Genomic DNA, 65314 nt, shown 5'->3' on the forward strand with positions numbered 1-65314 from the left:
AATGCCAAGGGTTGGGGGGGTGGAAAAGGCCAGGGCACTCAGCCAAAGCCTCTTTCTAGAGCTCATTGTATTGATTCCCACAACAGGCCTTATTCCTAGTATCATAATAAACTTCCAAATCCAAGTCTCCTACTAGCGTTAATCAACTGTACTCCCCATTGAATGCTGTATTTCTGTTCTTGAGGTTGAGTAGAGATTTTGATCATCAGTGCTTTTGATGTCCCCCATGATGACAAAATGGTGCCTCAAATGTGACTATTATAATCTGCCAACATTTGATAAAGGAACTCAAATGTTCATATTTATTTGGTTGTATAAAGAGCTGAAAATGATAGAACAGAAAGAAGAGAGATGCTATGCCAACTTCCTTAATAATTTACAGATATTATAAAAGTTGTATTGTCAATTTCAATAGCAGGCTGCAAAACTTAAGCCTCGGTAAATATTTTACACAAGAAAGTCACTCTAAATCAATGTCATCTGCTAAACTGGTGTCACCAAGGCTCTGTGCAGGCCAGGAATCTGCTGGGTTGACTCACACCTGCATGGACATAACTTGATTTTTCTTGTCTTAGTATCAGTTGAATGTGTGAACTGATGCTGCAGTCATAAAAACAATAGAAAGGTTTTAACAAGTCCAAAGGTAAGGCTAATCCTGGCAAATCCTTGGCAATGCTAAATCTTTGAATATTTAAGGTAATGTGAGGACACTGTCAGTGCACTGTCAGCCCCATTGACTAGACCCAAGTAACATTCTGACTAGACCTGCTTAGGATTTCTCTCTCCGTGCTGTATATTGACTTCTAAGGTTGCACTGGTACACATAAAATGCATTTTCTGCTGCACAGCACACCACAGCAGCAGGCCATAAGTCCCACTGGCATCAAAGAGCCTCCCCCTCAGCACATGTAAAAACAAATAGGAGATTTGTGGCACTAACAAGATCTTATTCCAGGACACGCTTTTGTGGACTAAAGCCCACTTTGTCAGAAGTTCAGAACTGAAACATCAACATTCTCTGTCAGTTATTTCCATCCCGTCTGAGCAACTGCAAAACATAATATTATTTCTGCATTTAATCAGACTTCCCTATGATTCACTTCTTTAAAAGGAGATAAACATTCTCCCTCTATGCTTCTGTAACAACCTGCAGAGAATTTAATTTAGTCTCATGTGTATCAGCCACCTGATGAGGGCTTTCGGTGGTTTCTTCAGCACTCTCCGGCTGTGATTCTGTTTCATTAAAAAACAACAACACAAGATTGACATCTCATCTTTATAAGGAAATTAACATCTTACGGCCGCATGCTTTTCCATTTTAATATCTTACTCTCCTGTGAAAACAGGTAATGGAGTGAATTGTTTCTGAAGTGCATTAAATTACTAGTAAGCCAACCATTCCCATACAGGAACCCTTACCCAGCAAGGGAGCTCCATGTGCCAAAGCAGGGTATAGATGCACATAATACTTCACCTGGATTGTGCATTACAATGTTCAGTCAGGCCTCAAGGAACTAGCAGGATGAATATTTTTATGCAGATGAGTTAGTCGGGCATGACTGGATCTTAGCCTCAATTTTTAGTGGCTACAGGTTTCAGTAAATGTGAAATACATAAAAATCAGAACTGGTAGTTCTAGGTATGAGGCAACTGGGGCAGCTGTTCTAAGCTCCATGCTAATGGGGGGGGGGGGTCCTGAAATTTTACAGCCTGGAGCTGGTAACCATACCAGGCCTTCTCTGACAGCTGGCCAGTGCCAAGCATGAGGGAGGAAGTCTGGCGGGATGTTGCACCCCGTGCCTGCCGACGGGTTGGCTTGCCTCACTCAGCCAGCTCTGCCTCAGAATGCTGAACAAGAGAGCTTGCTGCGCAGTCACCTGTACCTTCTCATCACTGCTGAGCACGAAGGAGGGAGTGGGAAGTGTTGTGGATCCTACTGTCACCTCTCCCCTTGCTCTTCTTTGGGTAACAGAGAGGGGACCAAAGAAGCTGGTGAGGGGAACAGGTGGGCTATGCTGGGTCAGGTGGCTGCCCCCCCCCACTCCCACTTTGGGCCACCATGGCTCAGGGTAAGTCATTCCCTTTATTTTTCGTCAGTAAGTGGGGTGGAAATAAAAGGGGAGCATGGGGGGGGCACCCTTATGGCCAGATCACCTCTAGGTAGATCCTAAAGATTGTCCCTGAGTAATGTCTTATTTGGCATGGTGTGACAACTGCGGATTCATAGAGGTTCACCTGGCGATATCTTTCTTACTTTTTAGGTGTATGCAGTTGCTTGCACCAGGCTGTTCACTGTGGGGCAAACAAAGAAAAAGGAAATGGGCAGAAAAGGTAATATCGGCCCTGGTCACACGGGCCGGATATTGTGGGGGGGAGGCGTGGCTAATTGCCCCAGAGGAAACTAACGTGCGGCCACCCGAGCACACATCCCAGTCGAGGTCCCGTAGTTTGGGGAAAATAACAATCAGATGGGTATCCTGGAGCGTGGCACAGAAGCCACGCTGCGTGATCGCACTAGCAATCGCTCTTTGTACGCATGCACTGTTGGGTGCTGTTGTGCAACCTGCGGAGACAAACAGCGGTGGGCGCCGGATGCCACGTAAGTCCACTGGGAACGCGATCAGACGCCCACCCTTGGCCCGCGGTTTCAGGAAACTAGTACCTCGTAGGTACTGCACACCTTCGGCGGGGAGCCACGGGTTCGCCACGGGAGCACTGCGCTTCCCAGATGTTGGGGTGAGATCGCGCCCGGAAAATCCGCGGGACTCCCATGCCTCTCCCGCGACAACTTTGCCGTGTGACCTGGGCCATCTAAGTATTTATTGGTCAAAGCATTGGAAATGAAGAAGGCAACAAGCAATACAGGCTTAAAAATGGAATACTTGACAATAATAAATACAACAGCGTGTACAGATATTCCCTTGGTATCTTCCCCCACATATCTCTGGAGAAGGTTTCTCACAAGCCTAACAGTGCCCAGCTACTTCCTACTACTCTGAGCAACTGTCTCAATTAGCTAGCAGTAGAGTTTCCAGGTCCCTCCTGGCCATGGGCAGGGGATGGGGGTGTAGGGTTGCCAGCTCCAGGTTGGGAAACTCTTAGAAATTTGGGGATAGAGCCTGGGGAGGACAGGGACCACACTGGGTTATAATGTCATAGATTACACCCTCCAAAGCATCCTTTTTCTCTAGCGGAACTGATCTTTGTTGTCTAGAGATGCGTTGTAATACTGGGAGATCTCCAGGTCCCTCCTGGAGACGGGCATCCATAGCTAGTAGCCTGGCATTGCTGTTCCCAACTGGTTCTGTTTTGCACTAAGGATCAACTCCAGGGTTGCTTCTGCCATAGTCTGAATTTCTGACCCTTGGGGGGATCCATTTACAGCCTGATGTCACATCTTGTTTGATTCCAAGCTGCTCTGTGGAACGGGCTTCATCAATCCCTGCAGAGGCTCTGAAGGAGCTCTTGCTGGTTCCTGTTGTATAGAGTATGATTATAAAAAGGGGTTTGCACTTTGCTTGTTTTCTGAGGAAGTGTTTCACAGACACTTTCTCAATAATACCCAACAACAGCTCTATAAGGTATGTCAGCGTTAGGGGACTTGAAAGACAAAGCTATCAAATAAGTTTATGGCTGAGACTTGAACCAGGGCTATCCTAGCTTTTAGATCAGTCTTTCTTGATCACTATATTACAATTGCTCTGGAGCATGATGTAACACAAGCAGCAGCAGTACATCTTAGCCCAGTTATTTATGCCAGAGAACCAAAGACACCCCCCCCCCAACCCTTCTTTTGCATTGGAAAATGTAGTCCTCACTATTCCTTAGAAAACGTGGCTCGATACTGTGGACCCTGGACTCAAATGCCTGCAAATTTTCAATTATGCAGCCAAGAGGCTGCCTTCAATTCAGCAGTTCCTGTAACTGTTCTTGCAAATGAGAAGTGCCCTGTATACCACTATGGTTTGTTTTTATTAAAACTGGCTTCCAGGGCCCAAAAGCTACTTAGGAAAACAACTGAGAAAGGGGAACAAGCTGGAGAGCTGTTTGTGAGGCCCTTCTATTGAAACAAGGCTCTCAGCCAGCTTCTTGTTTTCTCTTGTATTTTCTTTTCAAGTCTGGTTCCACCATTTACTTCTTTGGAAGATTTCCCCCTTTGAACACTGTGTTCTCTCCGTCTTTTTTCCTCTGGGGAATCCAACACATAGAAAGGATGACAGGAAAGCATCAGCACCTACATCAGCAGTTCAAGCTTCTTGGTACCTTGACTTGGGATTCTAAATTTCATTGATTTATCGAGAAACCCTAACATTTCCTGTTTAAAAGTACACAAAGTAATGTGTACCCACAAAACGGGGGTAAAAACACATGCTGAGGGCTGCAGCCTTGGTTGCAGGTCCACTTCTCTCCTTTTTCTTCCCTGGATGACCACCTGACACTGCTCCTCTGGTCACAACCTGTGGACCAGGGCCTTGTAAAAGAGAGGGGTGACATGATCACCTTCACATTCATACCCAGCTGATAGCCAGCCAGGAAGGAAAAATAGCTCCATTAAGCCCAGTGCTCACTGAGTCCCAAAGAACGATCACATTACAGATCAGGGATGGCAGCAACACAGCCTAAGGGGCACACCAGAGCTTCTGGCAGGGCCCACTGCTGCTGACTCTGGCGCACCCTTCCCTCAGCCACTTGCATGTGGCTCAGGGGGAGGGTGTACAGGTAGTGCACAATAGCACCGCTCCTGGCAGCCAGTGAGGAGGCATTCTTAGTCGCACATACCACCCAATGTTGTGGAGGGAAGGGGATGTGGGCCGTGCAGGTGGCTGTGAGTGTGGGTGATGGGAGGGCTCATGAATAGGCACAGGAAGAACACTCAAGCCCGTGGAGGCCGTGGCAGTGGATGGACTAGGGTTGCCAGATCCCTTTGTCATGCTGGCGGGGAGATCTGGGAGTGTTCCAGGGGAGGGGAGGGACATTGTGCGATGCGCTGACATCACCCACAAGTGACGTCAGTGTGTCAGTGATGTCAGGAGCAACGCTCTGCTTTCTGGGCAGAACTGTATGGTGAAAACAGCCTCAAATCATAGAGTTTTGCCCATAAAGCTGTGTGTTACCCCCAACGTCACCAACACGCTAACATCACTTCTGGGTGATGCCAGCGCATCGCGCATGGTGCTGGGATGGGGGGAATTTCCTCCCACCAGCCAGCTGGATGGTGGCACCAAAGCGGGGGATCCCCACCCCCACCTGGGGAATGGTATCCCTAGGGTAGACAGGCAGGCAGGACTGCTGAGAACCACTATGGGCCCCCAGACAAAGATTCCACCTTTCTCCCTATATGGTCCTGATCCAAACCAAATATTATAACAAAACAAATCACTTGGCCTGCCATTACCATAAATCTATAGTAATAAAAGAATGGGCCTTTCTGTCCATCTGTGGCAGGAATAACTCATCAGAGAGTAAAACTAGGACACTCAAAATTGCCCACCAGCTTCAGGATGACTGTGGGTGTTCCGTGGCCAAAAAGGAAATGCATGGGAATATCTTGGCCCAGGTTATCTCTAGACAACTCCCTCCTGAGTGCTATTTGCAATGGAAGCTAACTGTCTCTGCTTCTGGCAGACATAGGCCCCGGTCACACGGATGATAGGCGGATTTGTTGCGCTAAAGATACGGATGATAGGCGGATTTTCGGGGCGTGATCACACCGCAACATCTGAGAAGCGTAGTGCTCCCGTGGCTATCCCGTGGCTTCCCGCCGAAGATGCGGAGTAAAAAAATAGTACTTACGAGTTACTGGTTTCCGGACACCACGGGGCAAGGGTGGGCGTCTGATCGCGTTTCCGGTGAAATCCTGTGGCATTCGGCACCCACCGATGTTCTGTCGCAAACAAGGGGTTCCCCCCCCCCAAGTCTCCGCAGGATGCGCAAAAGCGCCCAATGGTGCATGCGCACAAACTTCGGTAAAAAAACACCCGTTTGCCATAGAAGCAGCGCCTAGCGATTGCTAGTGTGATCGCGCTGCGCCGCTTCTTTGCCACGCTGCAGGATAGCTGTGTGATTGGCACTTCACCCCCTAACCACAGGACCCAAAAGGGAGACTGCAACATAAGAACAGAAGAGAAGCCAATGTTGGATCAGGCCAATGGCCCATCTAGTTCATACAGTGGCCAAAAATACCAGGTGCCATCAGGAGGTCCAGAAGTGGGGCAAGGACACTAGAAGCCTTCCCACTGCCCCCTCCAGCACCAAGAATACAGAGCACCACTTCCCCCAGACTGAAAGTTCCTATCTATACCTTGTGGCTAATAGCCACTGATGGACTTCTGCTCCATATGCTTATCTAATTCCTTCTTGAAGCTGTCAATGCTTGTAGCCGCCACCACCTCTTGTGGCAGTGAATTCCATGTATTAATCACTCTTTGGGTGAAGAAGCACTTCCTTTTATCTGATCTAACCTGACTGCAATTTCATTGAGTGCCCACGAGTTATTGTATTGTGAGAAAGGGAGAAAAGTACTTCTTTCTCTACCTGCTCTATCCCATGCATCTCTCCTTATACATAATTCTGTTTTGGGGTGGCAAAATTCCATGCACTCCCTCGGCCATTGACCCGTCAGCCACCACTCAAGAGTACTCGCGTGCCATTGGCTGGGTGCTGGGTCTGCTCCTCTTCCCCGCCCACTCCCCCTTCAGCCTCTCTGCCCTGTCAGAATTACTTGCAAACATTTTTTTCTCTTGACGAAGGCGCTTCTCCTGCTTGCCTCCTGTGTGGGACTTAACTTTTCCCCCAGTGGTTGTTGGTACGTGTAATGAAATGGCAGTTAGTTGTGTTTGTAAGATGGCTGCTGTCTGGTTGTTTGTTTGTTTAAAATGTTCCCCCATAAGGTTTAATTGAGCTGTAGTTCCAGAGAGGGGCCTGCAGGGGTATCACTCACTGGGTTGAATGGGGCTTCCTCATCTGCTGGCCTACAGTTCCCAGCTGCCCTGACTTCCGGTTTGTGGCATGCCATTGTCCCCTGAGGAACCCCCGAACCTTCTGGCCCCAGTGGGAGGACTGGAGCGATCCGGTCTCCTAAAGAGCCGTCCCAGAGGGAGGCTCTTGTGGGGAGCTTGATTTGGGGGCTCCTTGGTACCCGAGTAGACCCCTCATCACTCCATAGCAGGGACCAGGAAGGGAGCGCTCATGGGCAGCCATTGAGCACGGAGGTGTGATCGACCTATCTTCGGAGCTATACTCCAACTAGAGAATCTCATCTATCAACTTTAATTCATCTGCCGTGAGTAGCTGAACTGCCCGCTTTGACTATGTATTAATTTGGAGGTGCTTACTGCCTAAAGAAGATCCACTTAAAATTTAAAGACCTGGGTGGAGAGATGGGTGGAAGATCCCCCCCCCCAACGTTTTCGCCTTGGAAGTGCAGCCCAGGAACTTTAAACTGTATAAAGAAAAGGAGCTGGTTTAAGTATTTTATGGAATGGGAAAATAGCTGGAAAGTTTGAATCTCTTCCTTTTTCAGTGGAATACTTGGGGTTTTTTCTCCTTTTGGGAGATTGTTGGCTTGGCTATACATTAGGAACTGCCTGACTTATTTAACCTGGAGGTCTGTCTTGACTCTACTTTTGCTTTTGTCCTGGCTTTGTGGATTACTTTTGTTTTTTGCCTTTTTCTTATCTACCTTTTTAATGGATTTGATTATTGGAATAATTATTGGAATAATAAAAAATAAATGTTGCCCTGCAAGGCACTTATAGCGTTCTTATGGACATTGTTCATAAGTGATAAAAACTGGACTGTGCAAAGTAGTGTGCAAAAGGGACTGAACTGTGTGGTGACCAAAAGGTAATGCCAGTTACACACACACAGAGAAGAAGGAAGCCTTCCTGTGAGATGATGTGCCTATGGTTCCAGAAGTTACCTACTCTCTTACTTGCTGTAAGATGGACCAGCTCCCTAGCCATATGAAGCACTGAAAGCTAGACAGATGCCATGCCAAGACAGAAGAACTGAAAACAAAGGATTCAAACTCCATATGGAGTTTCCTTCCTTGCACGCAGGCAACATTCCCTTCTCCCACCCAGCCTCACCTAGTGGAAGCAGCCACCATAAGACAATCAAGGAATGTCCATGACAATGACTCTGGCCGCATGAGTCTTTATCCCTCCAGGTGCCACTGCCCTGCCCAGAGTTACTAGATCTCAACATTGTCCACTCCCTTAGACCCTTCCCCCTTGAACCCAGGTCCAATCAGCATGCTTTGGGGACGGACCAGCAGGAGGTGTGCCAGGGGATGTGGCCAGCCTAGCCCCCCCATGCCACCTCATAAAAGAGGGCAACCCGCCATGCTCTCTCTCTTGCTAACTCCACGACTCTTGGTAGCGCTGCCAGAGTCTCCACGTGTTTCTGCTGGTTCAGGACACGACCCTATTACCCTATAGTCTCCCTTATTTTTCCTAAGGATCGTTTCATCTCGCAGAGGAGAGGTAAAGTAGGTTGATGGTTAGCGGGGAAGGGGATGGGGTTGCCAACTCCAGGCTGGGAAATTCCTGGGGATTTCAGGGATGGAGCCTGGAGAGGGTGGGGTTTGAGGAGGTCGCCACTGCAAATTGATGCTGAGTGCCCAAGGCCTTGGCACTCTCCCAGAGCCTCTTTCTAGAGCTCGTTGTATTTATTTTCACAATGGGCCTTATTTCTAGTAATCTTATAAACCTCAGCCATCGTTAGTCCAAGCTAAAGAGCCCCAAGCACTTTAACCTTTCTTCATAGGGAAAGTGTTCCAACCCTTTGATTATTCTAGTTGCCCTTTTCTGCACTTTTTCCAAAGCTATAATATCCTTTTTGAGGTGTGGTGACCAGAACTGTACACAGTACTCCCAATGAGGTTGCACCATTGATTTATACAGGGGCATTAAGATACTGGCTGATTTGTTTTCAGTTCCCTTCCTAATAATCCCCAGCATAGTGTTGGACTTTTTTATTGCAGTTGCACACTGTCTCGACATTTTCATTGAGTTATCTACTATGACTCCAAGAGCTCTCTCTTGGTTAGTCTCTGCCAGTTCGGACCCCATCAATGTATATTTATATTTAGGATTTTGGGCTCCAATGTGCATCACTTTGCACTTGGCCACATTGAACCCCATTTGCCACGCTGACGCCCACTCGCCCATCCTCGACAGATCCCTTTGGAGTGCCTCACAATCCTCCCTGGTTCTCACCACCCTGAACAACTTCGTATCATCCGCAAATTTAGCCACTTCACTGCTTACTCCCAACTCCAAATCATTAATAAACAAGTTTAAAAGCATCAGACCGAGTACTGATCCCTGTGGTACACCACTGCTTACCACCCACTCTCTGTTTCCTATTAATTAGCCAATTTTTGATCCACAAGAGGACCTGTCCTTTTATCCCATGACTATTGAGCTTACTTAGGAGTCTGATGAGGAACTTGATCAAAAGCTTTCTAGATGTCAAGGTAAACAACATCTATTGGGCCCCCCTTGTCCACATGTTTGTTCACTCCCTCAAAAAACACTAACAGGTTAGTGAGACAAGATCTTTCCAAGAAATCAGAGAGATTGAGACTGGGAAAGGCAGCTATGAAGGAGCTAGAATTTATTCTTAAGTGTACGGATGTGTCACTGGTGACCAAGATCAAGGTAATTCATACTCTAGTATTCTCCACTACTATCTATGGGTGTGAAAGTTAGACAATGAAGAAAGCTGACAGGAAGAAAGTTGATTCATTTGAAATGTGGTGTTGGAGGAGAGTTTTACGGATATTGTGGACTGCCACAAAGAAGAATCAGTGGGTTCTAGCTCAAATCAAGCTTGAACTCTCCCTAGAAGCTAAAATGACTAATATAAGGCTTCATACTTTGGTCACATTATGAGAAGACAAGAATCACTGGAAAAGAGAATAACGCTAGGAAAAGTTGAAGGCAGCAGGAAAATAAGAGGACCAAACATGAGATGGATTGATTCTGGAAAGGAAGCCATGGCCCTTAGTTTGCAAGACCTGAGCAAGGCTGTTAATGATAGGACGTTTTGAAGATATTAATTCATAGGGTCACCATAAGTCGGAAACAACTTGACAGCATTTAATATACATACACGTTGCCGATTGGGTGTGACTGGGTCAGCCCACCTTCCAGCCTTCCCCTCTACCTCCATTAAATGGCTGCCCCCCCCCCAGCTTGTGCTGATAGGTTAAGGCTCAGGGCTCCTTCACACGGCAGCTATTCCTCCCTTTCCTGACCCTGTTGGGTTGGGCATGCCACAGGTCTCTTGAGCAGGCCTGGCTTCAACAGGCCTTTCACCTGGAGGGCTGATTGCCCTGCTAGGCTGATTGACAGGAGTGGGTCTGAATTCTGCTGGGCGATGGCCATGGCCAGGCAGGCTCATCCAGCTGGCCATCTCCTCTTCATCTATGGTAAGCATAGGAGTGCTAAGACTACCCGAGGACAACAAGTTTCATATATATTTAGTACACTCTACATAGGATTTGGGGCTGTTTTTCCATTCATGCCCCAATCACAGATATTCAGACCTCTGAACATGGAAGTTTTCACTGACATCTGGTTATATCCAATAGACCTTCACCTGTGGAAGAACATGTTCATCAGAAAAGGAGCAGGGATGATTTTTGCCAATTACTCAAGTCTGTTGCAGAACTACAGCAGGGCTTCTTGGGTTGGATACAGATCACACGGGCAGATTCCACCTTCCCTGATGCCATTCCTCAGTGTCCCCTATCCCCTAAGAGCAGCATGTTGTAGACATCAGTAGGCTGAAGGGGGAAGCAGGAAAGTTCTGTTCAGCTGATGGAAAATTTAGTCTGGATCCAGCACAATAACTACATCCCATCTATATGTATTAATATGGGAGAGGGGGTTGCGTCAAGGAGGATCAGCATACTGCTGTTTGCTGCACACATTCAAGTTTAGGGGAGAGGGAGTGCTCGGTTTCCAATTAAAAATGCAGCTAAACAAAAGGGTCTCATAATGACAGTGAGGTCTGCAGGTAACTCCCCCGTTCCAATGTGTTTGATGCTTCAAATGCTGCCCCGAGCATTCTTACACTAGAGTAGTACAGTGTAGTATGTCACAAGGCATGCAGCACATTCTAGGAAATTCTTAAAATTGACATTATGCCGAAATGGGGGTAGTTTGACAGTCCTGATCATCCCTTCCGCAATGTGTATACATGCTTGCCATATTAAGGGAATTTCTCCCTGCATAGCAGTTTCCTGTATGCACAGGAGGAATCCGAAAGGATCAGCCGGAGGCAGAACTCTGTTTTTGCACACATATCATCCTAGCTGGAGCCTGGCAAATGTTAGGTTGTCATATCAATTACCATGAGATTCTGCAACCCTTGCTACGAATGCAACAGTCGACAATGAAAGAGTCAGTCGAGTTATAGCTTTTGTGATCCCCGTGCTTCTGAAAGGATGGTTTAAAACAACATGGGTTTGTTACACTGCAGCTGAAGAGATGTTTTGCGCATAGTGTTTATGACCCCAGACATGGCATTTTGTATCAAAACCAGCAGAGTGGAGGAGAGGAACAGAATAGTGACAATGATTCGACTCTTGTTGAGAAATATGAGATTCTGACTCCAGTCTTCACCATATTTACTTTTTAGCCATACTACGTATTCACCTGGAACTTACGCCTGAAGTTCCATTGATTTCCATGGAAACAAGCTCAGGAACTCTCTGTTCATGTAAATGGTCTGTAATGTTCACATTTACTTTTAAGCACTAATGTATAAATATTACTCTTCTATCTATGACAATGGGACTCTGGTGCTGGCTCTTTGATCAGAGTAAGCGGAAGCCTATTTTCCTCTTTACGGTCACTTTTAAGTAAAAAGTGAGAATACAGGTATGAAAAAGCAGGCAATGCATTGAATATTGTCTGTTAGATGGGCTACTATTTATAGCTTTACCTGTTGAAGGCTGCTGTACTTAAATGGTTCCATTTGCTATCTTTGGAAGCCAAATAGCATTCGCTGTCCAAGTGTCCTATATAATTTTTCAGTTCTCATCTTCAGCATCTTGACTGAGCAGATGCATTTACTCCTCGTGTAATTTTTGGGGAGGATTTCATGGTCTTAAATGACAACCATTGATGTAGAAAACCTGTGGTATAAAGTCTGCACTCTAGACAGGTGGTTTTCTATAACTTGCCATAGGTGCTATCAACCATTTTTTAAAGAGGAACAAATGTGAAAATCACCCAAAGGTTGCTTGAAGACTGTTAATCAGGAAATAATAGCTGGGTGACAGGTCATTACACTAGTTCCTTTGTAACTGCGCAGCAATTACTCACCAGTTTGTGGACCTGACCATGAATTTGTCAGGAGCCAGCTGCCTTGGGCCACCATTGTACCAGTATCCACGTTGGAAGCCATGTCAGTGAATATCTGCACAGACTCCATGGTAGAACCGAAGGTATTTGGAGTAACCAGGGATTTGCAGCATTTGCACTGAATATGATCCTTAACATGTGCCAAGAAAACACAAGTTCTGTGATCAAAATTAATTATTCAGATCAAGCAAATTAGCAAAAAATTTTTTTAAACTTTTCATAATTCTGCTTTGCAAATCTGAGGGTTTAACAACACTAGATTTGTGTGCATGCATGGCAAGTTAGATTAAGTCATGGGGATGCACACTTTTTGGTGAACTTGGTAGCCAGTGTAGTATCGTGAACAGGACGCGGGTCAGCTTTGCTTCAACTTTCCCTCCCTCTCTTTCTGGCTTGGCCATCTTTTAGGTCCTTTCCGCACTTGGATCTCATGCCTGGTTTTATCAGAGTTCAATTTACGAGACCGCTTCTCCCCATATGAGCCCCAGAGGGCACAGAGGTCCACAAATCAATATCTGTTAGTGGTCCCTGGCCCCAGGGACGTCCGACTAGCCTTGACCAGGGCCAGGGCTTTCTCAGCCCTGGCCCCTGCCTGGTGGAATGAGCTCCCATGTGAGATCAGGGCCCTGCAGGATTTATTGCAGCTCTGCAGGGCCTGCAAGATGGAGGTCTTCCACCGGGCATTTGGTTGAGGCAATGGATGCCCCCCCCCCAGCTTCTCTGGCCCTAGCTTTTCTGGCCCAGCTTTTCTGGCCAATTGTCCACCAGTGGCCTGATCTTGATTGGTCATCTGATCACTTCTTTGTTTACATGGTATCTTATGATATTTTATGTGTAAATTGTTATTTTAATATTATTTTAATTGTATTATTTAATTCCTGTACACTGCCCGGAGCCCATTTGGGCGGGTGGTATATAAATCTAATTAATAAATAAATAAATCTCATGACACAATACCTTGCATTTATCCCTGGTTATAACAGCATCCCTCTAAGCTGTGGAATCTTGTGAGCAAAAATTCTACTTTGTGAGCTACTGGCATACATTACAACAGCCAGCTACTGTTTGTAACTGTAATTTGGCAATTTTGCTTCTTGCTCTACAGGATCAAACTAAGGGTATGCTGCTTTTTCTAGTGTATGTGTTTGCAGCAGCTATCTTCCTTGCAACCTATGATGCATTAGGATCAGACTATGAAGTTAAAATTGTCCAGGTAGACATCAAGCTGAGTGGCCACAGCAGCACTGCATATACCATTCCACTCAGACCCAGCCAGTGGCACCAGATTTGAAGGGGGGGTGCCTGAGAAAGGCAGAGTTTGGGGAGGATATGATGTCACTTCTAGGCTGCGTCTTCTGGTCTCCATGGTTTTAACCATAGATACTAGGGAAAATAAGATCTATGAATCAAGGTAAGCTTGACATGGTCAAAAATGAGATGGCAAGACTGAACGTTCACATCTTGGGTATCAGTGAACTAAAGTGGATGGGAATGGGCAAATTTAACTCAGAAGACCATTATATCTACTACTATGGCCAAGAATCTCATAGAAAAAATGGTATAGCCTTTAAAGTCAACAAGAGAGTGAAAAAAGCAGTAATGGGATACAATCTCAAAAACGACAGAATGATCTCAGTCCGAATTCAAGGCAAACCATTCAACATCACAGTAATCCAAGTTATGCCCCAACCACTGATGCAGAAGAGGCTGAAGTGGACCGGTTCTAAGACCAACAACACCTCATAGAACTAACATCAAAAAATGATGTCCTCATCATCATAGGGGACTGGAATGCTAAAGTAGGAAGTCAAAAGGTAACTGGAATAACGGAAAAGTTTGGTCTTAGAGAACAAAATGAAGCCAAGCAAAGGCTAACAGAGTTTTGTCAAGAGAACATGCTGCAAGGCACTTAATGTGGTCTTATGGACTGTATAAGTCATAAGTGATAAAATGGACTGTGCAAACCTTTGCTAAGGGACTGTACTGCATGGTGACCAATGTGATGCCAGTTGAGAATACACACATAAGAGAAGAAAGTCTTCTTTTGCATTGCTGTTCCAATCGGTTCTTCAAGGTTACCTGCCCTCTTACCTGCTGAGAGATGGACCAGTTCCCTAGCTGCATGAAGGAGTCGAACGCCATGCCATGCCAAAGTTCAAGAACAAAGAGCTCCAAACGCCATAAGGAGCTCCCTCTGACACACACAGGCAACCCCCCCCCCCGACACCCATACATCTACATGCAAGACTGCACGTAACCAAGAGGTTCTACACCTGGTTGCTTGGAAACTAATCTCTCGCCCATCAACAGGCTCAGCTAAGCCCATCAAGAGACAATAGCCCTAGCTCAGTGACTCATACCCTCTTCATCGAGGTGCCACTCTCCACTCCAAGTTAAGGTAAAGGTTCCCTTGCTCGAAAGCCAGTCGAGTCCGACTCTAGGGTTGCGGTGCTCATCTCCGTTTCAAAGCCGAAGAGCCAGCGCTGTCCGAAGACGTTTCCGTAGTCATGTGGCCGGCATGACTAAACACCAAGGGGCACGGAACGCTGTTACCTTCCCACCGAAGTGGTACCTATTTATCTACTTGCAATTTCTTGCTTTCGAACTGCTAGGTTGGCAGGAGCTGGAACTAGAGATGGGAGCTCACTGCATCATGCGGCACCTGGGTCTCGAACTGCTGAACTACTGACCTTCCACAGCCTGCAGTTCAGCGTCTTAACCACTTGAGTCACCGCAGCTCCAACCCAGTCCAAGTTACTAGCTCTCAATGTTGACCACTCCATGTCCCCTCCCCTTGTTCCCTTTACCCAGTAGGTATGTTTTTGGGACGGACTAACTAGAGGTGTGCCAAGGGGATGTGGCCAGCATTGCCCTCCCCCTTCAGGTACCTCCCTTAAAAGGAGGCAGCCATTGCCCCTCTTGCTCTCTTCCCCTGCACTCTACTTTCTATATCCCTCCCCATACTCTCGGTTTTAGTGCTACCAACGAGTTCCCATGTGGCTTGCTGGTTCAGGCACACAAAACCCCCATTCCTTATAATCTCCCTTATTTTTCCTGAGGATTGCTCATCCATCGAGGACAGGTAAATATAACCCACCAAAGATTATTCCTGCTAATGCGACAGTCGCTTTACCCTTTCTATCTAAGTTTCTTAGGACTGTATATTTGAAGTGTGTTTGTGAATTTGTATACTTGAGATACACTAAATAAAACAAGTCTAAGTCTGATGACTGGTTAGAAGCGGGACCTCTGTATACACTGGTGCTTGCTCCCTAATTTGCTTATTGCCAATTTATAAATCATAATCCCCCATATTGTTAAAATATCAAGGCAATTGGGCTAGCAAGAGGGCATTTCCTTATTCAAATCGCCTTTGAAATACAGGACTCTGGGAAGCACTCTGTATAGATCCTCGTGGCATCAGAACCAGTGTTTAGACCGGGCAGTGGTGTATGTCTCCTTGGAGGGGACAGTCTCCAGAGCGTGGGGATGTGTCATTTGGGGTGGTCCAAAGATTTTGGGGGCCTGCAGCCTGGCCCCAGTGTCTGCCTGTGTGATTGTCCTGGGGGCACCCCACTTGGGAGCAGCTGGCACAAGAACTGCATTTTGGACCAGGAAACAGGATATATCCTCTTGAAGGGGAGAGTCCTGTGAACCTGGGGGTATATATGTGGTGTTCCAGACCTTATTTTGGGGTTCAGAGCTTTCCAACTCTCCTCAGTGTCTCTAGATTAATTCACGAATAAGTCACGAAGAAGGATTGAATAAGGAACTGTGAATAAGGAACCAACTTCAGCCTCCTTTTGGATCAGACAAATGTTTAATCTTGACATCAAGTTATCTGTTGGATAGATGGAAAACCAAGATGAGATAAATGGGGATTTGATCTGAGATTCCCAGTTTTGAAGTCAAGCCAAAGCCTGCCCTGGTTTCCAGAAAACTCCTTTAAAGACCTGACAGTTGCCATTGTTCATTCTTAAATGAATGGCCTTCTTCCAATGTACAGTCTATGTATGAATAGAGTGAACAGGATGTTAATGGCTCTAATTTTGTCAGGACAGTAGAGGAAACTCTGTAAATATCCTGAATCATTTTTAGTGACTGTAGTATTGTAGCAGTGCTGGGGGGTGAGAAGAGCAGTCATCCTAGATGCAAAACTAAACAGGAGCCTATTCAAATGTGATCCTTTGTCTAAGAAAGGCAGTTGCATCATAAGCCGCATTAACAAATGTCCATGTCTCCAAGATGCAGGATGTGATAGTGTTTCTATCCGCTCAGGTGGCACTGTGTTCTAGGGTTGCCAGGTTCCCCCTGGCCACCAGCAGGGGATGGGGGAGTACGGTTGCCAGATCCAGGCTGGGAAACTCCTGGCAATTTGGGGGTTGGAGCCTGGAGAGGACAGGGATCTCAGTGGGGTACAATGCCATAGAACCCACCCTCCAAGGCATCCATTTTCTCCAGAGGAACTGATCTCTGTAGTCTGGCGATGAGCTATAATTTCAGGGGATCCCCAGGTCCCACCTGGAGCTGGCATCCCTACGTGTCACACTTCTGAAAAAGATGCAATCGAACAGGAAAGCTTATAAAGAAACACACTGAAAGGATTTAGAGGCAAATCACATGAAGAAAAGCCAATCATGTTCTCCTGGGAGGGAGAGAGAGGGTATTTAGCTAGAGTGTACACTGGGGCATGAATTTGGTCTTAATGGCCTACAGAGTACCTTTCAACTGTGTGTTATTTGTTAACAACAACGTATATTCTGCTTCACACAAAATTGTTTCTCCAGCCTCCTTTCCAAAAGATGGATAATTGTTTATCTGAAGTAGGCTAGAGTTCTGAGATGTTGGGAAGCCATTTTGTTGAGAGCTCTGTACTAGGCTTTGACATCTGTGCCATTTCTATGTGAAGACCTTCTAAGAATTAAAAGGAAGGCAATAACATGCAAGCAGCTAAGTGACAGTTTGACATGCTGGTGGTTAACTCTTATTTTGCTCCTGTATCTTGAATTCCTCAAACTGGCAGCCCTAAGTTCCATTACTCTCCATTCATATTTCAAGCTATTCACTGTGTATTACAGTTTGACAAAGGTATCAGTGAGGGGGTGCACAGAATATACACCAAACCTGAAAAATATCGATAGATATTGATACTAGGAATAAAGCCTGTTGTGGAAATAAATACGAGCTCTAGAAAGAGGCTCTGGGAGAGTGCCCCAGCCTTGGGCATTCAGTGTCAATTTGGTGTGGTGACCACAGAGTCCACAATTTTCTCCAGAGGAACTGATCTCTGCTACGTGAAGAGGAGTTGTAATTTTGAGTGATCTCCACACCTCACCTGGAGATTGGCAACGGTGATTCCCCATATTGGCAACAATGGTTCCCTAGGAGGAAATAGCTGGTTGGGAAGGTGGAGTCTATGGCATTGTACCTGTCTGAGGTCCCACTCATCCTCAAACCCCACCCATTCCAGGATCAACCCCTCAAGTCTCCAGGAATTTCCCAATCTGGAGTTGGCAACTCTATCTCCTTCCCAGCCAAGCATCAACCTGCCGTTATCTGCCCCTCACTCTTCGGCTTTCCATCTTTCCCTCACACACCTGCAGCCTCTACCATGCTCTGAAGCCCTGACTGCTACGTCACATTAGCTGTCATAGGAGGACCATCTCAGTAGGGTATAAGGACACAGAGTCCACTATTTTCTCCAGGGGAACTGATCTCTGCCATCTAGAGAGCAGCTGTAATTCTGAGTGATCTCCAGCCCTCACCTGGAGATTGGCTACAATGGTTCTTCAGGAGGAAAAGTACAGTTTTTCTCTGCAATGGGGATCAAAGCAGCTTACATCATTCTCTTTTCCCCCTTTTGACTTGCACAACAACGCTGTGAGGTAGGTTAGGCTGAAAGTCTGTGACTGGTCCATGCCTCAGCAAGTGAAGGGAAGGCATGTAAAGAGAACACGGGCTCTTTAAATACCTTGCCTTCACTCGCTGAGGTGTGCCACTGCTGCTGCGTGACTCGGGGAGGGAACTATCTCCCCTTCCCTCCCTGAGTTGCACCACGGCGGTGGCACAGCTCAGCAAGTGAAGGGATTTAAAGAGATATCCCTTCCCTTCACTCACTGAGGCGTGCCATCACCACAGCATGACTAAGGGAGGGAAGGTGCTGCGGTGGCACGCCTCAGTGAGTGAGGGGAAGGCTATAAATGCCTTCCCTTCACTCGCTGATGCTTGCTGTGGCAGCAGTGCAACCTTCCCTTTAAATGGCTTTTGCCAAGGCCTCGCTCGAGGAACCCAGAAGTGGTGTGAATTCATCTGGAAGGTGTGTGAAATCATGCTGCTTCAACAAGTGAAGCTGATAATACCATTTTTTATTCAGGCTCACCTAGATTGGTAGCTGAATCAGATTAGAAGATCTGATTTGGCTGAATAAATACCTGAAAAATACTGATAAGGTATTTTTTTGGTATTTATTCAGCTCAATAGGTACCGAGCGCACACCTCTAGTATCAGCAGCTGAGCAATCCACCTTGATGGTCACATGCTGTTTTCTACTTCTTTCTATGGACTGCCATGGCTGTTCAGCTTTGTTTGTTTCTGCTCAAGGTTAACCAGTGACAGCAAGTTGGATTGGCAAAGTTACTTGATCCATTTTGTGGTCACCAGGGATGACTAATATCTAGATTTGGTTTCACACCCGACTGCTTATATCAATATAATCTCCTTCTTTGAATTCACACCTCAAGGTCGGTGGCATCATAATTTCCTGCTTTGTATTTATATTTAAATGTCAATAGTCCCTCTGAAATCAGAGGGTACTTAGTCCTTCAGCATAGTTGGACATTCTTTTCTTACAGATCAACTATATTTGTGTTTCCTTTGTCTCCTAAAACTGTATTGCTACTAATTTATATCAAAATTCAGATTAAACGAGACATGAAACTGCATAGGGCATTTTCTATATAGCTGTTAATAGCATCATTTGGAAATTCCAAGGGGGAGAGACCATTCAATAGAACTGCACTACCATGGAGGCCGCTCCTTGTATTGTAAAAAACGCATTGATGTCAGCCCTTATCCTTAAGATCATAAAGTCTAAGTGGTGATACTATACTGGATACAAATAGATACTGATAATGCTTGGTTCACTACTTTGATTTTTGGATGAAGATGTACAAGAGTGGACTCTACAGGCAACAATACATGGTACGAGGGGTTGATTGTTACAGCTAACATTCTAGCTTTCACAAGCAGACCATGCACAGGATTGGGAGCAGCACTTTTAGGCTAAGTTCTGCAAGGAGGTGGTTGTCAGAAAGTTTACAATTTACATGCATTTGTTTTTATAGCAGGAACTCCTTTACATATTAGGCGACACGCCCCTAATGTAGCCAATCCTCTGAGAGCTTACAGTAGCCCCTGTAAGAAGAGCTCTGTAAGCTCTTGGAGGATTGGCTACATTACGGGTGTGTCGCCTAATATGCAAAGGAGTTCCTGCTACAAAAAGAGCCCTGCATTTATCTTGTTATGCCCTGACCTAGTACTGGCCTCAGGTTCAGCAACACAACACAACCTGCCAGGAGAAGGCGTTGAGTGGCAAGAGGCCTGTAGCCAGAATTTGTGGGGGGGGGCACTGGGGAGCATGATGACACTTTTGACATCACCAAAAATAATAAAATAAAAATAAATCAAACTAAAAGGTGAGGAGAAGAGCCAACCTGCTGCGTTGCAAATCTGTGCATTTGGCAAGCCGTTGAATGCACACACGTATGTGTGCACATAACACTGCGCACCTGGGTCTGTATGCATGCCACGGAATACCCACTGGATTGCAAGCCGCCAGAACCTGTTGCAGAGGTTGCAAAAGTACAAAGCTGTGCTGACTGGCATTTGGAGCCCTTTGCAAAGAGAACTAGCTGAAGGGGAAGGCAAGTGCTCCTGGAGAAAAGCACTCACAGGGGTTGCAGTGGCCGAGAGTGGGGGGAAGGGAGGAAGCCGAGGTGGTCGTGGTGGCACCTGTCAGTGCTCAAAGCAGGCAGCAAGAGCCGCAGGGGTTGCAGTGGCTAAGAGTGACTGAGCTGAGGAGCGGGGGAAAGGAAGTCGAGGCAAAGCAGTCACGGCCGCACCCAGGTGGGCCTGAGCAGCCAGGAGACACTGGCACAGCCAGCCTCCTGCCTCCTCTACTTTGGAGAGGAGGACACTGGCAAAGCCCATCCAGACTGTGAAACAGCTCATGCAGGCTCGAGGGGGATGGGGAGAGAAGAGGGGACTGGGAGGGATGGGCAGTGGCTAATTAGGTGGGGGCGTCACCCTCAAATGCCCCCCCCCTTGTGGCTACAGGCCTGGAGAAAACATTGTTGCAGACATCCATAAGTTGTAAGTAAGCACAGTATAGTTTGTGGTACAGAAGCTCAGACATGAGCCTAGTGGCGTACCTAGTGTATTTGACCCCCCCGGGGTAGATTTTAACACTCCCCTCCACTATACAACTATTTTTTCCTTTTATTGAACGGTGCAGTGCCTCCATTCCCACCCACACCAAGTCTAGCTGCCATGATTGGATTTAAAAGAACAGGCTGAAGCTCCCTCAGACATGTAGCTGCATTATTAAGCAGAAGTAATTCTGGGATCATAGGAATTTCTCTACCAAGACTTAACCTGATCAATTCAGGACCAGTAATTGTTTGCTATTACTTATTTGCAAGACTGAAATAATGTAGACCTCACACACAATTTTGGGTGGTGGTTCTTAAAAACAGCTTTCCATTTTTCTCCTTTGAAGATAGTCAGAATATTCACCTGCCCACAGTCTTGGGGCAAATAATAGAAGATGGTGCCATTTTGGCACCAAGACACCAGCGATTGGCCAGCACAAGCAGTGTGGAGATGGGGCAGAGTTCAGAGAACCACTGTGTTAGAGATGGCTTGAAACTGAAATCAAATCCTTGTAGAGACAGAACTCATTTCCATTTTGACTTCTGATGCACAGAAGACAGCCAGTTTGGTGTAGTGGTTAAGTGCACGGACTCTAATCTGGGAGAACCGGGTTTGATTCCCCACTCCTCCACTGGATGACCTTGGGCAAGCCGTAGTTCTGATCAGAGCTGTTCTTGAAAAAAGAGCAGTTTCTGTCAGAGCTCTCTCAGCCCCACCTACCTCACAGGGTGTCTGTTGTGGGGAGGGGAAGGGAAAGGAGTTTGTAAGCCGCTCTGAGACACCTTTGGGAAGTGAAGGGCGGGGTATAAATCCAATCTCCTCCTCCAATTGGGGGTTGGGGCAGGGCAGTGTAGTTACAACAGGGGTCCCCAACGTGTGCCCTTGAATGCCACAGCACCCACTAGCCCTTTTCCTGGTGCCCACCAAGTGTTTTTAAAAAGCAGGTGGAGCCAGGTGGGGCTTTTGCCCAGCAAGGCTTCTGATTGGTCATTAGAAGTTTGATTGGCTGTGCAGATTTTTTAAAAATGTTGCTTTGGCAGCAGCTGCCACCAATGCTTCCTTCTAAGCTATGGAGTCCTGTGAGCAACAATTCTACTTTGTGAGCTACTGGCATTAAAGTTGTGAGCAAGCGATTTGGCTACTGCATAAATTAGTTTGCTCTGGAGCCATCCTTCCTGAGCAAAGACAAAAATGGGTGAGCCGGAGGCTAAAAAACTGTGAGCTAGCTCACACTAACTCAGCTTAGAGGGAACACTGGCTGCCACCACACCACAAGTATGCCCATTGTGATGGAAAATAAGCTGCAACAGCCATTGTGTGTTTCGCTCCACAATTTAGTGGCTGTGCGCACCATGTTGTGTCAGAATTCCAAAGGTGCCCATAGGCTCAAAAAGGTTGGGGACTCCTGACCTACGGTGTCCCAGTAGGCCTGCTCCTGAAACCTGAAGCTGTCTGGGTTAGTTGCTTTCCCACCCTGACCTATCTCAATGGATTACTGTGAGGATAAAAGGACAGAGGGGAAAACAAAGGAAGACAGAGGGGATAACAAAAGCGATTGGACAAGCGCTCTTTTAAATTTGAGAAGGGTTTAGCGATGCTATTTAGCAACCAGAAACCTGAGAGCTAAAGGGAAAGAATTACCTTATATTAAGGTGGGAGTAAAAAAACAAGGAGAGTGCTTGAAAATTATTTTTTTTAAAAAAAGATGTGAGAGTTTGGCTTAGAAGCTGCATTCAAATCCAAGCAGTTAACACATTAATGTGGGAAAAAACAAATGAGAAAAAAGAAATTAGGAGCCCTGGTTAAATACTCCAGAGGGCAATTCTAATTCCAACCTCCATCCTCCCCTCCCCCATTCTCCCGAGAAGGAGCAGAAAGTGTGTCTTGTAACTGACCTACAAGGAGGATCTCTTGATCCTCCTCCTGAGACTGCCATGATTTCTCTCTTGCACAAGGGGTACTGCAGTGAGGGGGCTGTGTCTTGCCAGAGGAAGCCTAGGGATCCCTTGACCAAGCTGGGATTTGAATCCAGTGCTCTCTCTCTCCCTCCTTCCTTGCAGTTTGGTGCCTGCTCTGTACTTACTAGTCTACAATGATTTTAGAAACTGCAGAACGAGGGTAGGCAATGTATTGAGCACCAAGAGATCTATAACAGTCATGATGCACAGAGCTGAAACTTCCATATTTTCCCATCAAGAATGACATTCCAGGTGACGCCAGGGCAGCTGGCTGCTGACCTGTGTCACTCTGTCCCTTCCCACAACCGTTTCAGCTTTGGGAACACCCTGTATGTTCAAGTCAATAGCACTGCCATGTGTATTCCTATGGCCCCAGAGTGTGCAAACATATTTACAGCATACATAGAACTCAATGCTCATCCGCAGGCATTTACAGTTAAAAGGACCAAGTACTGGGCGATGAGAAAGAAAAAGAAGAAGACGACGACGAAGAGATTGGATTTATACCCCGCCCTTCACTGGGAGTCTCAGAGCGTCTTACAAACTCCTTTCCCTTCCCTTCCCTACAACAGACACCCTGTGAGGTGGGTGGGGCTGAGAGAGCTCTGACAGAAACTGCTCTTTCTCAAGGACAGCTGTGCCAGAGCTTGTGACTGACCCAAGGTCACATCAGCAGGTGCAAGTGGAGGAGTGGGGAATCAAACCCAGTTCTCCCAGATTAGAGTCCGCACACTTAACCACTACACCAAACTGGAAAGACCTCTGTCTGTGATCTTGGAGAGACACTGACACTCTGAGTAGACAGTACTGACCTTGTTTCAGTATAAGGCAGCTTCACGTGCCCACAAACTATGCTTTAGGCCTTGGAAGCTCTTCTTGGGTTTTAAATTGGAAGCGAAGGTTTCAATCTCGGAAGCTAAGCAGGGTCAGCCCTGGTTAATAACTGGATGGGAGACCACCAAGATAGAAATTCAGGGTTGCGACTTGCTATACAGAGGCAGGCAATGGCAAACTACTTCTGTCCATCTCTTGCCTTGGAAATCCTACAGGATTGCCATAAGTTGGCTGCAACTGGACAGCACTTTCTACCACCAAAGACTACCAACATTTACTGAAGCATAACATACAAAACCCACCCTAATACACTGGTATCTGTCTACTGCTTGCCGTACTCAGTAACATGCTTCAAGCTCCCCTCTAGAATCCCCCACACAAGCCACTGCCTGCAGGGATACTCCTGTGGGGTTTATACCAACCATTCTTAAAGCTCTAGTAGTCATCAGGTGAACAGAAAGCCTGACTGAAATGGCAGATACTCAAGAGTCACTTTCTACAGGAGAGGCCCAGCAAGAGGGGGGAAAGGGGGGGGGAAGCTACTTGTTGTCACTAATAGCTCAGAGCTTAAAACTCCTCATCCCCCTCTTCAATGGCAAAGGGCTGGGGCAAAGGATGCCAGACAGACGGTTTGAGCTTCTGATTTCAAAAGAATTCCATCACTGGGGGTGCAAAAAGACCCCCGCCCCTTCAATGTGAGCCATTTTGTGAGCCTCTTGCCTCCATTAGCCAAAGGAAGGATTCAGTGTGATTTTTAGAGCAATATCAGTTTTCCAATTTTAAGACTGCTAACAGATGCTGGGAGGAGGCACCTTTACTTGCGCTTGTGCAGGGGTCCTCAATATCTTGCCTGTGGGCACCATGGCACCTGCCAACTCCTTTCCTGGTGCCCACCAAGTGTTTTTAGAAAGTGGATGGGATCAGGTGTGGCTCCTGCCCAGCAAGGCTTGTGATTGGCCACTGCAGGGGTGGAAACTAGTCAGAGGGCCAAAAATACTGATTTTATTGACCAAAATTCCAAAAAAACTGACAAATCACGGAACAATTTAATGTCAGCCTACTTATAAGCTAGCGTTTTAGATGTAAAACTATGACTTCATTAAAAACTATTATTATCTGGCTTCCACCATTCCCATAGCCAGCCCCATAGTTAGATGTGACCCAGATAAAATGAATGGCACTGAGCACTTTGTTATTAGATTTTAATATGTAACATATGTTTTAAATTGTTATGTATTTATTGTTTTACCATGGCAAGTTGTTCTTGCCTCTGTAAGCCGCCCTGAGCCCACTGGGGAGGGCGGGGTATAAGTACGAGAAATAAATAAATAAATAAATATTTTTAAATGAATAGAGGACAATGTTTTCATTATTGTACAAAATGTAAAGCAAAAAAATTCCTTTTAAAAATAATCACATACTGCAGATAATAAAACATACTTTGTGGAAGATTTCACCAAATCACTTTTATTCTTAGGAACTAAGTCCTTAAAGTAGTTCATAACTAAACTGAAAACAATCTTTCTTCTCACAGGGATGTCATCATGTTTCCCCAAAAATGCAGTAATGAAAACAGAAAAACACAAACTGCATTCACAAAAATCAAAGAAATACTGACTTTACTGACCAAGATGAAATAATGGACTTTTACTGATTTTACTGACCATTTTCCATCCCTGCCACTCGAAATATAATGGGATTGACAGATCAAGATAACATTGCTTCAGTGGCAGTTCTTGTGTTCTCTCTCAGTCATCTTTCCCACAGAAACTTTTGAAAATTACCCTTCTTCTCCCCTGCACTTAGGCTTCCTCTGCCTCCCGTGGCAGCCATTTTGTGGCTGCGCCCGCCACCCTATGTCAGAATTCCAAAGATGCTTTTGGTTGGGGACACTGCATCTGTGTGTTGAAGGGTAGTTTATGTATTTATTTACTTCATTTATATTTACACCATTTTTCTTTCCTCCATTCTATCGTTACACAACCCTTTGAGGTAGGTTAAGCCAAGAGTGTCACCCAAGGTCACCCAGCAAGTTTCCAGGACAGAGCGAAGATTTGAATCTGGAGATTAAATCCTTCCCTCGCCTGGATGGCCCAGGCCAGCTCAATCTCATCAGATCTTGGAAGCTAAGCCCTGGGTGGTGTTTGGATGGGAGACCTCCAGGGTATAGCAGGGCTGTGACACAGAGGCAGGTAATGACAAACCACCTCTGAAGGTCTCGTGCCTTGAAAACCCTGTAAGGGGTTGCCATATGCCAGCTGCGACTTGATGGCACTTTCCATCACCACCTGATCCTATTCTGACACTCTGACTACTATACCACACTGCAGTTTGACCTGCAGAGAGTATTACGAAAGCTTTTCATAGGGTAGAAAAGAGCTAGTCAAATATCTTATAGACTAACAAAACATGTGGCAGGGTATGAGCTTTTGTGAGTCACTGTTCACTTCTTCAGAAGTGACTCATGAAAGCTCATACCCTGCCACATATTATGTTAGTCTTTGAGGTGCTACTGGTCTCCTGGTCTTTTCTACTGCTACAGACAGACAAACATGGCTACCCATCTTGATATATTTCCATAGGGTGGCATTTATATAAAGTGGAGCTGAGGAACTCCCTCCCCCATGGCATTCTCTTTGGCCCTGCCTTCAGACAGTACTGAGCATCATTTTTATATTCAGATCAGATTATCCTTTTGGAGTCCTGAACACCCAACCTTCTAATCTCTGAGACCGGTACTTTCATATTTAACTACCGAGTTTCACTAGAATTGCAGTTCTAGAATTTAGAGTCAGTGAATGATAGCCCTACAGCAGATAGTATTTTTTGCAGTCTTTCCAAAATTTGGGGGCTCCATCAATATCAGAATGATCAGGCCCACACATTTGTAGGCAGTTGTGTGTTCCTTTTTTACATGAAATGGGAACAGCAACGACTACATTCAGAACTGTATTTAAAGCAGTGCTCTTTTGTCTTGGAGAGAAACTTGAATGACCATACGTCCTGAATAGGAAAGATTTTAGAGATACGATGGAGAAACAAAGTCCATCGCTCCACCCATGCTGGCACAGTTTGTTCAAATAAGTACCAGCAGAACATAAAGGGTCGTGGGTGGTACAGAGGAGAGAGACTCTGTGTTAGTGACTCAGCATTGGGCTGCTATTTCCTTTCTTCTCTTCCTGGTTTAAGCAAATGCCTTTTTAAAGGGGCATTATTATGGAGCAAACATTCCTTTGTATGAGCGAGACCTTGTTTCAGATGTGCTTCTCATGCACAGAAGACAAGCCTTTGTACTTCTTGTGTTAAGCAATATTTAGCCTTGAACAGGCTGTATGGAACAGCACATCAATAGGTATGGGGAGTGAAAGCCCTTAACCCACCTGCTCAACTACAGAGCTAAACTCCTTGCTGAAGGGCAGCCTTTGCAGCTGCATTGCTCCCAGTGTACTGGTGACCTCTTGGTGATTTCTGAAGCATTGCTCTTTTTTGTAAAGCCCTCACTTGTCGCTTTCCCAGCAGCGAGAGGCATTTTATCTATTTTTTAATGCTGCAGAAGAGTTATGAAGCCAGCTTCAGCTTTGAAAAGGTGGCACTATTCATTCTGAAACATTCTATTTTGATACTTCCTGTCATGTTTTCTGTGTGCTCCTGAAAATTCAAATTGGCAGTTTCCCCACATTGTGGAGGTGCAACAAGAACAAGCTCTGAAATGCATTTTTAGCTTGCACATTCCTAAGGTACAATTTGTGAGATGCTGTTTGCAGCATGTTCTTCAGAAGATGCCAACAAGCGATGTTAACATCATAGCCTGAAATATCTCCCCCCCCACCCCCTTTCAATGCACCGTCTAATGAAGAATTCCACAAAGTTTGCACACTATTTTGATGGATCTTTAATAAAAAGAGTTTTTGGATCTGGATTTCTCTTTGGAGCTCTGGGCACCTGCAATCTCACTATGCAAGAGTGTGCTACAGCCTCATGGAGAAATTCACATCCATCTTTTTTCACATTTGTACTGATTTTATTGCCAGGTAACATTTAACAGCCTACATCCTCTCTACTAATAAGAGCCAATCCTCCGCAGAGAACAAAATGAGACAAGGGGAAGGGTAGAGGGAAGTAGCTGCACAGCACTGGCAAATTTTTCACAATTGTATCATTTATTAAACATGATCTTTCCCTTTCTCATTAGGAATGTCAAACCATTTAGCCAGGATTGGATATGAATGTTTCATCTTCCACAACTTCAAAATGAAAATCTTTGTTACCAAGGAGATATGGCCCATCCAGGCCTTGGGGAAGGTGAACAAGGTGTGCATAGTTGCTACCTTAAATTCGAAAGATAAAAATGAACTCTGAACTCACAAACCATATTTGTTGCCAAACATCCATCCAAAGCTGGGCTATGGCAATTCCAAACTCCCTAAGTAAATTCAATTTCACTAGTTAGGCGTGAGAGTTGTGAGATAGAGTTGTCAGTGTCTGACTATGACTAGGGAGACCTGGACTTAAATACCTTCTCTTTCAGCCCTGAGGCCCACTGGGTCTCTTTTAACCTATGCTACCTTGCAGCGTTGTTGAGAATAAAGTGGAGGAGGGGAGAACCTTGGAAACAATATGGGATGAAACATTTGATACAAGGACAGTTATCAGGTCGGCAACAGAAGACTGTACTCCTATTAATTCAGCCGGTCACAATGTCCAAGATGTCTGTATGTATTTAATGTTTCTCAGGCTGTTGAATCATCTCATCTGCCATTCATTGGGTGCGTTCAGATGGGGCATTTGCAACGGTATAGGTGCCGGTTGGAATCGGTGTACTTACCGGCGTTCACACGGCGAACATCTGCCTTCCATCCCTAACCGTTGCAAAAACCTTTAAACCGTTGTATTCTGCCACTAGGTCCCCAAGTGGTGGTATCCTGAGTGTAACGGTTGTAATCACTTTACCCCCCGTCTGATCGCTTCTCCAACGTTGTAGAGCCACTTCCGTTCGGAAGCCCAACGCTTCCGATTTTCGCCCACCATTTTTTTTAGGTTGGCGGTATGCGCTTGGGCAAAGCTTCGCCCCAGCGTTTTGTGTGTTTTTTTTTTTAAAAAAGGTCCTTAGTTTAACTTTTAGAGGAGTCCGGGACCTCAGGGAGGCCACTTTGCTCTTTAAACTTTAAAGGTAAGTCCTTACCTTTAAACTTTAAATGTAAGACTGGGTGTTTTGCGCATGCGTGAAGATCGCCATTCTGTGGATGGCTGCCTATGCGCATGCGCAAACTTTGTTAAAAACAAACAAACCGCCGACGCCCGCTGTGTGTGAACGGGCATACAGCGATGGGCTCCGCAGACAGGAGGTAAGTGTGATCGCGTTTCAGCCGGCATAAACTGCACCGGTTCCAACCGGTACAGTATGCCGGCTGAAACGCCCCATCTGAACGCACCCTTTGTGTCTCATTGCTTTAGGTGGCCACAGGCACCCCTTGTTTTTGCCATTTCTCTCTCCACCTTATGAAATCTTTTCTTTACAGCTTTTCCCAAAAGTATCTTCTCTAATATCACCTCTTGTCTTGGAAACCTCCCTAACACTCTTTTATTTCCTCTAGCTGGCAGCAGTTTTGGATGGTCAAAGTTCCATCTCACTGACCAGACCAGCACACAACAAAGAACAGATTCTTGCTGGCTGGCCATGAAGGAACCATGTCACCAGTTCTGCTTGCAGTTTCTGCATCCAAAGAGAGTAAAGATGCCAACCAGACATATGAATTGGTCCCAGGAAGTGTATCAGTGTGGAACACCAGTCTCAAGGTAAATTTTGCCCCTCTAAATTTAAAAAATTCACTTTAAACAACAGCATAACCTGAATGGAGACTGTGAATCCAGTTCCAAGCAACAACACACACATAGGTAAGTAGCAAGGCTGTCCCCTGCATCTGGTACCAGATGCCCACAGAATTTCAGGAACTGCTTTATTGAAGATGTTCCTGTGAAAAATTATCTTTTTCATCTTAACATCAATAATCTAACTACCAGTAATGTTGGTAGTCTGGGTGGAGCAGTTGGTAGTAGTGGGCACTCATATCAGTGTTCATGCAGTCCTGGAAGAAAGATTTAGGTTGTTATACAGGATATTAAGGACCAGACTTCCAAGGTAAGATCTGAAGAAAGTCAACAGGAGCTGGAAAGCATCTGGTTTGGGATGACTCCCCCTTTTGGATGCACTGCATAAATGTTCTAGGTCATCTAAACAGAACTAGGGGTGTGCACTCGGTATATACTGAGCTGAATAAATACCCCCCAAAAACCTTATTGATATTTGGGGGGTATTTATTCAACTGAATACATATCAGAGATCTGTATTGGGCTACTGAAGTAGCTGCCCCCAAATAAAAGCCAATATTATTCGGTTTTTATTTGGGCTCGGCTATTTGCGGAGTTTTGCAGCCTCTGCCGTAGGACTCCCCAGCAAAGGGAAGGTATTTACACTTTAAATAGCTTCTCTTCCCTCTCAGGCTCATGCCGCCTCTGTGGCATGAACCCCAAGAGGGAAGGGAAGGTATTTAAAGTTTAAATACCTTCCCTTCACTGGGGAGTCGTGCCACAGAGTCAGCAGGAGCCCAAGAGGGAAGGGATAGGGAAGGTATTCGCTTGCAGAGTTCCACCACAGTGCAGCTCTGAATGAAATTCTCCACTATACCCTATGAAATACCGATACTGGTATTCGGGTATATTCAGGAGTACAGATATTTTTCAGGTCCAACGGATCCGAATCCGAACTAACCCTAATATATATTTTTTTGCACACCCCTAAACAGAACTTGGCACTGACAGCCATTTAAGGCACTTCAAAGGATCATGAAGTAAAACCGAACAAGCAAAAGGAGAGGGACATTTGTAGGTGCTTATATGCTCACAGTAGAAGCCCCCAAGCCAAGAAGTAGTAGCTGGGGACATTTAGCATTTATTAGAATATAGACATAGTAAGCCCTGGCTACTTTTCATTCATTCCTCCAAAGAGAAGATCAGTTTTAGGGACATTTTATATGGTATAGTTGCCATAGTGTTGGACTAGGATCTAGGAGCCCAACTTTGAATCCCCAGTCTCCCATAGAAGCTTGCTTGGTGACCTTGGGCCAATCACACAACCTCAGTTGGCCCTACTTCACGCAGTTGTTGTGAGGATAAAATGGAAGAGAGGAAAACAATGCAAGCCACTTTTGGTTCCCACTGAGGAGAAAGACGGGAAACAAATGAAGTAAATAAATAAATAGGTTTCTTAGGAGATCGGCAATGTTGCATTTGAGTTCTTTAAGAACTTTGGGGTATCTGCTTTTCAGAACAAAGTTCAAAGAGTTTGACAATGCAATCCTAAACCAAGTTACACCCTTCTAAACCCACTGATGTTTGCTTAGGATTGCACTTTAAGTTTATCAACAGCTGTCAGCCATGATAGCTAAAATGGAACCTCCTTGTTTTAAGATGATGTGTCATTGAGTACCAGCTCCTGAGGGACAACAGCTGGGGAAAGCTTCATGCTTTACTTGCAAGCTTTTCTGGAGTACTGGGTTGATAACTGTGGAGAGTAGAATCCTGAGCTAAGTGGATTTTTGGTCTGATCTAGCAGGCTTCTTGCATGTTGGTGTGCTTCTGACAGGTAAACCAATTGTGTATCCATCACTCAGCATTTAAGAACAAAACTGCAGCAGTAAAAATACTACAAGGTGGTTTAAAATGCTTATTTATTTTATTTGAGTTTCCCATTCAATAAGCTGGTCTACAACCATCACAAATTCATATTGCACTAGTAAGTTACCAAGTCAGATTTTGCTCTGCAAGACAAATTGCTCGTACATTAAGAAACACAATTTCCTTAACATCAAGGCTCTCCATTATTCATCTCCTCTCGAAGTTGGTTTAACACGCTGCTTTGCTTCAGAGCCTCAATGTTAGAAATATCCTCACTAATGACAGGCACATCCTCTTTCCGTTTCCCAGCCATCGATTCATCATCACTATCTGAGAGTGTGCAGAGAAGAGTATCATTTTCATAAGTAGGAAAGTAATATCTGAAAGGCAGACCAGAAGGGAATAAAATACTGTAGTACCTGGTCAATCAGATGCTGTCTTCCCACATGGAACGCATTTTCCTGCAGCGAGATCCTACGCTGTATGGTTGTATGAATATTATAACCATGGGCATGGAGCTAATCACATGGAAAAGACCCAGGCGACCAGCCACTCCCACGTACTTGGAATATTCTCACAGATTCCACAGCAATATAAGATTATGTCACAGAGAAGTAGTTCTTTCATTAGAGAGAGAGAAGTGTGGCCACAGTCTTCCATACACCATATAATCAATGCACATTAAAATTAGAAACCCTGGCAGCAATTTCCATGCTGTTCAAGGTGGAAGCCCTTCAGTCCAGAGAGAGTAATTTGAATGAGCTTCTGTGGGTGGTGGTGAAGTATAAATGTTTAGATAAATTAACTAAATAAATAATGGAATTTTCCATTTTCCCTAATCTTAAATGACCACCTGTGCACAATCAGCTTCTCAATTATTAATGGGTCGGAACTTTCACCAGTAGCTATAATTATTGATTTTAAGTGTTTATACTGTGCTTTTAAACTTCACTGTATTGTTGAAAGATGATGTAACCCGCCCTGAGCCCACTTTCGGGATGGGTGGGATACAAATACGAAAAATAAATAAATAAATAATACTTCAAGGTCTTTCAGGAATTCTGCTGGGAATGATTACTCAGTTGCTTGTAATGGATCTGTAGATGGCAGAGCCTCATACCACAGAATTGTTTACAATAGGGGTTGGGTCAGTCATGTAGCACTCATAGCCATAATGTAACAAAAGGACTGTGGGGTACATGGCAGCTAAGTTTTCTTGCTATATTGAGATCTAACTCAGCAAGTTCCATGCCATGACTAATGGGCACACTGCATGAAACCCTATACAAGTGTAACAAACACAACAGTCTGTACTCCAACCTTTTAATTTCATTTGGCTATCAGAAATTGTGGCAAAGCAAGGTCAGAAAATACAAAGTCCAGGTTATAGTTATTAGTAACTATCATGTATTGACTCCCAGAGGTCCTTGGAGGAAGGGCAGTATAAATGTGCTAGATGGACCAAAATGCTGATGAAAAATACACAGACTTACTGTGGCTGATCCCAGATGGATCTGTCTGGCAAAAATGTGATGTGTTTGGTCTCTTCCATATGACTGGTCAATTCTTTTTTTGACTGGAATGTGTTCTGGCAACTGTAACATCGACCCTGGTGGACTTCCCTTCTGATAAAGTTCACTAATTTCACTTGCTGATAGAAATTCAAACCTAGCCAACAAACAGTTTAAGGAAAATAAATAAATTGGGAAACACAAAACCTATGAATATGAAAACTGTAAGCTGAGCAACTGGGACTCAGCAAGCGGCACCGTCTCAGGGCCTAACGACATGGTACATTGGGAGTTCTGTGTGCGAAGTTCCCAGAATTCTTTGAAACCCAGGAGGCATACAGAAGGCTTTTAAATCTTTCTCCTGTGTGCTATTTTCTTGATTACAAATGACCCTGGAAGAACACCATTTGCCCCATTTTGAAAACATGGTATAAACATTTGAATTATCACAACAGGGTAAATGACACTCCTCAGAGGCTGTTTGTGACTGGGTAAACAGTGCAGGGGAGGGGAAGGATTAAGTCTCATGTGAGTCATGGTCCCAATCCAAATCGGGTACTTGGTGAGTTTAAAAACAAACAAGTCCAGGAGCTCCATAAAAACAGAATTCCCAACATATGAATCCACAGCCCTCCTCCACCACCTCTTGCAGCCACCTCCCTACCATTGCTTCTGTTTCTCACTGTGCCCGTTTCTGTTCTTTTTTCACAGCTAACACTTCTTCCCTCCTGGTTCTCTATGAGTCTTCCAAGGGTGAGAGTTTGAGAAACTCATTGTGGCACATGTGGCTTGCCACACTCTTTACTGATGCATAGAGATGAAGATAAGAGATTGGATTTATATACCACCCTTCACTTGGAGTCTCAGAGTGGCTTACAAACTCCTTTCCCTTCCCCTCCCCCACAACAGAACCCCTGGTGAGGTAGGTAGGGCTGAGAGAGCTCTTTCCAGAACTGTCCTTGAGAGAACAGCTCTCACAGAATTATGGCTTGCCCAAGGTCATCCAGCAGCTGCAAGTGGAGGAGCAAGGAATCAAACCTGATTCTCCCAGATTAGAGTCCATGCACTTAACCACTACAGCAAACTGGTGTGGGGTTGCCAACTACCTGAACAAAAAATGTCCTGTCCTTTTAAGAGAGTTGTAAAGGATGTTCTTTATCAGGTGGTTATTTAGCTCCATACAATGAAAAGCTTCAGCTGCACTTTTCCACACATTCAACCGCTGTTAAAGGGCCTGCTCGCAGCCCTAGTCACTCCTGTGAGGAAATAAACAACTGCACTGGCTCGTGGATAGAAAAAAGTAAAGGGGGCAAGATGGGGGTGGAGACAAGGCAGTAGAGAGGTCACCACCTCCTCTTGTCTCATGATGGAGCCAGGAATGGGGCAGAGTGCCTATCCACAACTGCAGGTTAGTTCTCTAGCTGAACATAACGGTATCCTCTGATACAGCTTATTTAAAAAAACAAAGGCTGCTCAAACACACAGCTAAGTAGTAACATGTGATATGTTATTTTTAATCACTATTATGCTGGAAAAGAGACCTAAAAGGACTTTTATTTTATCTCATATAGAATGATGGCATGATTTCCACAGAGACAACCTGCAGAGGCAATCTAAAGGAAACATTCAAGATTTATAGAGGAAATGGAACTTCAAATTTCCCCTACTACAGTGGCTTCATGACAAACATTGGAACCAGCTGGTACTATATTTTGACATTCCACAGAGGTCACAATTGCTACAAAAGTTGAATAAAGTAAAAAAATTCAGAGTCCTGTAGGTTGCTTTATGGCTCTCTAGTTCAATCAAGCTACATTTCCAACAGTGACGGATGTAGTCTAAGTTTTACTTACCATAGTCAGACTTTATTTTTAGCAGGTCAAATCCATGAGCCTCCTATGGTTAAGGGGGGGAAAAAAGATTCTAATTACAAAAACTTATGATTTTTCAAATGAACATCAACTGAGTTTTATAAATACTGGACACAGTCCAATATTGGGGGCCTATGCAAAATTACATATATAGACACTGTGTGTAGAGGAGGAATAGAAACTTATGTGCTCACAGAGAGTCACTTCTCACCTTCCCCTTCCCAGTGCAGCCCCAACCCCTCCCCCAAAAAAATATTTCAAGAGAACATTTTGGGCTGCAGCAGAATGGTGGCAGTGACAAAGTTGTGCCCCTGCTGAAAGAAATCCTTCCATCACTGGAAGCACTCTTGAGGGCTCCAAACTAGTCAGTTTACCTAGTCCAGTACTATTTACCCTGAGATCTTTCTCAGTCCTGTTCCTTGAGAACTATAAACTGGGGACACCAGGAACTTAATTGAGGGCCTTCTGTATCCAAAAGGGATGTCCTGTCAATAAGCCCTAGCCACCTTACTGTAAATAGAAGGTCTGCAAGTCTGTTAATGGTAGAAAATAACAGCCTCACTACCTAGCTTCTCTATACTCTTATAAGTTTTTGAAAATTAATTTTTGCATAACAGGATTTTAAAATTAAACATAGCATGCATCCCAATATTTCACCACAAAAAGCTGGTTGAAGGTGGCATAAAAGGTGCAACAAAGGATGCAGAGGGGGATGAACAAATATGGTCAGCAGGGCAAATTAGGGTGATATCAGCAGAGATCCAAGGGGGAGGGGAAGTGGGAATAGCATTATATGCTTTTGAATGAAAGTGACACACCTCTCTCTAATGACTTAATTTCTTTCTGAAGAATCAAGAGCTCAGCAGCTCTCAAAAGTATATATAAACAGTGTTCCTTCACACATTCATTTCTATAAAGACAGCTCATATATCTTGCTTCTAGGTTTTAGTATGGCTGTTTCTAAAAGCTATATGTTCATGGCTGTGCAATTTAAGTGCCCCCTCAAAATGTTCCCAGTGGTGAAGGATTTCTCCAATTTTGTGAGATTAGTTATTTCTGCCAAAAGGGCAGCTCCTGGGATCCATTGGTCTTCCCTGGAATATATCCCCAAGTTTTTGTGTTGACAAGGCAATTGAAATCTCCAAAAAAGAGACTACTTTGTCTACTTTGTGACATGCCCCCCTCAAGATTGCTACAGGACATTCCCATATCAGATGGGCTACACTTTCTAAAATATGTTCACATCTCCAGCATAACAGTCAATCGGCCATCGTGGTTAGCATCACGAGGGACTGAGCAAAAATGAATGTGAGTTTATTGTCTGGTCACAAACTACTATGGATTTACTGTGTGGTGAAAATGCCTCGTACTAGAACAGAGCCTCCTAATGCAACCAAGGATCTACCCTCCATATTTGCCAGAGCAAGATCATAGCGTACATGCCTCCTACCTCCATATGAACATACAGTTTTTCTGTAGTGTCTGTTTGCTTCTCACAAAAGAAGCAGACTGCACAGACAGGATGTTCTTCCCAATCGGACCAGTCTCTATAAAAAAGCATGTACCAATTAATATGCATCAATTTTAATTGCGCCTTAGGGTCTGCTTTTGAAAGATACAAAGAAAATGTTGTTGTGAGAATACCTATTTAATTTATCAAACATTAAATGGGGATTAGCCTGCTTGGTTTTAAATGGAACCATATTTGTGTAGGTCTATGGTGCATTCAGTTAAAGGAAAACATTGTTCTTTTGTCTTGGAAACTAAACTGAAATGGGGGAGGAACTGTTTCATATAAATCTTCAGATGCAGACAGAGGGGCCCCCTTTCAGCAATTTTTTTTTGGGTTGCTGTGAAAGGTTTTGATTATTAAAGAGATCCCTGATAGGCTATATGATGGCCCATACGACCAATAAAGGAAGTACTGCCCTTAATCCAAATGGGTTTCATTTGTCCTTGACAAAGTGAGGATGTAGGCATATCTGATATGCTAAGTAGCACTGTCATGTTATTATGTGTTGACAAGATGGCTGGGATTACTTGAAGAGAAATCTAACAAGAAAAAAGATGAAAGTGTTGCAACAAGCAAAATAGTACTTGTATAAATAGCCGTGAAAAATATATTCTGTTGGGATGTGTGTACGTGTGTGTTTGTTAATTTCTTATGAGACTGATGTGGAATGACAGTATAATTATAAGCATGCCTGTAAAATACAAAAATAATTCTTCCCAAACCTCTTTAGAGTTCAAAGCTGGGACAGTGCAGATTTGTGAAAGTTCACCAGTTTTATAGCACTCCCCTTCCCTGGGACCTAAGGAGATCCCTGTCCCTAAGCCTCCTGTATTGAGGCATATGGAAGAAACACCACACTCAGTCACTACTGCCACTACACTGAGAATACGATGTGTGAGGCAATAGGAATCTTCCTGAACTTGCACTTCTGTGGTTACAGTGTTGGACTTGGGTGAGTTGCTCTCTCTCAACCCAACTTACCTCATGGGGTTGTTGTTGTGGGAATAAAATGGAGAAGAGGAGAACGCTCTTGTAAGCTGCACTGGATCCTCATTAGGGAGAAAAGTGGGGTATAAATATCTAACTAAATTCATACAATTTCTATGGAACCTTTGCAAGGGGAAGGGGAAATGAACTAAGCAGAATGTTTTCCAGTCCCATGTACCAAGCACGTAGGGTAGATTTCCCACTTCCCAAACACTGCTGTTGGTTAAAAAGAGAAACAAAATTATTACTCTTCTTGGTTGTCTAAGAGTTCCCGATCGTCTTCAGATTGAACTTCTTCCCAAGATTTTCCAAATTCCTGAAGGGGGATGAGGACAAAAAAAATGCCTTGCTTTACATCAGGACCAAATAAGTACTCTTAGATTTAAAGCCATTTAAAATTTCCTGATAAGATCAAGGACATTGTTATAATATTGCTTCCTCATGTGAAAGACTTATACAATCTACAAAGATGCAGTTTCCCCCGATGAAGGTTTCCTGTGTGCCTGTTAATTTAATACATACCTGTCAGTTCCAAGGGAAACAAATTAGGGAACAAAATTAGGGAACGGTGACTATCAGCAAGGATCAAGGGTACTAGACCCACCAGATTGAAGATGAGTTTCAACCAATAGGTAGATGCCAGTAGCCACATATGAGTCTCCAAGGGGATCAGACAAGCCTCTAGTCTGAGAAGGGCATTCGGAATACATCATAGGACTCAAAGGATTGTTCGTAGGAACTTGGGTTGTACTACTTCCAGTGAGCTCCTTTCTTTGTAAATACAGAGCTGGGAGCCATATAAGAGATGGGTGACAATCTTTCCTTGGAAGACCTTGATTGCTGCAGGGATAAAGGAGGCTTCTTTTGTGAAGCCTTGAGAATCTTTGAATGGCAGAGGATGCTCTGTGGGCAGTCTCTGTGGCATTCAGTGCATGAGTTTTCCAGTGTCCAGACAACTGGAAGACTATACCAAGATATTTAAAGATTTTTGTTTGTTCATTGTTGTGGCCCTCTACACGTCATCTATGGAGTCAATGTTTTTCAGTAAAGATGAGGACTTTTGTTTTTTGGTAGTTTATTTCAAGCTGCTCCTCTTTACAGTATGTGGTGAAGGCACGGAGTGCTCTCCTAAGGCCCACATGTGAACAAGATAGAATGACAGTATCGTCTGTGTACAGTAAGGAAGGTATCGTTTTATCAGCAAGCTTTGGAGAATGGAAGCTTGGATTTCTTAGGTGCTGCGCCAAGGAGTTAATATAGTAGTTAAAAAGTAGAGGGGCCAAGATGCAGCCCTGCTTAATTCCTTTGTTAACTGGGATCTTATTGGAGAGATGGCCTTGAGGACTGCATCTTACTTTTAGGAAGTCTCCTTCATGCAGTGAGCAAATTATATAGAGTCTTCGGTCTACTGAGAAGTTCTCAAGATTTCCGTCTGAATTTCCTTTCACTCAGGGTTCTCAGACCAGGTTATAACATTAACCATTTACTTGTCCATCACACCCTGCCACTGTTTTTATACATAAACTTGAAGAGTTGCTTTCTGTCTTAGTTTACATTGCACGCTGTTTCTAGGAAAACCAGATTTCAAAGCAGAGACTGACATTACAAGTGAATATGGGACCAAGCAACTGATCGATTAAAAAAAAAAATTCATTTGCAGATGCAAGTCACCACAACAGTTTGAATTGGATGATCTGGTGGTACAGTTTTAAAAAATAAATGAAATAAAACAAACAGGAAAGTCTACACTTATTTTAAAAGAGCTGGAAGATACCCAACTTTGCAATTTCCCTGGCCAACAAGGATTCAAATGTAGGACACTGCTGTTGTGCCTACCAAGTTTTTAACTGAGTGCAAGTCTCAGTATAAAATCCAGCATTAGGTTGGACTCCTTTGATGTTCTGACTACCTGCTGAGATGTGGCTCTGGATTGGCCTGATCAAAGATAAGATTATTTCTTACATAGTCTTCAGGCAATGTCAGATTGTGAAGAAAACAAAACACCAGTTATGTTTGAAGGAACTGGTTTATTCTGGAATAAAGGGGACATCTTTTTAAAATAAACAATGATTTCTTAAAATAAAATAACAGTTGGCTGCTCCAGTAACTAAGCATCATATTTCTTCAAAGCTTTACTATAGTATAAGCTATTACTTTACGAGACACTTGATAAAAATTATCAGTCATGTTAACATACCTGTCTGTGTCCTTACTTTTTACAAAAAAACCCCCACCAAATCAAAAGCTGGAGGACAATTAAATTGTGACGCACTGCAACGTGCAGAGTGACAAATATAAGATGCTACTTCTGAAAGCAGTGTTGTATGACAAGCAAGAAAAATTTAGAAGTCTATTATATACAGTAATCAGAGGTTTCAAAGCTGTTTCAAATTGCCCGGTAAATGGTGTACCAATGTACATTACTAGCACGGCCCATAACAACATGTCATTACAGATTACGGAATGAAAATCCTGCCATTAATTCAGAGAGATGTTACCCTCTCGGGTGTAAACTCTTCAACTACACCAAGATTAATTAACTTTGCCAGGATAGTGAGATAATGCAAGGCAGTTAACACCCCTCTTGCTACACATTCCATCAAGTGTATCAACCGGTTTCCTACAGAAACAGTGGCTTCCAGCAAATTAGCTGTTAGTCTGTAGTAAAAAAACCCTAACTCTGAAAAAAGGCGCATGCGTGCACACACACACAGAGTTCTCTTCACTTATACTGTAATGCTATTGAGTTATTCACAAGTTTAAAATAACAGAAGCTTCTTTGGGGTGTTTTATAGTGATTTCATGAATTCTGCAAGTACTGTCCAGGTACATTAACACCAATGGGTATTTTGCCAATAAATTAAAAAGCAGGTGGATTACATCCCTAAGACTTCCATGACTAGGTCTTGCCTCTGCTGGAACTGAGAGTCTGACCTCCAGTACAAGTAGCCTAGATCATCCATCTGATGGAATGCTGGAGTGAGCCTAAAGGCCTTACATTCTTCCACACCACATGCATGTTCTGGCACATGAGGCTGATGATTAGGGCTGCCAGCTCCGGGTTGAGAAATATCTGGAGGTTTTGGGGGTGGAGTTTGAGGAGGGCGGGGTTTGATCAGGAGAGGGACTATAATGCCATAGAGTCAAACCTTCCGAAGTGGCCATTTTCTCCAGATGAACTGATCTCTGTCACCTGGAGATCAGCTGTAATGGCAGATCTCCGCCCACCACCTGGATGTTGCAACCCTACTAGTGACGCAAGCATGGCATAGTGCATAGGCAGAAAAAAAGGCAGCATCATTTCCAAAGAAAGTACCCTTATATTAAAATGCTCAAGGGGAGGTATAGCAACTGGAGTAGGGTAGCCCACAACTATTAAGTGTTTCTGTTCTTATGCACAGATTCTGGTTCTTTTTACAGGTTATACTCAAAATGGATGAGGACATGTAAGCCTGAAGATCACATCTGTAACCCATAAAGCAGATAAAACACACTTAAGCGGCTTATAAATTGGCCCTTGAAGTATCTAAGTTATAGTGGTCGTCAGCCCACAGGGTCATGGAGCCCTACCTGCTAGGTCACAAGCCACCATTTTGTCGCATTTTGGGAGGAGATGCTGCTACTCTGCAAGCATAGTGAGGGCCTGACACCTCTGGTTGCTCTTTGCATGCCAACTGAGAAGGTCAGCAGATTGGTAAGGTGAGGTCATTCCGCAGTGGAAAGGATATATCCATGGCTCTAATTGTTGGCTTATTCTTCACAACGGTATACCTCCTGGTGCTCAGCTTGTATTACCTCTCCTCAGCTTTATTAGTCTGCTTCTCATTACCCAGGCCTTGACACCAGTGAGGTCACAACTCTGGTTCCCCTTGTTCTTGTCATATGATTATGTAGCTCAATAGGTCCAAGACATACAGCTTTATGGGTCCCATACTGCCACCTTGGGGGTTAAAGCTGGTCTCTGGGTTTTGGAAGGACAAAGACCATTAGGCAGGTCACTGAAACTGTGACATGGACAAAGCTACCTCAAAACAAGCTGATACACAAACCTCACACCTTACAAGTGACTAAGCATTGCATGGCGCCACATTGTCGAAAACTGGCAATGCTAGAAATTGTACAGCCAATGTTTGTGATATCACAGTATCACAGACATTTTCCCACTGATATTTTACAATATTTTATTTCATAATAAAACTTACTGTTATAGGGCAATAGAAGACAAAATACAATGTTTGGAAAATCTTATGTGGTTTTCAAGACCTGGTTCGTGACTCTGAATGCTTCAGGGTGTGTAATAATGCATGTTAAACGTTACACATCTGTCTTTTCTATTATGTCAGTCTGCATTCAGTGGAAGAGGAAGGAAGAATTTTAACAGTGGCTGAGAAACTAATAAAGTTCAGAGCTGCTTGTCTGCCTCAGGAAAGTCAGTTCCACACTGTCTTATGTACTGCAGTCCTACGGAGAGTTACATCATTTTATGCACAGTGACTTCAATGGGCTTAAAAGGGTGTAACTCTACGTAGGGTATATTTAGCAGTTACGTAGTAGGCGTGTCTTGTCATATTGCTGTAGGAGTGAGAAGAGCTGCAATTGCCGCTTCTGGATTCCATTGGATCCACTTTTTCTAATCACAACAGTACTATTTAGAATCAAGCCTACCTGCCCACACCAAAGTGGCAGCTAGTATTAAATAAAATGTACTGTTAGGCCAAAGGGATACCCCTGGTGCACCTGCAATAGTGGCCCAGTATGCATAACCCCTCTAAAGGAGTGCTGCTATGATGAAGGGGATGAGGCAAGATTGACTGAAAAGGCTGGTAAGATCCAACTAGACGTCTGCAATTCATTCGTCCATAATTAATGTACAGAGCATCTTACCAGGTAATTAATAATATAAAATCTGTCATATTCTTTGTTTTTGGCATTGATTTTGCGATGTTGCTTCTTTCTCATGTGATCTTTGAGTGTGTTCTTATCTCGAAAGATTTTTTCACAGTATAAACACTGCAAACTAAGATAAAATACAAAGATTACAAAAGATTATAGGGACAATACTGTAAGTACCCATTCAATTATTTACAGCAACTCTAATGACAGCAGTTAAGAACATAAGAACAAAAGAGAAGCTAAAGTTGGATCAGGCCAATGGCCCATCCAGTCTAACATTGTCACACAGTGACCAAAAATACCAGGTGCCATCAGGAGGCCCATCAGTGGGGCCAGGACACTGGAAGCCCTTCCACTGTTGCCCCCCCCCCAAGCACCAAGAATATAGAGCATCACTTGCCCCAGACCAAGAGTTCCTATCTATACCTTGTGGCTAATAGCCACTGATGGACCTCTGCTCCATATGTTTACCAATTCCCTCTTGAAGCCGTCCATGCTTCTAGCCACCAACACCTCCTGTGGCAGTGAATTCCATGTGTTAATCACTCTTTTATCTGTTCTAACCCGACTGCTCATCAATTTCATTGAGTGCCCACAAGTTCTTGGATTGTGAGAAAGGAAGAAAAGTACTTCTTTCTCTACCTCCTCTAGCCCATGCATAATCTTGTAAACCTTGATCATGTCACCCCTCAGTCGACATTTCTCCAAGCTAAAGAGCCCCAAGCGCTTTAACCTTTCTTCATAGAGAAAGGGTTCCAGCACTTTTATCATTCTAGTTGCCCTTTTCTGCACTTTTTCCAATGCTATAATATCCTTTCTGAGGTGTGGTGACCAGAACTGCACACAGTACTCCAAATGAGGTTGACCCATCGATTTATGGTACTGGCTGATTTGTTTTGTTCCTTTCCTAATAATCCCCACCATAGAGTTGGCCTTTTTTATTGCAGTCACACACTCTCTTGACATTTTCAGTGTGTTATCTATCTACTACGACTCCAAGATCTCTCTCGGTCAGTCTCTGCCAGTTCAGACCCCATCAACGTGTATTTATAGTTAGGAGGGTTTTTGGTCCCAATGTGCATCACTTTGCACTTAGCCACACTAAACCCCATTTGCCATGCTGACTGCCACTCGCCCATCACTGACAGATCCCTTTGGAGTGCCTCACAATCCTCCCTGGTTTTCACTACCCTCAACAACTTTGTGTCATCTGCAAATTTAGCCACTTCACTGCTTACTCCCAACTCCAAATCATTAATAAACAAGTTAAAAAGCATCAGACCCAGTACTGATCCCTGCGGTACCCCACTGCTTACCACTCTCCACTGAGAAAATTGCCCATTTATACTCACTCTCTGTTTCCTATTTCACTTTAAGAGACATATCAAAATAATAATAATAATAATAATAATAATAATAATAATAATAATAATAATAATAATAATAAATATGATGCGATATCTAGCAAGACTGAACAATTAGTGAACTCTAAAAACAACAACAATGAAAATAGGTAAGCATTTTAGGTATATATATTCTTTAAGGTGCAGTAGAGAGACCAAACATAAACTAAAGGGGAAAAAACAAATTGACAGTATTTATGTAAAACCAGATAAATTTACATTGTTATTGATTGGATGTGTAGAATTCAGGAGTTTTGAAGTATCTGATCTACATGGATGTAATTATTTTGCCACTATTTTTTGTACTGTATCCTTGCCCATTATTTGATATCATAATAAATAATTACCTCAAGGAAATTTTGTATCATCTAAGCCCACAAAGCAAAATATACTACCACCCATTATAAAATACCCAAGCAATGGTTATATATTATTTAAAAGAAATCCTTATTTCAAAGCAGAAATCTGCTACCAGCCTTATAGGCAAATGGCTGAACTTTTGCTCCTGGCATCATGTAGTACTGGGATAGGAATGACCTTGAATTCTGAGAAGTAGCTTGCTTAACGTGTAGAATGTTACTTAAAATGATGCTTATTACGTAAGTATTACAGTGTGAAAGAATATCAAGAGTCTCATTAATTCATGCTGGAGATTCCTTTGGGCAGTGTCTCCCTGGCTGGCATTAACACAGCAGCTCTTGAAGAGACTCCACTATAAATCTGATTTCATTGCCAGGTCACAGGATGGTTTGAGGCACTATAAAGATTCAAACATAAATCTAACCGAATTGCATTTATAGTATACCACTAAAATGTGGGCATACTGTATTAGTAAATAAAAAGTGTTACTTTTTATCCAGCCTGCACACACTCCTTCACAACAGAAAATGTTCTCTGCATTCACATTCCCAGAGAGACCTCTGATAGTTCAGAAACTGTCCCCCAAATTGAAAAACTCAGGTTCAGTGAGCATTTCACTATTTGGCTAGATAAACCAAGGCCTGACAGTACAAAGCAGATTTAGGTGGGTAGCCATGTTGGTATGAGTCAACAGAACAAAGTTTCAGTCCAGTGGCACCTTTAAGGCCAAGAAAGTTTTATTCTGGGTATAAGCTTTTGTGTGCATGCACACTTATTCAGATACAGTGAAACAGAAGTCCCCAACCATTACACATAGGTAGCGGGTGGGGAGAGTGTTCCCAAGAATGTCTGATTAGAGTCAAGATGCATAAGTAACACTAAATATAGTTAAGACTGGATGACAATTGGTAAGACCTGTGGATAGCAGCAAATGAGCATACAGCATAATAAAAGAATTTACAAACAGATGCGAGAACTGAATGACGTTAACATTTAATTTGAACATGGACACTGAGAAACATGTAGGAGAACACTTCAACTTCTAGGACATTCAATGGGGGACCCAAAGTAGCAGTTTTATTGCAAAGGAATTTCCGAAACAGACTAGAATGGGAGATTGCTGAGTTACAAGTTATTACAATACTCAGTACAATGGAACTCTCAGGGCTTAACAGAAATATTGGTTTCTTATCTCACTACACAAGCTAATGTCATTCAGTTCTTGCATCTGTTTGTAAACTCTTTTATTATGCTGTATGCTCATTTGCTGCTATTCACAGGTCTTACCAATTGCCTTCACCCAGTGTTAGCTATATTTATTGCTCAATTACTTAAGCATCTTGACTCTAATCAGACATTCTTGGCAGCACTCTCCCCACCCTCCTCTCCCCACTCTACCTATGTGTAATGGTTGGGGACTTCTGTTTCAGTGTATCTAAAGAAGTGTGCATGCACATGAAACCTTATATCTAGAATAAAACGTTGTTGGTCTTAAAGGTGCCTTTGGACTCAAACTTTGTTCTTAGTATAAGGCAGTTTTACATTCACTTCCTTCAAAGCTGCATCTTTTCCATTCTGATTGATGGGAAAGACATTCAGAAAATGATCCAGTGAACTACAACACTCAAACCTTTGCAATCCTCCTCCTCATATGGGAGAGTTATGGGACCTGGGCTTTGAGATGATATGTGTGAAGAGCAATGATTCTAGAGCTCCCTAAGTAAGTGTACAGTGTTTTTGCCCTGTTGTTTCCACATTTCCTAAGAGCAGACAATAACACACCAACTCAGAGTAGATAAATTGGTAGATTCCAAACCAATTTGAAATGAGATTTTCATTTACAATTTGAATTCTTCCATGCACAACAGAAATAAAAAGCTTTGTATAACTAACACAGCAGTGGGGAGAAGGCAACAAGGTAGCTGCCTCTTTTCTTCACAGCACTTCTCTTTCAGATGACATCCATTTTGTCCAAGATCTGGCTTGAACAAGGCCAAACTTAGGCTTCACAGCACCAGGATAATACTTTCCACTTACCCTTTCATACATTTTCTCCTCAATCCAAGTCTCTTTTCCTTTCACGTTCTCAAAAATTCCCCCCAGCCTCTTCTCTCCTCCCTCTATTTTTTTAATGCAAAAAGGACCCCTGACCATGGAGCCACAAGTACTTGATTTAGCAAGCTATAAACCTATTTCTGAACATACCTGTCAATTTTCTTCTGTAAAACACCGAAAAACTCCTTCCAGTTTACAATGTTGTCTGGCAGCCCAATATTGAATGCATGATCATTTGCCATGTGATTGAGAAGGACTGACCTATAAAAGATTAGATACACTCCTTAGAGTTCTATTAAGGAAGTTTTGCAAAAACACTTTGGGGGGGTACTGCTGGTACTTTAAATAAAGGAACATGGTTACAAATAAATGGATTTTCCTTTGCAAATGGGCTTCATGATGGATACCACAAGAAGAAAGCGCAACATATGATGCAGACCGCAAGAAGAAAGCTCAGCGTATGATGGAGACCACAAGAAGAAAGCTTAACATATCTAAATGTACTTGCATTAAACTGAAGCAGAAAATTTGAATTTCAGCCCTATAAAACCAACAATGAATAAGTCATAGCAATGTTTGCTTTGCTAGCAGCAAAAGTGTTTTGTGTAACTGAAGTGGAAAATTTAAATTTCACCCTTATTGCCATTTCAGTAGCTTTTCACTAGTTTGCCTGTATGCCTAAAACCAAGATTAACTAGCAGTTTTTACCAATATTGTCATTACTCACTAAGAGCACCATTTTAGCTTTCAGCAAGGGTATGATACACACACACACCTTATAAGACTATTGCAATGTTCACAACACAAGACAAAAGGCACTTTTGTACTTATGGTATACACAAATGCATTTTAGGCTTAAGTACAATACTGTAGAACCAATGAACTGACTAGAAATATCTATATCTATATATATGATTCTGAAAAATAATCACTTATTATTAAACAGGGCAGGGGAGACTCCCCTCCCCCTAGTCACTTTAAAACTAATTAATTTCCAGAACATCACACACTTCGAGCTTTAAAGTACAGGGATATATACATACGGTAACTTACAAATGTTGCTTGCAGAATACCATAGGCATAGGAGCTTTTTTTCAGTTGTTCAGTTTCATCAAGTGTATCCTGATATGCCTGCTTGCCATTTTTGTCTGAAAGGGGCAATGTATGTAATGACAGCCTTGGTACACATGTTCCAGAATCCATTATTCCAATTTACATGTACCATAGCTGAAAATTGAGATTTTCCCCTTTCAGATACAATGGCAATTGCATATATTGGGAAGATCGTGTGTAGTGTGCATTCTCCCCATTTGTGTGCTAAAATATAATTACTGAAAAGGGCTATGGTTCTCTTTTTATGTCATTGCCATACATAACTTTCACTTTCCTAGCAGGGTAATCAGATAGATATTTTTATCTTTAACTAAGTAATTAGACATTTCTACAGGTAGCATAATGGACTGAATGTTGAGCTCAGAGTAAGGAGAAGCAGGTTCAAGTTTCTGCTCCACTTGACAGGTCACCATTTTGCAGCCTAATCACACTAAACAGGTTGGGGGTGGGGAAGGAGAGATATGCTGCTCTGAGCTCCTGTGGGGAAAGGGCTGATTTAAGCAAATAGTGATTAAATTCAATGCAGAACAATTGGTGCGACATCCCCTTTTCTAAGTATCACAGTTACTGCAACAATGCCTTCCAATAGCTAATTTTGGCACAGGATGTAATGGTTAATGAAGCTTCCTTTCCCTTCAGTCTTATCTGAGGTTCACAAGTGCCCTGAAAACTGTCCAAGCTAAAACGGATTCAAATATTTTTTTAACACTTGAGGTTCGGGTGGCTAGTAAGAGTCTATGATGGGGGCATTGACCATTGCACTAGCACATCATGACCTGTGGAGCTGCACTGGCATCACAAGCCGACTCATGAGCTTTGCTAACAGCAATGCAGCATTGGTCAGCATTGCTATGGAAACAAGAGCTACGACTGACAGATACCCAATACTAGCATCACGCAAAGCTACTATGTGACACAGAACTGAGTAGGGGAAATGGGGGAAGCACAAAAAGCCATTGCTGACCAGTCTTGCCAATAAAAGTTAGCAGTCCATTCAAACACTGGCTTGGGTTCTGCCAAAATTTCCACTGGCAGGAAGGATTTCTGGCAGGAGAGCGTGCCTTCCTTGCCTCCCTCTCTCCCAAATGCCTTGTGAAATGCTGCTCCTAAGGGACAGGGGACCCTCAAGAACAGCATGAATGGGGAGTCTGCAGTGAGAGGAAAGAACAGGCAAAATTCACACACACACACACACACACACACCGTCAGTGGAAGTCCTCTACATGATCCAATCCACTGACAAGTCCAAGTACCTACACATACCTCAGTTATTTATTGTCTAAAATGAAAACGAACAAAATCAGCTTTAACAAACCAGTCTGATCAATTGGAGGAAATTCTTATTCACCAATTCAGGCTTACAGCTATTTAGACACTGGGTCTATACAGAATCTGAAAATCTGGCTATGGCAGCACAGTTCCAGCATCATATATGATCAGATGGCACTGAACTAACAGGCAGTAAAACATATACCCCACTTACATAAGAGAAACCATGTTGGATCAGGCCAAAGGCCCATCCAGTCCAACATTCTGTGTCACACAGTGGCCAAAACCCAGGTGCCATCAGAAAGTCTACCAGCAGGGCCAGAACTCCAGAAGCTCTCCCACTGTTGCCCCCCAAGCATCAAGAATACACTGCATCATTGTCCCAGACATAGCGTTCCATCTATACCCTGTGACTAATAGCCACTGATGGACCTCTGCTTCATATGTTTATCCAATCTCCTCTTGAAGCTGTCTATGCTTGTAGCTGCCAGAACTTCCTGCGGCAGTGAATTCCATGTGTGAATTACTCTTTGGGTGAAGAAGTACTTCCTTTCTAAACCTACTGCTCATTAATTTCATTGAGTGCCTACGAGTTCTTGTATTGTGAGAAAGGGAGAAAAGTACTAATTTCTCTTCCTTCTCTATCTCATGCATAATTTTGTAAACCTCTGTCATGTCACTCCTCAATTGTTGTTTCTCTAAGCTAAAGAGCCCTAACCTCTTTAACCTCTTCATAGGGAAGGTGTTCTATCCCCTAAATCATTTCAGTTGCCCTTTTCTGCACCTTCTCCATTGCTATTTTTTTGAAGTGTGGTGACCAGAAATGTACACAGTATTCCCAATGGGGCCACATAATAGATTTATACAGGGGGATTATGATACTGACTGATTTGTTTTCAGTCTCCTTCCTAATAATCCCCAGCATAGCATTTGCCTTTTTTATTGCAGTTGCACACTGAGTCGACATCTTTAGTGAGTTATCTGCCACAACTCCAAGATCTCTCTCCTGGTCAGTTACCGCCAGTTTGGACCCCATCAACCTATATTTATAGTTAGGATTTCTGGCTCCAATGTGCATTACATTGCACTTGCCCACATTGAACCTCATTTGCCATGTTGAGTGGCCACTCATCCAGCCTCAACAGATCCCTCCAGAGCGCCTCACAGTCCTCCCTGGTTTTCACCACCCTGAAAAACTTAGTGTTATCCACAAACTTGACCAATTCACTCCCAACTCTTAATTATTAATGAACTTAGTACCAAGCCCTGCAGTACTCCACTGCTTACCACCTTCCACTGTGAAAACTGCCCATCTATACTTACTCTATGTTTCCTGTTAATTAACCTGTTTTTAATTCACAAGAGGACTTGTTCTCTTATCCTGTGATTGCTGAGTTTACTTAGGAGCCTTTGATGAGGAGCTTTATCAAAAGCTTTCTGAAAGTCTAGGTAAACGACATCTACTGGGTCACCCTTGTCCACATGTTTATTCACCCCCCTAGGTACCAAATACTGCTGCAGCCATAGTGCAATTAGTTTTGTGATCTCCGTTCTTTGCCTGCGTTCAATAGGGTTTGGATGGTTAAAAGAAGGAATACACATTAAAGTGTTTGACACTAACCTGTTTCCAGTGAATTCTTTATCACAGAACATGCATGTACCACAGAAGTCTGTATCATATCTTTCTCGCTGCTGTTGCTCCAGAACTTCCCGCTGTTGAATGGGGTGAGCACAAAATATACACTCATTCATTTGCTTTTCTGAAAATGGTATGGTATTCTAATCTAATTTATATTGTGTCTCATTATCCACTAATGGGCAACAGTGAAAACAGGCCTGTGACTGATTTGAAAACATGACTTTCTCTCTGAATATTCAGTTCAAGTATTCCCCCAGCTTGAGGGGAAAAACAGACCAAAAAAAAAAGCTGGTCTAATCCAGTGCATTTTAAATCCCCCCTCCCCCCAAATGAAGCCTTAAAATAGTGAAGATACAGCATGCATAAAACCTGAGGGACACACCATGCAATCCTAAGTAAAGTTATACCCTTCTAAACCCATTAACTAAAATGGACATAAAAGGATTTAAGTCCATTTAGGATTGCATTGCCAATCTGCTAAACACAGAATCTCTTTCCTTTGAATTCAACATTATTTTCAGTGCTTTCTAAAGGAATGGGAGCATCTCTTTGAACAAAGGAAATTTTAGCTAATAATAATAATAATAATAATAGTAGTAGTAGTAGTAATAGTAGTGGTAGTAATAGTAGTGGTAGTAGTAGTGGTGGTAGTAGTAGTAGTAGTAGTAATAATAATAATAATAATAATAATAATAATAATAATAATAATAATAATAATGGTTTAAACCTTAAAGTGAGTCAAGATATTTTTTCAGGTATCCCCACAGGTCTCCCAAAGCATTTCTTTTAGAGCTTCTGTATCTCTTTCTCAGGATTTTCTACCACAATTTAAATAAAAGCTACAATTTACTGCTGAGGGATTATAATACGTAGGTGCTGCATACTGCTTCAGGCAAATGAAGCAAGATTAAGAATGTCTAGGTATATGCTTTCCGTAAAAGAGACTGAAGCAAGAAATCATTCATACTTCACATTTAAGTAATGCAAGAGGGCCTGGAATGGAGCTGGAAAAAAAGAGTGTGGAAACTCACTGCTCTCATTCTCACAGGCTTGTCGTGAGGATAAAACAGAACCCCATATGTCACCATTGAGCTTCTTGGAGGGAGGATAGGATACAATTTGAATAAATAATATGTTTTGTTTCCTTGTTATCACAGAGAAGATAAGTCTGATGAGAACTATAATGCATTCCTGACTGAAAATGCTATACAAGTCAAGCACAGTTACCATTATTTAATTAATTTCTCAAAATTCCACCTTCCTCTATGCAGTTCAACGTTGCATACATGACCTCCACATCCTTACAACATCCCCATGAAATAGGCTGGTTAGAGAGACAGGGGGAATTAAGATTGCTGGGGAAAATATCAACAACCTGAGATATGCAGACAATACCACTCTAATGGCAGAAAGTGAAGATGACCTAAAGAGCCTCTTGCTCAGGATAAAAGAGGAGAGCGCAAAAGTGGGCTTGAAGCTCAACATCAAAAAAACTAAGATCATGGCATCCGGCCCCATCACTCCTTGGCAAATAGAAGGGGAAGTTGTGGAAGTAGTGACAGACTTCACGTTCCTGGGATCCCAGATCATCGCAGACAGTGACAGCAGCCATGAAATTAAGACGCCTGCTCCTTGGGAGGAAAGCGATGGCGAACCTAAACAGCATGATAAAAAGTAGAGACATCACCCTGCCAGCAAAAGTCCGCATGGTCCAAGCAATGGTATTCCCAGTAGTCATGTATGGCTGCGAGAGTTGGACTACAAGGAAGGCCGAGCGCCAAAGAATAGATTCTTTTGAACTATGGTGCTGGAGAAGACTCTTGAGAGTCCCTTGGACTGCAAGAAGATCAAATCAGTCAATCCTAAAAGAAATCAACCCTGACTGTTCCCTGGAAGGCCAGATAATGAAACTGAAGCTCAAATAGTTTGGCCACCCAATGAGAAGGGAGCACTCACTGGAGAAGACCCTGATGCTGGGAAAGACTGATGGTCAAAGAAGATGGGGACGGCAAAGGATGAGATGGTTAGACAGTGTCATAGATGCAACGAACATGAAATTGAGCAAACTTCAGAGGACGGCGGTAGACAGAAAGGCCTGGCTTGAACTGGTCCATGGGGTCGTGAAGAGTCGGACTCGACTGTGCGACTGAACAACAAGAGACAAGCCCAAGGTCACTCAATGACCTTTGTATTCAAGTGAAGATTTGAATTTGGGTTTCCTCCAATAATTGAATAAATTTTAAAAAACCTTCTCTTAAGGTGATCACCAGGAAAAAATCCAAATTTTTGTGAACCAAGGCTATGAAAATAATAAGTTTCCCTTCAGGTGTTCTTTTTGAACCAATGCAGTGGGAAAAAACATACTGACGGGATGTAAAACTACTCTAAGGCTGTAGTCCTAAACACTTTTAAAAACCCGTAAGCCTCATGGAATTCACTGGGATTTTCATCTAAGTCAACAAGTTTACGATTGGGCAAGACAGAGAAACAGCTTTATTGCTAAACTAGGCAATCTGGGAATTCAGTAATTTATTTGTACAGTACATTTCATGATCTCAGTGTACTCACAGAAAATAAATGTCTTACCAGTCTCTGCTGTTGGAGCTTCTCTCTTAGTGTTCTATCTTCAGGTAAAGCATCACATAAAAGAAAATAATTGTCCTGTTCCTCTGTTAAAAGATTATATCTATGTCAAGAAAACCCTTGTTGCTTTGGTACACACACCACACCACACTCTGTTATTTTTTTTTTATAGCCATGGGTTTTGAAACAAAGATTTATAGCAAAATTGTAGCCATTTAAATCGAGTGCACTTTAAGAGGATGACAATGTTCAGAATTTTACTAGACAAATAAACAAAAACATAGCTAAGGGCAATTTATAAATATAAAAAAACACCCCCAGGTAGGTCACAGTTGGATCCTGGATAAAAATAACCAGCCTTGCATGATTTCCTCCACAGATCTGTTGCTGCAGAGGCATCTGAAATATTTTCATACAATGCATCTTTATACAAAATTCACTTCTGGAGGGAGAGTCCTCTAGAAAAAGGGGCAACTCTGGGACAGATTTTTGTATTTCAGAGTATACGGTCAGAGCCAATGGAATCACTCCAGCTGCTTCTCCCACCCCAAACTGCCAAGCATACAGGAAGGGGCCAGCATTGATTAAACAAATACTGGATTTGAGCCCTTTAGACTCTTCACCGGTAAGACTGAGAACCACTCACATGGACAGCAAGTGTGATTCATGGTTAGAATGACAGACTAGGATCTGGGAGACCCAGATTTGAATCCCCACTCTGACATGGAAGCTTGTTGGGTGGCCTTGGGCCAGTCATACACACTCAGCCTAAGCTATCTCACAGGGTTGTTGTGAGGATACAATGGAGGAGAAGAGAACAATGTTAGCTGTGTTGGATCATTATTATAGAACACACTTACCTAACGGTGCTTTGGAATTTGTTCTAATTACACAACAGAAGTCTGTGATGGGCTGCTCAGAGAATCTTTTCTTCCAATACAATGCATATCTTAAAAGGCAAAAAAGGTAGGCTTAGATAGGATACAAAACATTTACCAAAGTGTTATTTATGTTCCCGTATATGATTCCTATTACCCTGCTGGGAATCTTCAGTCATTCGTTAATTTTTTGTTAAGCCTAGCATATAATGGGAGACCTGAGTTCAAATTCCACTCTGCCACAAAGCTTGCTGGGTGACTTTGGGTCAGTTACTCTCTCAACCTCTTTCACAGAGGATAAAATGAGAAAGGGAGAAACATGCCTAAGCTCCCTGGAAGAAGGGCAGGATAAATTTGGGCTAGGCTGTCACCAATATGCACATGATACTCATTCTCCAGTGTTCCCTCTAAGCTGAGTTAGTGTGAGCTAGCTCACAGTTTTTAGCCTCCGGCTCACACATTTTTGTCTTAGCTCAGGAAGGATAGCTCCAGAGCAACCTAACTTACACAACCGCCAGATCACTTGCTCACAACTTTAATGCCAGTAGCTCACAAAGTAGAATTTTTGCTCACAAGACTCCACAGCTTAGATGGAACATTGCTCATCTCTATCTGATGGGAATGCCACAGATGGCACATATACACTCATCTATATCAGATGGGAATGCCATGGATGGCATATATACAACCTGTGCTGTGCCAGTTACACTGTCTTCCAGTGGAGTATCGAGTCAGATTCAAGGTGATGGTATTGACCTTTAAGGCCTTGAGCGGTCTGGGACCAGCATATCTTTGGGACCATCTCCTCTGGTATGTCCCTGGGAGAGCATTACGCTCTGCTGAGAGTAATCTGCTGGTGATCCCTGGCCCCAAAGGCATCTGGCTGTCCTCGACCAGAGTTAGGGCTTTCTTGGCCTTGGCTCTGCCAACTTCCATCAGGGCCCTGTGGGACTTAATGCAATTCTGCAGGGTTTGTAAGGCAGAGATGTTCCACCAGGCTTTTGGTTGAGGGCAGCAACGGAATGGATGCAGGCTAATAAACTGAAGTTTAATTCTTAAAAGATGGAAGTGCTGCTAGTGAGCAGAAAGTCTGACCCCAGATTTAACTTATCACCTGTTCTGGATGGGGCTGCACTCTCCTTGGTGGAACAAGTCTGTAGTCTGGGGGTGCTCAGGCCTACTGCTGGATATGCAGGTGGCCTTTTACTAGCTTCATCTGGTTATCCAGCTGTAGCTTGTCCTGGGCAGAAAACACTGCAGTGCATGCCCTGGTTACATCTATATTAGAATACTGTAGTATGCTCTAAGTTGGGCTGCCCTAGGGAAGTGTTGAGAAGTTCAATTGGTACAGAATGCAGCAGCCAGGATGCTGACTGCAATGAATCATAGGGATCATATCACTCCATTCTTGACCCAGCTACACTGGCTTAATTCATTTCTGGGCACAATTCAAGGTACTAGTGCTGACCTTCAAAACCATATATAGTTTGTGACCGATATACCCAAAGGACCACCTAATCCCTTACGAACCTGCCCAATCACTATGGTCATCTTTGGAGGCCCTGCTTTGGGTACTCCCTCCTTCTGAGATTAGGTGGGCGGTAACCTGGGAAAGGGCCTTCTCAGTCGTGGCACCAAAGCTCTGGAACTCTCTCCCCGCCCAGGGAGATTCATTTGTCCCTTTCAATTGCCATCTTCTGCCAGTGGGTGAGGACTTCTTTGTTTCATTTGGCTTTTCCTCAATGATCTCTCCTTCCTAACCAATGCTTTTTATGTTTTGAATTTATTTTAACTTGTTTTATATTTATTTTAACTCTGTTTTTTAATTGGGGCTTTTGATTTTGATGGTTTCAAAATGTAATTTTATTACATATGTTTTAAACTATTACGTGCCTTAGTGGGCCTCGTTGGGGCAGAAAGGCAGTATATAAATTCTTTAAATAAATACTTATGTTCTAGACAAAGTGAAGGATTTTTAAGAAAGCGAGGAAAACTCCCTGCTAAGCCCCATTTTCTTATATATGTTAACCTGTCCAAGGTAATTTAAATTGGTGTTTTCCCCAAAGATGACATTTCTATTTAGACCGAACAACCTGTAAATTGGAAATCCATTACCAAGTGATTACAGAGGTTCAGCTAACATAAAGAAACCAGACACGATGACTAGGGTTTGATTTGAAACATGGCAAAACTTACGCTGCTAAAGAGCTTTTAACTATTTTTAGGATTTTATTTGCCCTAGATTCTTTTCACCTTATTAGTCTGCTTTACAACTCAATATTTATTGGATATAAATGGCTGCTTTGTGAATGCTTGGTCACAAGACTGTGGAAAAATGGATATTACGTCAATACCGAGACCTACTTAGTAGTTTAATTACCCAACTGACAGTAAACTGTGTTGTTCCAACAAAACAAAGACCAGTACAAGCCAGCCTTGCGGCCTAGTACCATATGCTCCCATATGGTATTGCCATCAGGGATCAATTGGGAAGCAACCAGAAGGGTGAGAAGGCCAACTCAGTGCCACAGTCCTAGTTAAAGGATATAGGACACAGTTATGGAAAGCAATCAGAGAACTGTGGAGCCAGTAGTCAGCTGTGAAGCTGCTTATGAACTCATTGCATACACCTAGAATAACACAAGCAAATTTGTTATTAAATATATCTGGGGAAGCAGAATCACCAGCCAAAGCCAGCAGTCCTAGTGGGCATAGTTAAGGTAGGTAGGTAGGTAGAATTTTATTGCACAAGACCAAAGGTCATAACAATATAATAATAGCTGCCCGAGCAGTAATAAACAAATTATGCAAAAGGAGGTATTACAGTAAAAACACAACAAGATTAAAATATAAAATTACAGTTCTTCAAGACCATCTCGAGATGGTACCTAACCTCACAGCAAACACACAAATTTAGCAGATCCAACAGCCCTATGTGCTGGAAGGGGTGTGGACAAGAAGGGACTTACTTGCATTGCTGGTGGTCCTGCCCCAAGATCCAACAGTTTTGGACGGATGTGAAACATCAAATTGAGAATATCACAACTCAAAATCTCTCTCTCTTGCCTAACTCCTTTCTGTTAAACCACTGGGATGATTCTATTCAAGACCATAAAAAAGAACTTACAGCAACTCTATTAGCAATAGCCCGCCTGGCCATTGCTGCAAACTGGAAATCTCCAGCAGCACCATCAGTGACAGACTGGCAGGACAAGCTTTGGGAACACCTTGTCATGGCAAAAATTGCTGATTCGCTCAGGTGTGCACAATCAGATACCCCACACCACTCCACATTTGTGTCAACTTGGTTCCCTGTAGTCTCCTACTTACAGATTCTAGGTATTCTCCCCCCTAACCCTCTTTATCTGAAGTGGTTAACCTTGTAGGTTTCAACTTTTTCCATTTAGATGACATTCTTGTAGATGGATGCACTGTATTACGCTGTATTGTACATTAATTTAAAATTAATAAAGATGATTAAAAAAAATTGTCAGGACCAGGACCTAGTGGTGAATACAGCATGTGGAACATCGGGGCAAATGTTTTGCTCTTACATCGACCACCTCATTAGTATAATGCTGGAAACTAATAATGTACTCTTAATATGATCCCACCACAGGCATGACTCCCTTGTTGATGTTCCCACCAAACAGTGGCCCCAAAAGGTCCCTAAGCCCTCAGCCACCAGTAGAGTCAACAACTTGTACCAATTAGTCCTTCAGCCCTATCAGATATGTTTGACTATCCTACTGGATGATAAAACTTCCCCCTGGAATTCTAAATTTTGTGTAGTGCAGCATCTGAAAGCCCTGTTGAATACCCAAAATCTCCCCACTGAACTGAAGTTAGTTGAGTGTCTTAGCTGCTCCTATAAGGCGATCAGATTATTGTTAATGTTTGGTTGGTCAACCATTCCATCACTGATTGATTATGTGACAGAAAAATATCCTGAATTCTGAGGGAATCTTTCCATCCAGAGTCTTTAATAATGTGTCACACTCTGCACTCTTTAGCCCAGGGACATCGTGTCTCAGAACTGACATCGAGACCAATAGCAGGAAACGTGACTCAATCAGAGCCCCAGACAGCAATCTGATTAGCTGGGATGACCCCCTGCTAACATGGAGTCCAAGACAGGGTACATCTCACCTAGCAAAATCTTACTTAGTGATCCTTAATCAGCTGTTTCCAGCTCTTCCAGCTAATGAGCCAAAGTCCATCCCTGACAGGCTGGAGCAGCTGAGGACCAGGCTCTTGAATATGAAAGACAGCACCTTTGCCCCCATTCCCCCTATTTCTCCCCTAATTGTGGTTAGCGCAGAGATGGCCCCAAGTAACCCCCCCAGGAATTTTTAAACCCTCAGAAGCTGTTCCTACAGAAGATGGATCAATTCCACACAATGAATATGTTTTCATCCAACCCCTTAGAACATTTTTAATCCATGAAGAAGGGTGCTTTAATAGTTTACTAGAAGGCCATGAGCTTGGTACAACAGTGTCCCATCCAGTGGGCCCAACCTGCAAGGCTTCTACTTTAGCTTCAGTGCCCTCATTCAAAAATGGATCCATTCAAGTTGGCCCCAATGGAGAACTGAATAGGATCGAGTGGCTAGACTGACTACTATACCTTCTTTCCTGGAATCTAATAGAATGGGGGAATAAACTCGACGATTCAAACTTCCTTTCATTTCTGCAAAAATCTGACATCTTGTGTCTTTAGGAAACTTGGTCTCAGGAGAACAGCCCCCCATTTCAACAGGTCTTCCAAGCATTTGCTGTGCCTGCTGTTAAAACCCACACTAAAGGTTGTGCTAGTGGGCATCTAGTAATCTTTGTCTCAGCTGACACCAAGGCTGACATCCAGGTCCTGAACAGTAGCACCCAGAATCATATCCAGGTACTGGAGATGAGGAAAATACGTAGGATCTCTTCTCTGAGTGAGCACATATATTCCACCTAGAAGTTCTAAGCCTTCAAGCATAGATGCTATCTAGGATAACCTGTCCACCACCGTGGATGCTCTAGACTCCCAGTCTGGTAACCAAAAAAGTTGAGAAAAAATAACAAAACTAAAATATAGCTACGCACATAGTGCTAATATACAAAATATCATATATAATTTAATTATATATTCAAAAGCTCTAAAATATCATTTAAAAACCACAATCCTATGGTTCTGCATATAAGTACTTAATCCTAATATAAAGACAAATGTCCAATCATATTAAGACAGGTTAAAATGTATAAATTATATCCATACACAACAACCAATACCAAACGTGTTTTGGATAAAAGCCTTCTGCAGTGGTAAAATTCAAACTAAGCACTCCATAAATTTAACAAAAATATACATAAAACTCATCTTACACAGAATGGATCTAAAATGGAAGAGGAGGAGAGGAGAAAAATAATAATCTATATCAAAATTAAATATTTTGAAATATATGGAATTGGGATAACTACCTTACACTGAGATGTTCACCTGTGGAGTACTGGTGATAAATATTCATAAGATGCAACATGGGCAACTCTTCAAGATGTACAATATTTCATACACCCATGGATCTAAAATACACATAAAGCATATAACTAAAAAACTGCAAATGAAAAAGTCTCCTAAATTTTAGAAAAAAGGTATATAGTGGAAACTATCACCGGCTAAAAAAGAGTTAGCATCTGTGGGTTTTCTGAAAACATCAGTATGTAATTCAGTGCCTTCCTTTTTAATCAAAACATCTAAAAAGTTAATCCTAGACCTGTCATATAGCATTTCAAATTTAATACTGTGATGTATAGTGTTAATATAGTGCCCAAACTGGATAAGGATCTCCTCTGAACCTTTCCAAATGATGAAAATAACATCCAAAACCCTTTTATATAGAATGATGCTCTCCCTATAAATATTATACCTCTGGAGGATGAAGGTGTTTTCTAATCTGCCGATGAACAAGTCTGCTAATCCTGAAGCAAATTTACACCACATGGCTATACCTGAGATTTGCCAAAATAAATTGCCCTTGAAACTGGAAAAAATTCTTTGTCAAACATAACTCAGCCAAGTGGCATAAAAAATACATTGGGGGGATGATGGGGATGACTGGAAAAACATTCCCTCTTATCCAAAACATTTTGCAATAGGTCCAGAGTCTCATCTTGTGGAATGTTCAGGTGGCTTCACAACTCTTGGCTTTTCTGCTCCAGCTGTGGAACTACTTTCCAAGGGCTGTGGAAATGCCATCTCTTCAGTTTTCCCAGTAGTGTTCGGTTCCAGTTGCTGATGCTGTTGTTCACTGGTTTGAGCAGCATAGTTGCGTGGAAAGTAATCCAAATTAGATGAGATCATGGAATCAAAGTTGATACGGACTTCTTCCGTGCTGGCGTCCTCCTTGATCCTTCTGGAATGCAGTCAGAGTCACTGGAGGAGACTCTACCACCATCGGCTCTGCAACAGGGTCTGGAGAAGTTGCCGGGGTGTGCTCACCTTGCTGCTGCTTCTCAGACCGATGACGGGTTAACACCCATATGCAGACATCAGTTTGCCAGCTTGGTTCCTCAGGAACATATTTAAAATCATTTAAGAACTGCTGGTAGACGTCAACTTGCTGGCTGGGTTGCTCAGAAATATCTTCAAAGTCCTTTAAGAACTGCAGGTAGACATCTTCCTCTGGATTGGCCTCCTTTTCTGCCATCTCAGGTTCATGGACTCTGGGTTCCACAGTCATCTGCTCCGCTAAATCTTCCCCCACAAACATGGTATAATCGTGCACAGCTACCTTCCACAACCCACTCCAGCCTTCCTTATACAAAGGATACTTCCTTCTATCCCCTTGTACATCAGAATCTGGAGGAAGTGAAGGTGGCTCTTTTCTCAACTTTGCCATTTCCAGCTCATGCACCATCCTCATTCTCTCCAGTTCTCTCTGGGTTCCCTTCTCTCTCTCTTCCTTCAGTATTTTGTACCTTTCCAGCTCTTTCTGGGCTGCCTTCTCTCTCTCTTCCTTCTCTTTCTGCAGCCTTACTTTCTCTAACTCCAGCTCTGCCTGCTTAAGTTGCAGCTGGAGACGCAAGGTCTCTACACTGAGGGATGCCATTGCTTTCTCTGATGTGTCCTCCACTGACACGAGAGCTGCAGCCCCTATTCAGGTCTTGCATCTGGCAACAAGCGTGTCCCTTTCCCAGATCGGAGGAAGATGCACTATCTAACTCTTCCTCAATATCCAGTTCACCCAACAGCTAGAGCGTAAAGAAAACCTTTTCACCACACCTTACCAGACCCTTACTTGGTCTTGCAAGTACCTTCAAACAATGGGGCTTCCTTAAGCCCAAAAGCAAAAAATATATATTTTTTTCTGCCAAAGCCAAATGCCAGGGTCCAAAATTAGTTCATCCCACCACTACAGCCACCATGTCACGGTTCAGGTGGGGTGTCACCTGACGCTGCCACCACTCTGGATTTAGGATCCCTTGAGAAGGCCCAGAGCACCCTCCCACGACCTTCAGACCTCCCTTTCGGCCAAATAACAGGCGTGAGGACCAGGCAGAGTGAAACAAGGAAAAGGTTTATTTTATAGGAGGTCAAACAACAAGGTGCAGAATAATAACAGTAAGTGGGTGAAAAGAAAAGAAATCAAATGCCCTAACAAATGCCCTATACTGTCCCTAGCTCACTATTCCAAGTGACACTAGAATACTCACCCTTCCCTCAGGATGAGGGTTTCTTCCTGCAGCAGCCTTCCTTCTGGCTCTGCCATCTGGAAGGAAGAACAGCTTCTGCTCTGGCACCAGCTCTTTTGTTCCCCCAGCCCTCTTCTTCCCTATTGGTCAATTTTGGCTCCAAAACCTCTCAGGGCTTCTGGGAGTTGTAGGCCCAGCTTCACCTACTGCTAGCCAGGCTCCCTGGGCCAAGTAGGCCTCTGGTGGCACAGCCCAGATCATGACAAAAGCAATGGGCAGCCCCAAAGTAAATCATAGCATACACTTAATAGCCAGCGTGTATCAGGTAGGTGGAGTTTTATGGGGACCAAGAATGGTCCAGGGTGGTTGTGGGAGGTGCCACTGGACCTGACAAAATACCCCAAGCTGGCTTGGGGCTGGTTGTTTAATGCTGACGCACATGGTTTCCGTTTCTCGAGGTAGCTGTTGGCAGAATGTCCTGCTCCTCCACAATTCAAGCAAAGGTTTTTGGAATGGCACCTGTTCTTCTCCTTAGCTGACAGACAAGGGTGTGCAGCTCCCAATTAAATGGACTCAATTTCCTCTATTGTAAAAGTCCCTGGAGGTAGGTGGCTTAGTAAAGCAGGTGTTGGTTTACTGAATTCCTGTTGAGGATGGGTCCAGGTGCTTGCTTGCAGCTGTCCATCAATCTGGAGACAGAGCAGTATCAAATTCAGAAGAGTGGTAGGGTGCTCTACACAAGCAACTTCATCCAATATTTCATCGAGATACTGATAAATTAAAGCGGCTTTGTTCCATCCCAAATCCTGTGCCAACAACTGAAACTCTGTAGTATATTTTGTAACAGTCTCCTTTCACTGTTTCTTCTGACTGGCATTCTCAACTATGAAGTTCAGAAAATTCTTCAATGAAGGAGACTTGGACAGTAATAGTGGTGTAGCCTATTTAGCCGCCTGCCCCTTTAGGAGGCTGAGCACAAGGCAAACTTTCACTTCATCAGTGGTGATGTAGCTCCATGTAAAGCTGACATCGGGCCAAAAAAGCTGGAAATTCTACCACGTTGCCCTCAGATTTCTCAGGAGAACTAACTGGACATTTTTCCAGTAAAGGTAAGGCAGGCGCATTATGGAGAGCAGCAGCGTGTTGCTGCTGAAGTGCAGCCAAGGCATGGGTAAGTTGGAGTACTTGTGCCTGAAGTGCAACAAGACTCTCTGGAGCAGCCACTGCCTCTTCCATTCTGTGAAAGTGAATGCGGGGGTGGAAGCAAGCTTTCCCGGAGCAGACAGGGTTAGGGTTACATGGCTTCCACGGCCGGTCTCTCCTTCTCTTGTCTCTGTAAAGAAAAATGGTTCCTTGCTTTGCTGAGAGAGATAAAATCTTTGGTTCAGGCTGCAGTGAGGCCTACAGAAATCTTCCCAGGGACGGTTAGAGACAGAGCACAGTGACCTTGCCAGCTAAGTTTTTTGCAGCTGTGTTAGGGAGTACCACTTTACTTCAGTCTTCCAATTAGCACATTCCAGGCAAGTAAAGTTATGGGCACCTCTGGGAAAGAGAGGCAAAGCCTAACCACAGTCCATCTCCTTATGCATCACATGCTTAGCAACATCAAAAGAATTACATCATCTCTCAGGTTTCTGAGGTCAATCACCCGCTCTATAAATCTAGTTAGCCTTTACTATATGGCTGGCTTTGTAACCTCTTGGCACTGAAGCATGTCAGTGGTTACACAGCTGTTTGTTCTACTGGCATCCATCTTGACTGCTTGCTCAGGAAGGGCTATGCTCTTGGATATTTTTGGATTACTGGAACTAACTGCCTGAGATGAACCAATGAACCTTGACTCGATGTATTGGATATGCTTAGATTTGTTTTATCCCTTCACAGTCTTGCCTCTTTTAATATATTTTTGTACTTTAAATAAATAACTATATTTTTATCTTATTGATTTTGCCTTCATTGACCTCAAAGACTTCTTCCAGAGCCTTGGCCTTTGACCACCTGCCAGCTAACTGTTTTGTGTTTGGAAATTCAGTCTGCAGTCCTGCTCTGCAGGGCTGACTTTTCTTGTTAGTTCCCTGAGAAGTCGGGAGACTTGTCCTTTCCCTCCTAGGCTGTTGGGATAGACTGAAAGGACTGGTGACGCCTACCAAGACAACAGCAGTAGCAGCAACAGGAGGAGGAGGAAGAGGAGAGGAAATTGGATTTACTCAGAGCGGAGTCTCAGAGCAGCCTACAAACTCCTTTCCCTTCCCCTCCCCACAACAGACCCCCTGGTGAGGTAGGTGGGGCTGAGAGAGCTCTTTCAATAACAGCTCTGCCACAACTGTCTTGCCCAAGGTCATCCAGCAGCTGCAAGTGGAGGCGTGGGGAATCAAACCCAGTTCTCCCAGATTAGAGTCCGCACACTTTAGTCTCTCTCTGGTATTTTGTAACTTTGATTTGCTGCAACCCTTTGTACCAAAAGTTCTTACCCTGGGTTGGTACAAGGAACTTTTGACAGTCTCGCAGCTGGGTTGCATTATGCAGGTGTACACGCTCTCCTCCTTACTATTTGGACCCAGGTGTCTCTGGGATGCTAACTGCGCACTTCATCTCCTTTCCTGCATCTCGTGACGGACTCTCTTTTGCCTACGCTCTAACAGCTCTGGGTTCACGGAAGACAGGAAAACAATGTGCATTGTACTGAATGTACTAAATAAATACATAAATTCAGCTTAGACATTTTGTCATACAAATATATCTTTAAAAGCAAGCTTCTAGTCCTTATTAATGCAGTAACAAACTTGAAAATGGATAAGTGAGATCTCAGAAACTAGACAGAAGGGAGCTCCCGGTTGCTGCCGAAGGCAATGGCGGCCGGGGGCTGGTTTGCCGCCGCGGGGAAGGCGGGATGGCAACAGCGTCCCGGCGCAGAGCACTGGGACGTGGGGTGGGCGGAGCCAGCCTGGCCAGGCTCTGCTCTGCTCACACCCTAAGCCAGTCGCTGCTTTGTGCTCGCCCGCCTGCCCGCCCTGTTTTTTCTAGTGTAGGCTGAGGCTGGCCGCCCATTGGGGGCCAGGTAGGAATTTTTTGCTACTACCCACGATTGGCAATGGGGTGGTAGTGTTTTCGCCTACCTTACACTGGAGCAGTGGAACAATGGGTAGGGGCGTGGCTGTTTAAATAGGCTGGTCACTTTTGCAGAATAGGGCAGAGATAAGGAAGCAGAAATGGTGAACACCTCAAGCCGTCCCGTGTTTGGGAACTGGGGGGTCTTCAGGAACAGCCTGTGGGTTATTAAGGCCCTGGGTTGTGAATGAGGATTCCCTATGGGGGCCTCTTGGGTAAGCTCCTCTCTGCAGGCTGTAAGGTTTCGGGGGTAGGCGCTCCCGGGAGGCTACCTGTGGCTGGCCTGCTGGTCGCAAGCCAGATTAATGGCCCAGGACCGGGGTTGGTGACTCGCCCATGTGTCAGACAAGGAGGCTGGTCAGTCTGACACCTGCCTTGTCTGTTCCGCTACCTAGGAAGTGCTCCCTTGCCGGTTGCTGTTAATAAATTGTATATAGTTAATAAAGCGGCCTTTGTTTGATCCAAACTGTTGTCCGTCTCGTTATTCCGGCTATGGGGGCAAATGCCAAACACTTTCTGGTAAAGCTTGAGGATTGGCTGATCCAAGAAAATGTGATTGTGATAGAGCAAGCTGGTTTTAGAGAGTTTATATCCACTTTAGACCACTGCCTTACAATTCAACACCCTATAGAAAAATATGCTGGAGGTAAGATATAACTGCATTTTTATTTCTTAAGGTAAGTAGCTTTCACCTTAAGCCTGGTAGCAGAGCACTTTAAGAAACAAGTGAGTTTCCTATATGAACCCGTTTTATCTCTTATTTTTCAAGACCACATGAATAGTGCATAATATTTTCAAAGGGATGGTTTGTTTTGGATGAAATATTAAAACATTCCTGTCCTTTATGGTCAGTTTCATATTTTTTTGTTCCTCTGGGTACCCTAATAAATCTTTACATCATTGCACTGGGTGATCTGTAACAAGTTTAAAGGACAATTGACAATGATTTGCTGCCCTGGAATCAACTTTAATGAACTGCCAGAAAAGAGTCCTTAAGAAGGCACTTTGATGTTGCTATGCAGAAAGCTAGGGAGAAAAATGGAATCCAGTTTCTTATCAGCCGTACATTTCAGTCTCTCTACTTACAGAAATATGTCATTCTTATAGGAAGTTGCCTTTTATTTTAACAAAATATGGGCTCAAATATAGTTTTTCATGTCAAATAATATAATTTTGGAAAG

The 65314-nt window shown here is 43.5% G+C and overlaps 1 protein-coding gene across 1 annotated transcript; it reads right to left on the reverse strand.

Annotated features, from left to right (window-relative positions):
- Positions 1 to 31319: 31319 nt before the first annotated feature.
- Positions 31320 to 60442, reverse strand: ZNF277 (zinc finger protein 277). The gene is made up of 12 exons (XM_015415448.1): positions 60312 to 60442; positions 59565 to 59746; positions 53334 to 53444; positions 52477 to 52559; positions 49873 to 49964; positions 46020 to 46130; positions 42043 to 42175; positions 37407 to 37474; positions 36109 to 36205; positions 34641 to 34683; positions 32770 to 32944; positions 31320 to 31656 (listed from the first exon to the last, which is right to left on the reverse strand). The coding sequence occupies exons 1-12, from the start codon at positions 60440 to 60442 to the stop codon at positions 31467 to 31469; spliced, it is 1416 nt and encodes a 471-aa protein (XP_015270934.1). The 3' UTR covers positions 31320 to 31466.
- Between the last annotated feature and the right edge of the window lie 4872 nt (positions 60443 to 65314).

Source organism: Gekko japonicus, unplaced genomic scaffold (genome assembly GCF_001447785.1).
Source record: "Gekko japonicus isolate JY-2015 unplaced genomic scaffold, Gekko_japonicus_V1.1 scaffold1334, whole genome shotgun sequence".
Classification (NCBI taxonomy): Eukaryota; Metazoa; Chordata; class Lepidosauria; order Squamata; family Gekkonidae; genus Gekko; species Gekko japonicus.

Coding starts and splice junctions, on each gene's coding strand:
- ZNF277 (XM_015415448.1), bottom strand. CDS start 60,442: ATGGCATCCCTCAGTGTAGAGACCTTGCGTCTCCAGCTGCAACTTAAG. Junction 36,206..37,406: donor CTCTTAGACAACCAAGAAGA/GTAATAATTTTG, acceptor GCTTTTTTATAG/AGACTGGTCCGATTGGGAAG. Junction 31,657..32,769: donor TCCATCTGGGATCAGCCACA/GTAAGTCTGTGT, acceptor TCTGCCTTTCAG/ATATTACTTTCCTACTTATG.